The sequence below is a fragment of the Phyllobates terribilis genome, unplaced genomic scaffold (genome assembly GCF_046119375.1).
Source record: "Phyllobates terribilis strain yellow unplaced genomic scaffold, ASM4611937v1 Scaffold_11__3_contigs__length_659146591, whole genome shotgun sequence".
Classification (NCBI taxonomy): domain Eukaryota; kingdom Metazoa; phylum Chordata; class Amphibia; order Anura; family Dendrobatidae; genus Phyllobates; species Phyllobates terribilis.
Genome location: NW_027362771.1, coordinates 255,223,115 through 255,295,203, shown reverse-complemented (window position 1 = coordinate 255,295,203; position 72,089 = coordinate 255,223,115). Strand labels below are relative to the sequence as shown.

Genomic DNA, 72,089 nt, shown 5'->3' with positions numbered 1-72,089 from the left:
AATTGGTGACTTGCTTCTATTATACTTTTTCTCTGATTGTTCCTCATCTGGTTTTGGCTCCCACTCCTGAGAAAAAATACTGGGGGGGGGGCCTAACATTCTGATCAAACTTTAATCAGAGTCTGTTCAGCGTGTGAACATAGTGTGATCCGATTCTCTCGGATGAGGAGCAGATGGAGAAAAAAAATGTCTTCATCTTCTCCAGTCTGTCAGTCCGTGGAAATCAAACTGCACTCAGATGTCATCTGAGAGCAGTATGATGGTTTTCACGGACTCATTGACTTGCATGGTCAAGTGTGATCCGAATATCGTATCAAACTCGGGCATGCAGCGATTTTTTTTCTTGGACCATCAGGGTCCCAGGAAAAAATCTGACATGTGCATGGCCCCGCAGAATAATATTGGTCTGAATGCGATCTGATGTTTTGTCGGATCACACTGGGACTGAAAATATGCTTGTCTGCACCTCCCCTTAGCATCGGCCCCACTATCAGTATTTGGTCAGTATTTTTTTCTCAGGAGTGGGAGCCAAAACCAGGTGAGGAACAATCAGAGAAAAGGTATAATAGAAACAAGTGCACTAATTCTGCATTTATCACCCACTCCTGGCTTTGGCTCCCACTCCTGAGAAAACATACTGACCAAGTACTGATAGTGGGGCTGTGGCCTCAGGGAGTCTCACCTGAAAGATTGTATCATTGTTATGACACTGTCATGCTTCTGCCAGAAGCAAGACAGCACACGACCAGACTAATGGGAAGGAGAGCTCTGCCGCTAGGGAAAGGGAGGCACCCCTGACACTTGCTCTGTGAAACCCTAAGCTCCCTAGCGTCCCAAGATGGGTTTTTTCAACCCTGGCGGCGATCACATTCCTATACCTGTTTTAACCTGAGAACGACCCAGACTAGTGTGTATGGCAGCAGGAACACAAATCCTGCTCTAATATAAAGTCACAAAGGAAAACTGACAGGGATAAAAGAAACAGTAATCACTCAACGCCCTCCCAGACTACAGAAAGGAGAAGGATGAGGTGAGGCAAAACAAATAGGAGATAAGGTAAGGAAAAAGCACTCAAACTTCAAAACAGATATCTCCAGAGACAACTCATAGACGATCTATATTCACAAAGCTCACACCTCCATCTCCAAACCAGGTTATAGCAAGCTATCACTGGCAACTACTCAAGCTAAGAAGTGAGTATTTATACCAGAGGGGAGTGGAGAAATCAGGACAGCTGAGATAACTCTGGATGGAGAGCTCCAAGAGACAAGTAGAACGGTTTAACCTTTGCAACAACAGAGAAAGAGAAATCTATACCGCTTAACCTTTGTAACACCAGAACGAAGGAAATTTGGAATAACTAGGCAAAGCAGATCCATCCAATGCAGGTGCATGTGTAGCCAGAAGCTGCGATCTTCTGACCCATCTCTGTCGCAGTATCCCTGTGACAGACACTCTGTCTGGAGGTAGTAACAGAATTTTATTAACTGAATCACCCCTCATATTCTTACACTGTGTGTATTTTGTTCCATCTAGACTACATAAATTCTACCCTAATCTCTGATCGTTGTTTCAGAGGCTGTGACCAGCCAGGCGATATATGACATATTAGGTGAATATTCTTATTTCTTCACTCTATTTATTCCCATTACTCACATTTGATGCTGTTGGGAGTTAAACCTCCTAATGTTAATAATAGAACTCATTGCCACAAAGGTTTTGCTACCTCATCTGAGAGCAGGATAATGTAAGAAAAGAGAAGCTGATTCCAAGATGTACCACTTAGTTTACTGGGTCCAGCAGTTGTGATACAATCAGAGTTCTTGATGCAGCATATAGCAGAGCTCAGCAAGCTGCCCCTGCCCACACTGACTCTCTATGTACACTGTTTATTGACAGTGAGTTGCTTATCAGAGGAGTTGGTGTGGTCAGTATAGCAGTCACATGAGCTGTAGTCCAGTCAGTGATAATCTCCTAGTGATAAAATCTTCATCGTAAGTAAACAAGAGCACACAGTCCAGTAAGTGACACATTTCTGAATTCAGTGTCTTAGTTGCTGCCTCATGCTGTCTTCAGATTACATAACAAAAAACTACTGACAGATTCCCTTTAACACTACAGTTCTGCTACTCACCAGAACTGTCACTCATGGAGGAGTGCCCGCCCTGCCAGAAACCAGGAAATGAAAGAATTAGGAAAACTGTATGGAGCTGGACACACAAGTTGAGAATAACCTTTTAATCAATGTTTTCCAACTATAAATGGATTAGAATTAAAACATGGTTTACATATAATTATTCTTGTTTTTAGATTTTTTACTAATTCAAACCATTGATAATAACTTGTGTAAGGCGGCGCTGTTCACATCGTGCAGTAACTGAGGCAGTGACCCAAGCAAGTCCAACATAAACAGCTTTTATTCAGCAACTCACGGATAAACAGAAAGTCCTCCGGTTCGTAGCCGGGTTAACATGAGTCCATAAACAACGGTTGCCGGGGACAACAGCCGCACCGGGCCGCTCAGAGCCTGACAGGTGGAGAGCCTTCCCAAGCGGGGATCAGCCACACTCAATCCTGCTGAGCTTTCCTGCTGTGCTCCTAGCAGGTTCCAACATAGAACAACACTAATCCTTAGCGCAGGAGTTTTAAAGGACCTGTGGCGAGAGCCACTTGAAAACCCGGGTTGGATGGAGGAGGCCGCCCCACTGCCTCCTGTGACCTCCTCCAAGAAATGAAGGCCCTGCCGGGTTTTACTTAATCTGCCTTAGCCAGGTAGCCTGACCAGGTCATTGCTCACATTCATTCCTGCATTGCAGCCGCAGGTAAGTTTGTGACTGCAATGCACTCCAATGGATTTAATAGGTCTCTATACACATTCTGGGGGATATATAATGTCCCTTGTATACGATCCCGGTCACTGCCTCACACTTGAAAAAAGAAAGTACTCTGTTGGATCTTTATCCTACCCTTCCCCCCTATCCTTGTTTAGCACCCGGTTAACTGAAAATTGGCACACTCAAATTTTTTCCCCCCTGCATGGGGAAACTTTGATGTAAAACAGTACTTGATCATCTAATATATATAATCGTCTTATCCCGTCTGTCTGTCTGTCTGTCCAGGAAATCCCGCGTTGCTGATTGGTCCGGCTGCGGCGAATCAGCGACGCGGGATTTCAGAAAAAGATGGCAGCCGTTAGCGGCTCATCTGCGGGACAGAGGTCAGAGGCGATGGAGCCGGGAGATGAGCGGCGCTAGCCGCTCACCCCGACGGGCGGCGCCGCTGACCTCCATGCGGCTATTGTCGGGAGATCAGCGGCTTGGCCCGCTGATCTCCCGACGGCAAGTGTGAAGGGAGGGACGGCGCCGCTGCCCGGTCCTAAGTAATACGGTTCGCTGATTGGTCGCGGCCGGCGGCCGCGACCAATCAGCGAGATTGGCGCCAAGTTTAAACACCGCTCCGCACAGAAGTCAGCGGCGATGCAGCCGAGAGATGAGCGGCGCTAGCCGCTCATCTCCCAGCTGCTAGCAGCATAAGTACCCCGACCTGCGGCGCCGCTGACCCCCATGTGGCTACCGTCGGGAGATCATCTCCCGACGGCAAGTGTGAAGGGACGGATGGCGCCGCTGCCCGGTCCTCAGTAATACGGTTCGCTGATTGGTCGCGGCTGGCGGCTGTGACCAATCAGTGATTGTGGCGCCAAATTTAAACACCAATCAGCGAGATTGGCGCCAAGTTTAAACACCGCTCCGCAAAGAGGTCAGCGACGATGCAGCCGGGAGATGAGCGGCGCTAGCCGCTCATCTCCCGGCTGCTAGCAGCATAAGTACCCCGATCTGCGGTGCCGCTGACCCCCATGCGGCTACCGTCGGGAGATCAGCGAGATTGGCGCCAAATTTAAACAACGCTCTGCTGATTGGTCACGGCCGCTGGCTGGCCGCGACCTATTAGCGATTTTGGCACCAAATTTAAACACGCTCTCCGGTCCTCACTAACATGGTTCATCTCCCAGCATAAGTACCCCGACCTGCGGCGCCGCTGACCCCCATGTGGCTACCGTCGGGAGATCAGCGGCTTGGCCCGCTGATCTCCCAACGGCAAGTGTGAAGGGACGGACGGCGCCGCTGCCCGGTCCTCAGTAATACGGTTCGCTGATTGGTCGCGGCCGGCGGCTGTGACCAATCAGCGATTTTGGCGCCAAATTTAAACACCACTCTGCTGATTGATCAGCGAGATTGGCGCCAAGTTTAAACACCGCTCCACACAGAGGTCAGCGGCGATGCAGCCGGGAGATGAGCGGTGCTAGCCGCTCATCTCCCGGCTGCTAGCAGCATAAGTACCCCGACCTGCGGTGCCGCTGACCCCCATGCGGCTACCGTCGGGAGATCAGCGAGATTGGCGCCAAATTTAAACAACGCTCTGCTGATTGGTCACGGCCGCTAGCTGGCCGCGACCTATTAGCGATATTGGTGCCAAATTTAAACTCCGCTCTGCTGATTGCGCCTGGTCGGCCACATACATGTTCTAGAATACCTGATGCGTTAGAATCGGGCCACCATCTAGTCTACTATATAATTGTCTTATCCCGTCTGTCTGTCTGTCTGTCTGTCTGTCTATCTGTCTGTCTGTCTGTCTGTCCTGGAAATCCCGCGTCGCTCATTGGTCCGGCAGCGGCCAATCAGCGCCGCGGGATTTCTGAAAACAGATGGCGGCCGTTAGCGGCTCATCTGCGGGACGGAGCTCAGCGGCGATGCAATGCAACAGTATTGGCGCCAAATTTAAACACCGCTCTGCTGATTGGTCGCGGTGGCCAGCCGCAACCAATCAGCGATTTTGGCGCCAAATTGAAACATAGCTCTGCTGATTGGTCGCGGCCGGCGATTGCGACCAATCAGCATTATTGGCGCCAAATTTAAACCCCGCTCTGCTGATTGGTCGCGACCGCCGGCCGCCACCAATCAGCGATTTTGGTGCCAAATTTAAACCCCGCTCTGCTGATTGGTCGCGGTTGCCGGCCGCGACTAATCAGCATTGTTGGCGCCAAATTGTCGGCCGTGACTAATCAACATTATTGCCGCCAAATTTAAACACCGCTCTGCTGAATGGTCGTGGCCGTGACCAATCACCATTATTGGCGACAAATTTAAACACCGCTTTGCTGATTGGTCGCGACCGCCGGCCGCAACCAATCAGCATTATTGGCGCAAAATTTAAACCCCGCTCTGCTGATTGGTCACGTTCGCTGGCCGCGACCAATCAGCATTATTGGCGCAAAATTTAAACCCCGCTCTGCTGATTAGTCGCGAACGCCGGCCGTGACCAATCAGCGATATAGTCGCCAAATTTCAAGACCGCTTTGCTGATTGGTCGCGGATGCCGGCCGCGACCAATCAGCGAATTTGGCGCCAAATTTAAACACCGCTCTGCTGATTGCGCCCGGTCTGCCGCATATATATTCTAGAATACCTGATGCGTTAGAATCGGGCCACCATCTAGTCTGTTAAATAAAGCCTTTCTGAAACTAAAATATTGACAGACATCAATTAAGCGATGTCTAGGGCTTTCTCAACCAGACTATTCGTAGGAGGACCCTCGATATTTTACACACCACAGTTCACACAAACTCTATTGATTAAAAAAGTATATTGGCTGTTCATTTACAGCTGCTTCCCACTAATAATGTGCTCATACTATGACCGCGCCATACGTTATCAATGACTTGTCAGCATTGTACTTACAAGTGCTTCTCACTAAATTAGAATATCATCAAAAAGTTTATTTATTTCAGTTCTTCAATACAAAAAGTAAAACTCATATATTATATAGAGTCATTACAAACAGAGTGATCTATTTCAAGTGTTTATTTCTGTTAATGTTGATGATTATGGCTTACAGCCAATGAAAACACAAAAGTCATTATCTCAGTAAATTAGAATAATTTATAACAGCTTGAAAAATGTTTTTAAAATCTGAAATGTTGGCCTACTGAAATGTATGTTCAGTAAATGCACTCAATACTTGGTCGGGGCTCCTTCTGCATCAATTACTGCATCAATGTGGCGTGACATGGAAGCTTTGATAGCAGCTTGTCTGCATTGTTGGGTCTGGTGTCTCTCATCTTCCTCTTGACAATACTCCATAGATTCTCTATGGGGTTAAGGTCAGGCAAGTTTGCTGGCCAATGATGGAGGTGGGGAGAACAATGATTGATAATGATTGATGTGGGGGAGAACAATGATGGAGTGGGGTAGAACAATGATGAGCATGGCGGGGAGAACAATGATGGAGGTGGGGGAGAACAATAATGGATGTTGGGGAGTATAATGATGTGGGTGGTGGGGGAGAACAATGATGGAGGTGGGGGAGAGGACAATGATGTGGGAAAGAACAATGATGGATGTGGGGGAGAGGACAATAATAGGGGTGGGTGAGGGCAATGATTGGGTTGGGGAGAGGACAATGATGGATGTGGGGGAGATGACAATGAGGGATGTGGGGGAGAGGACAATGTGGGGGGTGTGGGATTGGGATGGGAGTAAGGGAGGGACTTATAATTGACTTATGAACAGGGGGAGGGAGAGGAAGACATTAGACATAGATGTAAATTGGGTGGTGAAGGAGGGTGCTAAGTCCCTGATAGTGTCCTCTCCCATCTCACAATTCATTATGACATTATCTTTATCAGGGACTTAAAATTCATTAGGGAGTGGGAGAGGAGGCGGTAAGGTGCATAGGACACTTTATAATGAATTGAAAGGTGGGAGAAGACGCTATCAGGTACCTGATAATGTTTTTTCCCACCCTCAAATTCATTATGATGCTATCAAGGACTTATAATGAATGGGGGGGACACAGGACAGGGAATAAGGCTATGTGTACATGTTCAGGATTTGTAGGAGAAAATTCTGCTGCATATCCTAATGTGTTGTCAGGAAGAACGATGCATGAAATACATTTTTGCCACGTTTTTACATGCTTTTTTTGCGTATTTTCTCCCAGTCATTAGTATGGGTGAAATACGCTGCAAGAATTTACATTATGCAGATTTTAGTCTGCTGCAAATCTGCAAGGAAAAAATAAGCAATGTGTGCATGAAATTTCAGGGATCTCATTCACTTCGCTTCTACTGTAAAACCTTGCATATTTTCCATAACAAAAACATAGCATGTGTACATAGCCTTATAGTTAATTGGGGAGAGTCTCAGAGACAGAATAATTAATATTATTGGGCAGAGGAAATTATAATTAATGGGGGGGACAGTGCTACTTATCACTTTATATTTTGATTGGTGCGTGGCTAATAGTATATTAATGGTGGGGTACATATCTGTTTTCAGGGGTGCAGTGTATGTATACAATATATGTGACTTTGTTATTTTCAGGGCTGCGTGATCATCGTGACAAGACGAGTCGTGGCTGGGAGATGTCGACATGAGGGTCTGACCAGATGGACAAGAAACAGCAGAAAACAACTGTAATCCGATGAGATGTCAGCGGTAAGTACCTGGATGTAAATATTATTCTATATCTGCACTGTGTGACTTGGAGTGATAATGTTATCTGTAAAATCCCTTAGGCCACATTCTCACATTTGTGTGAAATGTCCGTGTCCGGACAGATTTTTTTATCGGTCAGCACATGGACTCGTAGAGTTTTCTAGGTTTATTCACACATCCGTGAAAATCACGGCTCTGAGAATGGGATCTGTGAGGGTCAGAGAATGTCCTGTTCTGATCCAATTTTGAGGATCAGAAAAGGACATGCTCAATGCGCCTGCAAAAGCGGGCAGCACACCGACACTGCACACGGATACAAGAATGTAGCCTTGCTATGTATAGCACAGTCCCTTAGTATACAGTGCACTCACTTATCTATAGCACAGTCAATTAGTATATAGTGTACTCACTTATAATGTATAGCGCCGTCCTTAGTTACATAGTTTACTCTTTTATTATGTATAACACGCTCCCTTATTACGTACCATCCTCTCTTGTTATATATGGTGCCGTCTCTTATTATATAGCTTCCTCTGCTGTTATGTACAGTGCTGTCCCTTACATAGCGTATTCTTGTTATTTTTGTTATTCACAGCATCCTCTTTTATTACATATTCCTCTCTTGCTAGATATAAAATGACTGCTGATGGAGCAGCCGGTGACCAGAAGACCAGTCCTTCAGCTTCTCCATCAGAAAAGAAGTTTTCCCATGCTCCATCAGCCGTCATCTCAGTTTATAGCTAACAAGAGAGGATGGTATGTAATAAAGAACAGGGCGCTATAAATAATTCAATATGTAAAGTACGGTGCTGTACATAACAAGAGAGGGAACTGTGTAGTTAGTGTTAGAACTCTCCTGTTAGTTTTTTTTTTAGTTTGCTGGACCATTTTTGCCTATTTAATCCGGCTCCGCCCTCCTGGCCTTGCTGGACTTCATTGTATTTACTACTCTTGAGCTAGCTTGGTGCTCTGTTACCGTTCTCTGTTAGTTTTGCTAGGTCTTCTGACCTCTATGCTTTTTGTTGTGTGTTTGTCTTTGACTGCTACTATTTCTGCTAGGAGGTGTCCAACTTATCCCAGTCCCTAGTTCTTGTAGGGATCCCTCCCTCACATCTATAGGTCTTCGTACAGACTAGCCGAGGACTTTAGTGGGTCTGATCGCAGGATCAGGTTCGCCGTTACATCGTAGGGATCTAGTTTAGTTATATTGTAGGGACAGATCTCCTGTCTTTCCTTAGTTCCTGTAGCAGATCATAACAGTAAGTCCAGCCTAAAAAAAAAAATAATAATTTTTTCTAAGGAAAGACCTCCAGTTTTCCATCATGGTCTCGTTTCAAGATTTGGCTCAACGCTTGCAGGGACTCTCTCTGGAGGTGGACAAGCTCCAACAACACGTGAGTAGCTGTTCTGGAGCACATTTTGTGGAACCAAAGGTACGTCTGCCTGATCTATTTTTTGGTGAACAACAAGATTTTTTTTCTTTTAAAAATGCTTGTTTATTGTATTTTCGTTTGAGACCCGGATCCTCTGGTGATGAATCACAGCGCATAGGGTTCATAATGTCACTTTTGCGCAAAGATCCTCAGGGATGGGCCTTCTCTCTCCAACCTAGTGATCCGTGCTTTAGATCAGTGGATAGTTTTTTTTCTGCTTTGGGTTTGTTGTACGATGATCCTGATCGTGTCTCATCTGCTGAGTCTGAATTGAGACATCTGAGGCAGGGATCAGGTAATGTGGAAAAATATTGTTCTCACTTCCTTCGGTGGTCTTCCCAGGTGGGGTGGAACGATTCAGCTTTGAAAAGCTTGTTTCTTGCAGGGCTTGGTGAAAGGGTTAAGGATTTACTGATTGCTTATCCCACACCTGGAAACTTGCAGGAGGCAATGCAATTAGCTATACGGGTGGACAGGAGACTGCGTGCAAGGGTTAATGAGAGCAAATCCTCTGCTATGTCAGCTCCGAGTCCTGAGAGGGTCTGTGCTGACAAGGGAGAGCCGATGGAGATTGGGGCGATGGCACCCCGCTCTCAGGAAAAAGACCGCAGGCTTTCTGAAGGTTTGTGCTTCTATTGCGGAAATTCTGGTCATTTTATTAAGAACTGTGTGCTTCGTATGAAGAAAAAAAAAAAATGGTCAGTCATGCACGAATAGCCTGTTTAAATTCTAAGGGAGTATTCCTATCTGCTACTACTGCTGCTCAGGATGAATTAATTGAATTTCGGGTTTTTGTGGATTGCGGTTCTACTCTGAATGTGATTGATGGGGGATTCTTGGAAAAACTTAAATTAAAACCTAAAACTTTGTCATCCCCTATTACTGTGGTTTCTGTTGATGGCTCGCCCTTGAAGAGTGTTACTCATAAGGTCTGTGAATTTCCCCTCACTATTAATGGTATTCATCAAGAGAATTTGGATTTGGTAGTATTAAATAATTTGCCTTCTCCAGTAATATTGGGGTTGCCCTGGTTAAAATTGCACAATCCTGTACTGGATTGGTCTACCAATGAAATTAAGTCCTGGAGCCCTAAGTGTTATGACAAGTGTTGTAACGGGCGCATTGCTGCTGTGGATAAAGGGGAATTACCTGTACCTATTCAGGATTTTTGGAGAGTTTTTTCTGAGGAGGAGTCACAAATTTTGCCTCCCCATAGAGACTATGATTGTACCATTGAATTTGTCCCTGGAGCGACTCTTCCTAAAAGTCGTTTATTTAATCTTACTATTCCTGAGAGAAAGGCTTTGGAGGAATACATACAGACAAGCTTGGCCGCCGGTCACATTAGGCCTTCCAAGTCTCCTGTGGCTGTTGGATTTTTTTTTGTTAAAAAAAAAGATGGCGGGTTAAGTCCTTGTCTGGACTTTCGTGAGATTAATAAAATTACTGTACGCAATCCTTACCCACTGCCATTGATTCCTGATTTATTTAACCAGTTAGTGGGGGCCAAGTGGTTCTCTAAAATTGATCTCCGGGGGGCATACAATTTGTTGCGCATGAAGGAGGGTGATGAATGGAAGACTGCTTTTAACACTCCTGTGGGTCATTTTGAGAATCTGGTTATGCCTTTTGGTCTTACCAATGCTCCAGCATTTTTTCAGAATCTTATTAATGACATCCTTAGACCTTTAATCGGCAAAAATGTGGTTGTGTATTTGGATGACATTCTGATTTATTCGCCTGATCTGGAGTCTCATTGGCAGAGCGTACGTGAGGTTTTACAGTTATTAATGGACAATTCGCTTTTTGCTAAGCTAGAGAAATGTGAGTTCGCTGTACAGAGAATTCGTTTTTTGGGTTACATTATCTCCAGTGAAGGTTTTGAGAAGGATCCGGTTAAAGTTCAAGCTGTGCAGGAATGGCCTAGGCCTATTGGTTTGAAATCGATACAGAGGTTTTTGGGTTTCGCCAATTATTACAGAAAATTCTTAAAAAAATTTTCTATTATTGTCAAACTGCTGACCGATCTCACCAGGAAAGGTGCTAATGCGGTTCAGTGGACTTCTGAGGCCATTGAGGCTTTTGTGCTTCTTAAGGAGAGGTTCACCTCTGCTCCCATCCTTATTCAGCCTGATGTGACTAAGCCGTTTTTGGTTGAGGTTGATGCTTCCTCTGTGGGGGTCGGTGCGGTGTTGTCTCAGGAAAATAAGGATGGAATACATCCCTGTGCCTTTTTTTCAAAAAAATTTTCTGAGACTGAACTTAATTACGATATTGGTAATCGGGAATTGCTGGCTATTAAACTCGCATTTGAACACTGGCGTCACCTCTTGGAAGGTGCTGAATTTCCCATTCAAGTTTTCACTGATCATAAAAATCTGATCTATCTTGATGCTGCCAAGCGCTTGAATGCCCGTCAGGCTAGGTGGGCACTTTTTTTCTCGCGGTTTAATTTTTCCGTTACTTACATCCCGGGTACCAAGAATGTTAAAGCGGATGCTTTGTCTCGCAGCTTTTCTCCCATGGTCGGTGCTGAGGAGGAAGAGGAGAGCATTTTACAAGAAGGTGTTGTGATTAGTGTTGAGCCACCCCCGTAGTGTTCGAGTTCGGTTCGGTTCGTCGAACACCCGTGTGTTCGCCGAACTGTTCGTCGAACTGTTCGTCGAACACCTTCGAACACCATTAAAACCAATGGCAGGCAAACAAAAACACATAGAAACACATAGAAAACACCTTCAAAGGTGTCCAAAAGCTGACAAACTGCTCAGAAGACACAACTAACACATGGAAAAGTGACAAGTACATATAGTCATGCGAAAAGAAAAGAGGTGGAGGAGTAAAAGGAGGGGGAGACACAGATATAGGCATGTCATGCCCTTCTAAAATCCAAAAAGTGAGAAGCCGACACGTTCAGTCCGCTCCTGCCCGTGCCACCTCCGCGTCGCCGGGTTTGTGCCAGAGCCGCGGTGAACCCTGACGGCCAGCCCCTCTCTCCCAATACTGGTGCCTGTCCGCTGGTGGGTCGAGCGAGCCCCCCTGTGGTGGAGGCAGCTCTAAGCTTTTTAATTTAAATTGTCTCTCTAATTTGAATGAATACACTTTAAATCCATTTACAAGGATCTATTGGAGGGCAAGTCTCATGCCAGCAGCCGCGTAATTCCAGCTCCAGTAGCGTCCACTAAAGCTGCTGCAGTTAAAAAGCTTTTATAAGGATCGAGCTCGGCTGTCCACCGCAAGGCATCCTACTGCCAGTCCCAGCCCCTATGCCTTGGGGTGCCTCCTGATGCTCTTCACTGAGTATCCCGTGGTCCCGAAGCATTTCCTTTGAAAAAATTAAGTGTCCAAGCTACAGGTGGTGTAGCTTGGATAACAGCCGGGATAATCCGCTGACTAGCAGACACTGCTACTAGGCACAAAGTATTTCCTGGGCTAGATGCAGTTAATTAGATACTCTAGTTGGATGCTGAGAAAGCATTCCATAGAGTCTCCTGGCACGCCATATATGATTCTCTTAAAAAGCTTGGGGTAGGGGTCTAGGGGACCCTTTTATAGCCAAAATCACGGCCCTGTATCACAATACGTCACCTAGGCTGAAGATAAATGGAACTGTAGCACCCTGAGGGCTCGGTTGCTACAGAGGTATTGCACCTCACCCAGAGGTGTGATATCTCACTCTCAGGTAAGGATGGAGTGTGGATCAGGACCCGACACCTGCATGCATTACACCACATTGCCGTGGGGCAGGGTGACCAATATGCCTCTGAGATGGGCACGACAGTCCCTGTCCCTGGCTGGAGTGGGGGGAGGGAACACTGAGGAAGGGGAACCCTGTAGTGCAGGAGCAGGGAGGAAGCAGTTTCTGGGTGCATTGAGAAGGGAGTATAAAAGGTGGGCACCATCTTAGTTCAGTGCAGAGAAGTCTGAGCAGAAGTGGCAGGGAGCAGGGGCTCTGCATGAGCTCTGCTCCGGAGGCGGGCCTAGTAACAGAGGCCCAGGCCTCGAAGAGGGAGAAGGAAGGAAGAGGAGCGGAGAAGGCTCCAGGAACGAGGAATGAAGGGATCCCAGGGGTGCGTACAGGCGAGTCGCCACCGCACGCCCGAATCCACCTGCGTGGAGGGGTCAGGCCAAAGGGGGAGACCGGTCCCCGAAACTAGTGGAGGCAGGAAACGACCCTCAGCTAGAAACCGGAGGCTCTGACATTTTATGTGGCGCAGCCCCTCGCTACACCCGCTAGGAAGGCACCACATAGGGTCAGGGAAACTGGCGCCAAGTTTACCAAGAGGAGGCCCGAGGCAGCCGGACAGAAGGGTTGGTAAGAAAGGCCAGACAAAGGACACACAAAGGGGGTCCTGTGAAGCGCTCCAAAGTTATCTGGGAATTGTCTGAGCCCCTCACCTGGTGAGCACAGCACGACGTGGGCAGCCGTTACCTGCAAACGTGGTCTGGATAATAAGAACTGTGAGTAAAGGCCCTGGACTGCATCACTGACTCCGTGTCGTTACTGCTGCTGCCCTGCACCATCACTCCCATCCTCCGCATACACTGCACTGAGGCTATACTCCTCCCGTGGGGAGTTATGCTACGCTCTGCTGCACCCACAACACCAGCCTCAGCGGTCTGCCCTGCAGCGGCGGTTCACTCTGACCGCAATCCACGGGTGGCGTAGTCGGACATTTAAACATCAAAACCACATAAATAGTTCCGCCACTGGTTTGACCACCCTGAGCCACGGAACCGGGTCGCCGCCACGAAGACTACAACCACCAGCATCCACCAAAAAGGGTCCGGCTCCGGGTGTCCCAAGGCCCAGGGGGCGCGTCAGAACATTTTCATCACCTTTCACAATCACCAATGGGACAAGGCAGGGATGTTCTCTGTCCCCTCTCTTATACATCCTAGTGACGGAGCACCTGCTCTCATCAATTCGCCATAACCCCAATATTAGGTGGATTGAGGTGGGAGGCACCGAGTACAAGTGCTCTCTATTTGCTGATGATGTCCTAGTATATATCACTCAATCACATATATCCATCCATGCTGTTATGGCTGAAATAGATCACTTTGTTACATGGTCAAATTTTAAAATCAATGCAGCGAAGTCTGAGGCCCTCGATGTCTCCCTCCCCAAATCCATATAGGATTCCATCCAGTCCAACTTTCCCTTTGCCTGGCCCTCACAGGGTATCAAATACTTAGGAATTCCTATTCATAGAGACCTCTCCCATCTATGTTATCTTAATTTTGGGCCCTTTATTGAACAGCTCCATACAGACCACGGTTGGCAAGTTAGAACTGTAAGATTCACTACGTGAACCACTGGTGTTTTGTGGAAAAGCACATGTACACTGCGTTCCAAATTATTATGCAAAAAGTGTTTAGGAGTGATAAGGGAAGAATTTGTTTGTTTGTCAGTTAAATTCATTGATGGTGATGTGTGTCAGGGCTCTTTATATCACTGTAAGCAATTGCAGACACCTGTGCTAATTAGTTTGGCAGGTGTGTCCAATGAAAGGCAAGACTACTTAAGAAGGCTGTCTCACATTATTAAGCAGCCTACATTTTCTGCCAAAATGGGAAAGAAAAAGGATGTGTCGGCTGCTGAGAAGCAACAAAGTGTGGAGTGTTTAGGTCAAGGCATGACTACAATCAACATTGTGCGATGATCAGGATGAAGTGTCTTGGCAATCAAGAAGTATGTAGCTGATTCACAGTACACACGTGTGCGTGCTGATAAGGGCAAATTGAGGACTCTTTCCTACAGGCAATTACGTCAGATTGAAAGAGCAGCGGCAAAAAAGCCTTGTCATAGCAGCAGACAAGTTTTTGAAGCTGCTGGTGCCTCCAACGTCCCCCGAACAACAAGATGCAGGGCCTTCAGAGGTTTGCAGCTGTGCATACGCCATCCTGTCGACCTCCTCTATCCACTTCACACAAGCAGAAACGGCTCCAGTGGGCCAAACATTACATGAAGACTGATTTCAAAACTGTTTTGTTCACGGATGAGTGCCGTGCAGCGCTCGATGGTCCAGATGGATGGAGTGGAGGATGGCTGGTTGATGGACACCCCACGCAAACACGGCTACAGTGCCAACAAGGAGGAGGTGGAGTAATGTTTTGGGCTGGAATCATGGGGAGAGAGATTGTCGGCCCCTTTAGGATCCCTGAAGGCGCTAAAGATGAACTCCATAATGTATGTGGATTTTCTCAAACAGCACTTCCTGCCATGGTTCAAGAAGAAGAACCGTGTATTTCACAGCAAGATCATTTTTCTGCATGATAATGCACCATCTCATGCTGCACATAAAACATCTGCATCTCTGGCTGATATGGGCATAAAAGGGGACAAACTTATGGTGTGACCCCCATGCTCCCCTGACCTCTACCCCATTCAGAACCTTTGGAGCATCATTAAAAGGAGTGTCTATGATGGCGGGAGGCAGTTCACATCTAAGCAACAGCTCTGGGAGGGTATTCTGTCCTCATGCAAAACAATTGAAGCAGAAACCATCCAAAACCTGACAAATTCAATGGACGAGAGAGTTCAGAAGCTCCTTTCGAACAAGGGGTCCTATGTGAAAATGTAACATCACCTAGAATAAAGTTTTGAGTTGAAAACTGTTTGATTTCAGTTTCTAACAACCTGCTAATGCTTATAATTTCAAAAATTACCATTTTTTTGGTCTTTATTAAAATGAAAAGGTTGATCGAAAAGTTTGGGGGATCTAAGAGTGTGGCAACCCAGTAGTCATGATTACTTCGAATTCTGACAAAATGAGGGTCATGCTGCAGGTAGTGCAGCAAGAAGGCACTTATGTGTCTTGCGCATCTCGGAGCCCCAAAATTATTTTCCGGGCTAGATGCAGCTAAAAATTATCATTAATTTTAAATCTGGTGAAGCTTTAGTATAGATGGCCTAATAGGATCAGTGCTGCACACTGCTACAAAGCCCAAATTATTTTCCAGTCAAGATACAGATAAACATGATTAGTAATTTTAAATCTGGTGGAGCTTATTATAGATGGCCTAATAGAATCAGTGCTGCACACTGCTACAAAGCCCAAATTATTTTCCAGCCAAGATACAGATAAACATCATTAGTAATTTGAAAGCTTAAAACGGTTGGTAGGGTGATTTTAACCAATCATCAAGCTTTTACTCTCCCCAGGATGACACAGGGGAAGAAAAGTCGTTTCGGATCCATGATTTGTTCATCTTTATGAACGTGAGTCTGTCTACATTATCAGTGGAGAGCCGCGTGCGCTTATCTGTCAGCACACCACCAGCAGCGCTGAACACACGTTCAGACAGAACGCTGGCTGCGGGGCATGACAAGATCTCCAAGGCGTAAGTGGCTAGCTCCGGCCATTTATCCAGATTGGAAGCCCAAAAAGAGCAAGGGTCCAGTGACACAGTCGTGGCTTCAATGTTTACTTGGAGATACTCCTGTACCATCGTCTCTAGGCGTTGACTATGTGTCAGACTTCTTGTCTCCTGTGGCCTTGCAAAGGATGGGCTAAAAAAGTGGTGAAATGATTCCGCAAAATTGATGTTACCAGCAGATACTGTGGTTCTGTTACGGTTTGAGTGCTGAACACTTGACGGTCCCACGGTTGGCAAGTTGGAACTGTGAGATTCACTACGTGCACCACTGGTATTTTGTGGAAAAGCACATGTAAGATTCTGCAACAGTCTCTGCTGATACTCCTGCATGCGTGCATCCCTTTCTATGGCAGGAATAATTTCTGCAAATTTACTTTTGTACCGGGGATCTAACAGTGTGGCAAACCAATAGTCAGGATTATTTCTAATTGTCACAATTCGAGGGTCATGTTGCAGGTAGTGCAGCAAGAAGGCACTCATGTGTGTTGCGCATCCAGGAGCACCAAGTCCCTGTTGTGTTGGTGGCGAGGTAACAATCATGCTTCCTTCCTCTGTCCTCTCCCCCCAACCTCACACAACAGAAATGTGATCAAGGTCTCCCTCATCTGATGAGTCTTCCATCAGTTCGTCCTCCACTTCTTCCTGGGCTCCTGCACCTTCCTCACTAGTTTGGCTGCTACCATGCGCCCTGGTAAAACATCTCCCCCACCCTCACATGCCTGCCGCCTTGGTGCTGCCGACCGTCTGGACCTTGCAGATGTTAGCCCTTCCGCATACAACTCCTCCTCCTCTACTTCCTCCACCTCCTCTTGTGCCACCACCTGACTCCGAATTCTGTTTAACATGTGCTCCAGCATGTAAATCACCGGAATAGTCATGCTGATAATGGCATCGTCAGCACTAAACATCTTCGTCGCCATTTCAAAACTGTGCAGAAGGGTGCATAGGTCCCTGATCTGAGACCACTCCTCCAGCGTGATTTGCCCCACCTCTGAATCTCGTTGGCCCAGGCTATACGTCAGAACGTATTGCACCAGGGCTTGTCGGTGCTGCCACAGTCGCTGCAACATGTGCAGAGTTGAATTCCACCGGGTAGGCACATCGCATTTTAGCCGGTGAAGTGGCAGGCCCAACGACTTCTGTAGAGATGTAAGTCGCTGAGCTGCGGGATGCGAACGGCGGAAGTGAGCACACAGCGACCGTGCCCTCTGCAGAAGGCCATCTAGTCTGGGATAGTGGGCTAAAAATTGCTGGACAACCAGGTTCAACACGTGAGCCATACAAGGCACGTGTGTGACATTGCCCCGGCGAAGGGCCGCACCCAGGTTTGCAGCATTGTCGCACACGGCCTTCCCTGGTTTCAGGTCCAGTGGAGACAACCATTCATGAAATTGGTTCTCCAGAGCTGACCACAACTCCTCAGCTGTGTGACTCACATTTCCCAGACATTTCAATGTAAAAACCACCTGATGACGTTGAGCCCTACTGCCAGCATAGTAAGGAGGTGTGCAGGATCCCTTCTGCGCAGTTAGAAAGCTTGTGGCATGACCAGACAGGCTTTGGGTGCAGGTGGAAGACCGAGAGGAGGTTGAGGAGGCAGAAGCAGTGGAGGAACTTTGACATAAAGAGGATTGACGCACAACTCGTGGGGACGGCAAGACTTGGACAGCAGCCCCTTGTCCTGCTGTCACCATAGTTACCCAGTGCCCAGTCAGCGACATGTAACGCCCCTGTCCATGCCTACTCGTCCAAGTGTCTGTGGTGAAATGCACCCTGTCACACACAGAGTTTCTCAAAGAAGCGGTGATGTTGTGTGCGACATGCTGGTGGAGCGCAGGCACACCTTTCTTTGAGAAGTAGTGCCGACTGGGCATCTGGTACTGGGGCACTGCGACGGACATAAGGTCTCGAAAATCCTCTGTGTCCACCAGGCGGAAAGGCAGCATTTCTGTAGCCAAGAGCTTGCAGATGGTGAAATTCAACCTCTTAGCTTTCTCATGGCTAGGAGGAAATGGTCTTTTACTTGTCCACATCTGAGGGACCGAGGGCTGGCTATTGTGCTTAGACGGGGTTGATAAGGGTGTCCCCGGCAAACTGCCGGTCTGTGAGGAAGATGCAGGCGGACATGTTAGGTTGCCTTGATCCAACGGTGGTGCTATCGATGTCAGACAGCGCTCAACACCAGCTGGTGTTACCACCTCCAAAGAAAATGATGACCTGCCAATCACGCTGGCTGTTGCGGGTAAAGAGGTGGCAGGTCTGCGCCCCAAAACAGGTGTGACTGCTGTCCCCCCAGTCACAGAGGATGAAGAGGCCGCGGATGCACAAGATATGGCAGACGGTGGTTGGCCCGGCCGGCTAGGCCGCATTGTAGCACACTGAGCTTCCCACTGCAACTTATGCTTCATGTCCATGTGCCGGTTCATGCATGAAGTACTCAAACTATGTATTTTTTGGCCTCTACTTAGCTTTTGCTGACAAATGTTACAGATAACACGAGTTGGGTCATCTTTATCGATCTGAAAAAATGCCCAGGCTATGCAAGGCTTAGCACCCATGCGACCTGAAGAGCCACCACAACTTGTGGTGAGAGGCAGAGTTGTGTTTGAGGATGCAGTTGTTGACGTGCTTCCAGTACTACGTCTCTGTCCAGGAAGGCGCAACCTGACCTCGTCGTCACTAGCATCTTCCTCCACCTCCTCTGCTGACCTCATCTCTTGGCTGACTGTGGGTTGACAGTAAGTGGGATCTCCAACCTCATCATAATCACCCTGTGCGTTATCACACCCGTCGTCCTCAGAGCCATCCTGTTCCTGCCCTGACAAAAAACTAAAGTTGTCGCTCCAATCAGGTATTTGAGTCTTATCATCATCTTCCTCATTGTCTCCACCAACAGGAGTTACAGTTTGGGAATGAGGGTCTACATTATGGTCAGAACCTTCTGCGTCTGGTCCTGGATCCGACTCATAAAGATTCTGGGCATCAGTGCAGATCATTTCCTCGTCTGGAATCACAGAAGCGCTGGAGTCGACCTCTGATTCCCAGGCTATAGTATGAGTAAACAGCTCTGCAGACTCAACCATCTGTTCTACCTCATACTCAGACGGGCAGCTGGAGATTTGGGAGCTGTGAGGAAGCAAGTGCGATTGGGGTGACACCTTTGAGGACTGGAGTATTTGTGATGTTGAAGTTGATGTGGAGGAGAGCCCACTTAAAGGAGCACTTGATATCCGTTGAAGCACCTGCTGTTTTTGTGCCTCATCTGGAATTTGTAGCGATTGGCGTGGCCGTAAGAAAGGGATCTTATCACATTGTCCGCTAAAAGAAGTAGACATTTTAGTTTGGCTGGAAGATGGTCTTTCTTCTGCAGATGTTACTGTTGCTTTAACACCTACCCCACGGACACAACCTTTTTTCCCATTCCCAACACGCCTATTCCCCTTTCCACCAGCAGCAGGCCTTTTTCCACTCATTTTGGTGGTTAACTAATTCACAACTCTGGAGTTGTTTGCACAAAAAAACAATGGATGGGAACCGAGCAGAGCTGAGTGGCCAAACTGTGGTATTAGGCCAAAACTATTGGCTGGGTTAGATGCAGAAAAAATTATATTCAATTTGCAACCTGATGGAGGTCTGTATAGATGGATTAATAGAACAAGTCCCACACACAGCTAGAAGCCCAATATTTTTTCAGAGGTAGATGCAGAAAAAAATATATTCAGTTTGCAACCTGATGGAGGTCTGTATAGATGGATTAATAGAACAAGTCCCACACACAGCTAGAAGCCCAATATTTTTTCAGAGGTAGATGCAGAAAAAAATATATTCAGTTTGCAACCTGATGGAGGTCAGTATAGATGGACTAATACAACAAGTCCCACACACAGCTAGAAGCCCAATATTTTTTCAGAGGTAGATGCAGAAAAAAATATATTCAGTTTGCAACCTGATGGAGGTCAGTATAGATGGACTAATACAACAAGTCCCACACACAGCTAGAAGCCCAATATTTTTTCAGAGGTAGATGCAGAAAAAAATATATTCAGTTTGCAACCTGATGGAGGTCTGTATAGATGGATTAATAGAACAAGTCCCACACACAGCTAGAAGCCCAATATTTTTTCAGAGGTAGATGCAGAAAAAAATATATTCAGTTTGCAACCTGATGGAGGTCTGTATAGATGGATTAATAGAACAAGTCCCACACACAGCTAGAAGCCCAATATTTTTTCAGAGGTAGATGCAGAAAAAAATATATTCAGTTTGCAACCTGATGGAGGTCTGTATAGATGGATTAATAGAACAAGTCCCACACACAGCTAGAAGCCCAATATTTTTTCAGAGGTAGATGCAGAAAAAAATATATTCAGTTTGCAACCTGATGGAGGTCAGTATAGATGGACTAATACAACAAGTCCCACACACAGCTAGAAGCCCAATATTTTTTCAGAGGTAGATGCAGAAAAAAATATATTCAGTTTGCAACCTGATGGAGGTCTGTATAGATGGATTAATAGAACAAGTCCCACACACAGCTAGAAGCCCAATATTTTTTCAGAGGTAGATGTAGAAAAAAATATATTCAGTTTGCAACCTGATGGAGGTCTGTATAGATGGATTAATAGAACAAGTCCCACACATAGCTAGAAGCCCAATATTTTTTCAGAGGTAGATGCAGAAAAAAATATATTCAGTTTGCAACCTGATGGAGGTCTGTATAGATGGATTAATAGAACAAGTCCCACACACAGCTAGAAGCCCAATATTTTTTCAGAGGTAGATGCAGAAAAAAATATATTCAGTTTGCAACCTGATGGAGGTCAGTATAGATGGACTAATACAACAAGTCCCACACACAGCTAGAAGCCCAATATTTTTTCAGAGGTAGATGCAGAAAAAAATATATTCAGTTTGCAACCTGATGGAGGTCTGTATAGATGGATTAATAGAACAAGTCCCACACACAGCTAGAAGCCCAATATTTTTTCAGAGGTAGATGCAGAAAAAAATATATTCAGTTTGCAACCTGATGGAGGTCTGTATAGATGGATTAATAGAACAAGTCCCACACACAGCTAGAAGCCCAATATTTTTTCAGAGGTAGATGCAGAAAAAAATATATTCAGTTTGCAACCTGATGGAGGTCTGTATAGATGGATTAATAGAACAAGTCCCACACACAGCTAGAAGCCCAATATTTTTTCAGAGGTAGATGCAGAAAAAAATATATTCAGTTTGCAACCTGATGGAGGTCAGTATAGATGGACTAATACAACAAGTCCCACACACAGCTAGAAGCCCAATATTTTTTCAGAGGTAGATGCAGAAAAAAATATATTCAGTTTGCAACCTGATGGAGGTCTGTATAGATGGATTAATAGAACAAGTCCCACACACAGCTAGAAGCCCACTATTTTTTCAGAGGTAGATGCAGAAAAAAATATATTCAGTTTGCAACCTGATGGAGGTCTGTATAGATGGATTAATAGAACAAGTCCCACACACAGCTAGAAGCCCAATATTTTTTCAGAGGTAGATGCAGAAAAAAATATATTCAGTTTGCAACCTGATGGAGGTCTGTATAGATGGATTAATAGAACAAGTCCCACACACAGCTAGAAGCCCAATATTTTTTCAGAGGTAGATGCAGAAAAAAATATATTCAGTTTGCAACCTGATGGAGGTCAGTATAGATGGACTAATACAACAAGTCCCACACACAGCTAGAAGCCCAATATTTTTTCAGAGGTAGATGCAGAAAAAAATATATTCAGTTTGCAACCTGATGGAGGTCTGTATAGATGGATTAATAGAACAAGTCCCACACACAGCTAGAAGCCCAATATTTTTTCAGAGGTAGATGCAGAAAAAAATATATTCAGTTTGCAACCTGATGGAGGTCTGTATAGATGGATTAATAGAACAAGTCCCACACACAGCTAGAAGCCCAATATTTTTTCAGAGGTAGATGCAGAAAAAAATATATTCAGTTTGCAACCTGATGGAGGTCAGTATAGATGGACTAATACAACAAGTCCCACACACAGCTAGAAGCCCAATATTTTTTCAGAGGTAGATGCAGAAAAAAATATATTCAGTTTGCAACCTGATGGAGGTCTGTATAGATGGATTAATAGAACAAGTCCCACACACAGCTAGAAGCCCAATATTTTTTCAGAGGTAGATGCAGAAAAAAATATATTCAGTTTGCAACCTGATGGAGGTCTGTATAGATGGATTAATAGAACAAGTCCCACACACAGCTAGAAGCCCAATATTTTTTCAGAGGTAGATGCAGAAAAAAATATATTCAGTTTGCAACCTGATGGAGGTCTGTATAGATGGATTAATAGAACAAGTCCCACACACAGCTAGAAGCCCAATATTTTTTCAGAGCTAGATGCAGAAAAAAATTATATTCAATTTGCAACCTGATGGAGGTCAGTATAGATGGACTAATAGAATGATGCTATGCCCAAAAGATTTTACTTCACTAGGTGCAGTAAAAAAATTGGTATTCTATACACAGGTGGTATATCTTGCAACACAGATAGGCTACTCCACTGACTAACACACTCTGCAATAGGCCAAAAAGGATTAGCTTTGCTAGATTCAGCCAAATGCTGTGAAAAAAACTTGCACAGCACTGGCACAGACCTGCCTGGCAAAAACTGATAGGAACTGATGTAACCTAGTCCTGAAAAGGACTCCAATTACAATTAGTCTTTACTCCCACAATCTATCTATTTAAGAGCACAGACCTGCCTGATAAAAGTCGTAGGAAATGCTGTAACCTAGTCCTTAAAAGGACTGCAATCACAACTATTCCCTACTCCCAAGCTATCTGTAGATTTGTGCGAAAATTGGCTTGAAATTAACAAGGTATAGCGCACACAGCAACAGCGGTGCCGTCTAACACGCAGCTGCAGCAGTGAGAAAATGGTGGCGACGGGGAAAATGGCTGGGTCTTATAGGGCAAGGACATGTGACATACACTGCCAATGACACATGCCCTTGCTTGTGTGAAAAAAAGCATTTCGCTCCGTGTGTGCGCTGCTGATAGGCTGACAGATTGCACCTCCCCACTGCAAATGCGGGAAAGAGAAAAAAAAAATTGAGATCTTCATTGTTCCTGCAGAGATCCATCCCCTGCCCCTCCCCCCACCCCGCTGTACACTCAAACTGCGTATTAACATTAATTTTCATCATTACTGAGAAAAAATCCAGTTATGATTTTGGTGCACGAACAGTTATCGAACATAACCTCGAACAGCCGAATTTTTCTCAAATTGTTCGTGTTCGCCGAACGGCTCGAACACCGTCCAAAACAGCTCGAATTTGAGATTGGCGAACAGTTCGAGTAGAACAACGCTCATCTCTAGTTGTGATTGCTGCTTTGGACTCCGTTTTGGAGGATGAGATTCTTAAAGCTCAGGAGAATGCCCCATCTAACACTCCCCATGGGAGGTTGTTTGTGCCTAGGACCTTTAGGAGAGATTTGTTTGTTGAGTGTCATGAGTCTCGGTTGGCAGGTCATCCAGGAATTTCTGAGACCAAGAGACTTGTGGGTCGCAGTTTTTGGTGGCCTGGATGGCAGAAGGAAGTCATTAAGTGGGTGTGTCAATGTACTGTGTGTGCTAGATCCAAGTCTTCGCATGCTCCTGCTGTGGGGTTGCTTTGCCCTCTGGAGGTTCCTAGTGCACCTTGGACACATCTGGCTATGGACTTTATTACTGACCTTCCCCCCTCTGAAGGTTTCACGGTCATCTGGGTGGTCGTGGACCGTTTTAGCAAGATGTGTCACTTGGTTCCCTTCATCAAACTGCCTTGCGCTAAGACACTCGCTAAGGCCTTTGTCAAGGAAATTGTCAGACTACATGGTGTTCCTACTGACATTGTTTCTGATAGGGGACCTCAGTTCGTGGCTCGTTTTTGGCGTGCCTTTTGTGACAGGTTGGGAGTTCATTTGTCGTTTTCATCCGGATATCATCCTGAGTCTAATGGCCAGACAGAAAGGAAGAACCAGGATGTTGAGCAGTTCTTGCGTTGTTTTGTGGCAGACAATCAAGAGGGGTGGTCTGAGTTTCTGCCACTTGCTGAATTTGCTCTTAACAACCATACATCCTCTTCTGCTGGGTGTTCGCCTTTTTTTTGTTGTTCTGGGAGACATCCGTCTTTTGGGTCATTCTCCAAATTGGTATCGGCTGTGCCTGAGGAGGAGAGTTTTTCCGGTGATTTGGAGAGAGTTTGGACAGATGTAAGTGGTAATCTTCAGGAGGCTAACAAAAAATCTAAGAGGTACTTTGATAGGAAACGGCAAGAGGTTTTGTTTGCTGTTGGTGACATGGTTTGGTTGTCCTCTAAGAATCTGCGATTGAGGATTCCTTCTAAAAAATTGGGTCCCAAGTTCGTAGGGCCCTTTAAGGTGCTTCAGATAGTTAACCAATCTGCTGTTAGGTTGGAGGTTCCTACCTCCTGGAAGATTAACCCGGTGTTTCATGTTTCTCTGTTGAAAAGAGCTGACGTGTCGGATGATGACGCCTCTGCCACTGTTCCTCCGGTGGTGGAGGACGGGGAATATGAAATTTCCCGCATCCTAAATTCTAGACGGTATAGAGGGAGTTTGCAGTATCTCGTCGCTTGGAAGGGTTTCGGACCTGAGGATAACTCATGGGTGAGGGCGGATGATATTTCTGCTTCCAGACTTGTCAGAGCGTTTCACAGGAGGTTTCCTGATAAGCCTGGGCCTAGGGGATCCGGAGGATCCTCTTAGAAGAGGGGGTACTGTTAGAACTCTCCTGTTAGTTTTTTTTTTAGTTTGCTGGTCACATGACCATTTTTGCCTATTTAATCCGGCTCCGCCCTCCTTGCCTTGCTGGACTTCATTGTATTTACTACTCTTGAGCTAGCTTGGTGCTCTGTTACCGTTCTCTGTTAGTTTTGCTAGGTCTTCTGACCTCTATGCTTTTTGTTGTGTGTTTGTCTTTGACTGCTACTATTTCTGCTAGAAGGTGTCCAACTTATCCCAGTCCCCAGTTCTTGTAGGGATCCCTCCCTCACATCTATAGGTCTTCGTACAGACTAGCCGAGGACTTTAGCGGGTCTGAAAGCAGGATCAGGTTCCCCGTTACATCGTAGGGATCTAGCTTAGTTATATTGTAGGGACAGATCTCCTGTCTTTCCTTAGTTCCTGTAGCAGATCATAACAGTTAGGGATGGTAATATACATAATATAGGAGACTATGTAAGAGATATACACTACTCAAAGAAATGAGGGGAACACTTAAACAACAGAATATAACTCCAAGTAAATCAAACTTCTGTGAAATCAAACTGTCCACTTAGGAAGCAACACTGATTGACAATCAATTTTACATGCTGTTGTGCAAATGGAATAGACAATAGATGGAAATTATTGCCAATTATCAAGACACACTCAATAAAGGAGTGGTTCTGCAGGTGGGGACCACAGACCACATCTCAGTACCAATGCTTTCTGGCTGATGTTTTGGTCACTTTTGAATGTTGGTTGTGCTTTCAGACTCATGGTAGCATGAGATGGACTCTACAACCCACAGAAGTTGCTCAGGTAGTGCAGCTCATCCAGGATGGCACATCAATGCGAGCTGTGGCAAGGTTTGCTGTGTCTGTCAGCGTAGTGTCCAGAGGCAGGAGGCGCTACCAGGAGACAAGCCAGTACACCAGGAGATGTGGAGGGGGCCGTAGGAGGGCAACAACCCAGCAGCAAGACCCCTACCTCCGCCTTTGTGCAAGGAGGAACAGGAGGAGCACTGCCAGAGCCCTGCAAAATGATATTCAGCAGGCCACAAATGTGCATGTGTCTGCACAAATGGTTAGAAACTGACTCCATGAAGGTGGTATGAGGGCCCGACGTCCACAGATGGGGGTTGTTGTCACAGCCCATCACCGTGCAGGACGCTTGACGTTTGCCACAGAACACCAGGATTGGCAAAGCTGCCACTGGCGCCCTGTGCTCTCACAAATGAAAGCAGGTTCACACTGAGCACATGTGACAGACGTGACAGAGTCTGGAGATGCCGTGGAGAGCGATCTGCTGCCTGCAACATCCTTCAGCATGACCGGTTTGGCAGTGGGTCAGTAATGGTGTGGGATTGCATTTCTTTGGAGGGCAGCACAGCCCTCCATGTGCTCACCAGAGGTAGCCTGACTACCATTAGGTACCGAGATGAGAACCTCAGACCCCTTGTGAGACCATATGCTGGTGCAGTTGGCCCTGGGTTCCTCCTAATGCAGGACAATGCTAGACCTCATGTGGCTGGAGTGTGTCAGCAGTTCCTGCAAGATGAAGGCATTGAAGCTATGGACTGGCCCACCCGTTCCCCAGACCTGAATCCGATTGAGCACATCTGGGACATCATGTCTCGCTCCATCCACCAACATCACGTTGCACCACAGACTGTCCAGGTGTTGGCAGATGCTTTAGTCCAGGTCTGGGAGGAGATCCCACAGGAGACCATCCACAACCTCATCAGGAGCATGCCCAGGCGTTGTAGGGAGGTCATACAGGCACGTGGAGGCCACACACAATACTGAGCCTCATTTTGACTTGTTTTAAGGACATTACATCAAAGTTGGATCAGCCTGTAGTGTGTTTTTCCACTTGAATTTTGGGGGTGACTCCAAATCCAGGCCTCCATTGGTCACTAAATTTGATTTCCATTGATGATTTTTGTGTGATTTTGTTGTCAGCACATTCAACTTTGTACAGAACAAAGTATTCAGTGAGAATATTTCATTTTTTGCGCGCCGAGCTGAAGATTTTATTGATACCATTTTTGGGTAGATCTGATGTTATGATCACCTGTTATTGCATTTTATTGCAATGTTGCGGCGACCAAAAAACCTAATTCTGGCATTTAGAATTTTTTTCTCGTTACAACGTTTACCGATCGGATTAATTCTTTTTTATATTGATAGATCAGGCGATTCTGAACGCGGCGATACCAAATATGTGTATGTGTTTTTTTTTTTTAATTATTTTATTTTGAATGGGGCAAAAGGTGATTTATACTTTTATATTTTTAATTTTTTTAAATATTTTTAAAAACATTTTTTTTTTCATTTTTTGCTTGCTTCTATAGTCTCCATAGGAGACTAGAAGCAGCAGTTGTCTGATCGCCTCTGCTACATAGAGGTGATGAGCAGATCACCTCTATGTAGCAGAAATGCTCCTGTGCAATGAGCGCTGACCACTAGGTGGCGCTCATAGCGATCAGCACATGACAACCACTGGGGACCACTGCAGACCCAGGATTGTCATGCCCACCCATCAGTGATTCACAATCACGTGACAGGGTCACCGATGGGCGGGGTAAGTGACGCGCTTCCGGCGCGGCGATGTTAAATGCCGTTGTCAGAGATTGACAGCGGCATTTAACATGTTAACAGCCGCGGGTGGATCGCAATTACACCCGCGGCTGTTGCAGGCACATATTGCACCACAGACTGTCCAGGAGTTGGCGGATGCTTTAGTCTAGGTCTGGGAGGAGATCCCACAGGAGACCATCCGCAACCTAATCAGGAGCATGCCCAGGCGTTGTAGGGAGGTCCTACAGGCACGTGGAAGCCACACACAATACTGAGCCTCATTTTGACTTGTTTTAAGGACATTAAATCAAAGTTGGATCAGCCTGTAGTGTGTTTTTCCACTTTAATTTTCGGGGTGACTCCAAATCCAGGCCTCCATTGGTTGATAAATTTGATTTCCATTGATGATTTTTGTGTGATTTTGTTGTCAGCACATTCAACTTTGTACAGAACAAAGTATTCAATGAGAATATTTCATTCATTCAGATCTAGGATGTGTTATTTAAGTGTTCCCTTTATTTTTTGAGCAGTGTATATATACAGGAAACAATCACAACAGATGGTAATTGCAAAAAAGCTTATTTCCACTGTTTGAATCGCTATGGGCATTCTGTATAGTAGTGGACAACCTCTTTAAGCTAAATTTGAATTATAAAGCACCATCCTGGTGTTTGAAAATCCCTATGACAACACTTCCTGTCTTGTGTTGTTATGGGGTCACTAGTGGAAATATTAAACTTAATGCCTTGTAAGTTCCGCCTGATAACTGTCTACACATTTAGGAATTAAGGAGGTACCCTGATGTCACACGCACGCTGCTAGGTTCAGATAGGGCGAGATGGGTTTCATGAATTTGTTGGAATCCTGGGGGAACCGTTACTCAGGGCGAAAATAGGCTGCAGCTTCTCTCAGGCACACAATAGATTCAGTTGCTGACCAGACACATCTGACAAGAGTCTTTTTCAACAGTTTAACAGTGGAATTTAATCTGAAGCACGGCCAGTGAAACTCAGGGATATTACAGCAACAATCTTCATTACAGTACAGTCTAATGAAGGAGACACAGTAAAGTCAGTCTCTTCAGTAGCATAATTCAGCACAGATTAGATCTCTTAGCAGCACACTTCTACGCATACACAACCACAGGCTTTTCCTTCACAAGGACTCAATAGTACACAGCATTCTTTATCCTGCATGGAGATGGAGGGGGGAGGGTTTGATGAGGGAGAAGATTCATATGACACGATTCTTTCCAGTCCTTATCTTTCTGCCCAATAATACTCCACACTGTTAGCTCAGGGAGTCTATCTGACCTGTGTTTAGCTTCGCTCCTGACCTGAATTATGTTCCCTTGTCTTCTGTGAGATGCAGTTCACACACCACCTTTCTCTTCGGCTCCAGCCAGACAGTAAACAGCTTCCCCACAATCCCCCTGAGGCTCTGCTAAAACACTCCCTATCTCCTGTGACTGTGTTAACCCCTCTAGTTGCTGGATGCTTCTGGAGCACAACACTTCCTGTCTCCTGTGCTTGTGTTACTTCTAATAGTTGCTGGATGCTTTTGAAGCAACAGCACTACTTCTGCATGTCACACTATTCCCACCTTTTTGAATGTCGTCCTCGACATTCGTCTTAATTGGTCAATCTGACCAATTCTGAGACAGTGGTGAAAGTTGAATAACTTTATATACAAATTGGCATTGTCAAATTGGTATAACGTTCATAAACATAGGTTGTTATCAATTCTTACGATCTTTTTCTTGTAGGATGCCTGTAAGAAATAAAAAATTAACACAATTAACACAATTAACACAATCAGCATCTCTTCAGCTGGAGCTTTTCGTACGTCTTCAACCAGCTCTCTCTCTTACTAGACTTTAACAGTTCTTTGTTTCTACAAAGTCTTTTAAGGAAAATCAAAGCATGAAAACAAGTCTTTCCACCAGGCAATATCTTCCATACTGCCTCTCGGTGGTGAATACCACTCCAGTGGGCTTACCTGGTTCGTAGGCAGAGATACCTGTTTCAAGTCGACAGTCCTTGGCACTTGACTTGGTTCACCAAGTGTCTCATACATCAACATCACGGGCTTCCTCACTTCTCGAGTCAACATCCTCCTGGTTGGTGGTTCCTCAGATACCGACCTGACCTGTGTTTAACTTTTGTCCTGACCTGAATTTTGTTCCCTTGCCTTCTGTGAGATACAGATCACACACCACTTTTCTCTTGGGCTCCAGTGTGACAGTAAACAACTTCCCCACAATCCCCCTGGGGCTCTGCTAAAACACTCCCTGTCTCCTGTGACTGTGTGAACCCATCTAGTTGCTGGATGCTTCTGGAGTACAACACTTCCTGTCTCCTGTGCTTGTGATACTTCTAATAGTTGCTGGATGCTTTTGAAGCAACAGCACTACTTCTGCATGTCACACTGACCCTAATTGCATTTTAGAGATATGATTATTTTTTTAGTTTGCTAGTAAACAAATCAAGAACATCCGAAGAATGAAGCCTGCAGGGTGCGCTCGTGCTACTTTATATTTGGAGGTGCGGTCCATGCTCCCATTTTTTGCATTGCATATTCTTTTTTCTTTCTTGGACCAGCACTCCTCCCATTTGGCACAGGTGATTTTAATCAGCAGGAGACTGCAAAGAGGGTCTAGCCTATTTTTGCTCTCACATGAGAGCTTAAGGAAGGTGAGTCAAAATGCTCCTTTCTTGTGGTGTTGGTGCAGTGTGTCGGCAATTGTTGCTGTGGTTTTGTGCTTGTGGGGCAGCGTGGCCTGGAGTCATGGGGACTCGGTCTTGCAGCATGGGTGCTGTGAGGCACCAGGCCGCCCGCCCTGCTGGTGCATTGTCGCTGTGGCGGTGGTTGGCGCACGGCTCCGCTCCCGTTCAGGTAGGAAATGTTAGGACCCACTACAAGGTTTGCCGTGACATGGCAGTGGGCTTCATACAGTCTGATCAGAATGTTAAACTAAGAACCTCATGTTCAGTTATATATATTTTTGCCGAAGAGGCATTAGATCAAATGTATGATTTTTGGAGGTGCGGTCCATGCTCCCTTTTTTTGCATTGCATATTCTTTTTTCTTTCTTGGACCGGCACTCCTCCCATTTGGCACAGGTGATTTTAATCAGCAGGAGACTGCAAAGAGGGTCTAGCCTATTTTTGCTCTCACAAGAGAGCTTAAGGAAGGTGAGTCACAATGCTCCTTTCTTGTGGTGTTGGTGCAGTGTGTCGACCATTGTTGCTGTGGTTTTGTGCTTGTGGGGCGGCGTGGCCTGGAGTCATGAGGACTCGGTCTTGCAGCATGGGTGCTGTGAGGCACCAGGCCGCCCGCCCTGCTGGTGCATTGTCGCTGTGGCGGTGGTTGGCGCACGGCTCCACTCCCGTTCAGGTAGGAAATGTTAGGACCCACTACGAGGTATTCCGTGACGTGGCAGTGGGCTTCATACAGTCTGATCAGAATGTTAAACTCAGAACTTCATGTTCAGTTATATATATTTTTGCCGAAGAGGCATTAGATCAAATGTATGATTTTTGGAGGTGCGGTCCATGCTCCCTTTTTTTGTGCTACTTTATATTTGGCTATTACAAGGATTTTAACCCTTTCACCACAGGGCGATTTTCCGTCTTTTTTTCTTCTTCCAAGAGCCGTAACTTTATTTTTTTGTCAATACAGTCATATTAGGGCTGTTTTTTTGCATCACGAGTTGTACTTTTGAATGACACCAGTCACTCTACCACCTAGTGTACTGGAAAACTGGAAAAAAATTCCAAGTGTGTTGACATTGCAAAAAGAAAATGCTATTCCACAATACTTTTTGAGTTTTTTATTTATTATGTTCATTATATGGTAAAACTGACCTGCTAATATGATTCCCCAGGTCAGTAGGAGTACGCAGATACCAAACATGTATAGGTCTTTTTTTATTTAAGAGGTGACAAAAAATTCTGAAAATTGTAAAAAAAAAATGTTTTGTCACAATATTCTGAGACCCGTAGCGTTTTCATTTTTTGAGATCTGGGGTTGTGTCAAGGCTTATTTTTTCCGCCCAGAGCTAATGTTTTTATTGAAACCATTTTGGGGTAGATACAATGTTTTGATTGCCTCTTATTGCATTTTATTGCAATGTTGCAGTGGCCTTAAAACGTAATTCTGGCGTTTTGATTTTTTTCTAATTACGCCATTTACCGATCGGATTAATTTACTTTATATTTTGATAGCTCGGATTTTTACAAACACAGCACTACCATGTGTGTATTTTTTAAAATGCTATTATCAGTGTAGCTCCTCCTGTGGAGGCTGGGGGCTCCTTCTGTGGAGGCTGGGGGCTCCATGGTTGTGGGGCCCTGAGCAATTGCCCAGTTTGTTCCCCTTAATGCCGGCCCTGAGTGTATTAATATACTCCCCTCCCATTGCCTTCTTCTGAGTCTAGCGTCGTTTAGCTCCTCTTCTCAGTAACGTCACTGTACTTCACACTCTCCGGCTCACTCTATGCTCTATGGATGAGCCAGAAGTCTCTTTTAGGCTATGTGCCCACGATGCAGAAATGCTCAGGATTTTTTCCTGAGCGTTTCTGCATCTCCCTGGCAGAAAAAAACGCATGCGGATTGTACATGCGTTTTCCTGCCAGGGACAGCGTTCTTCACTTGCATTTCCGCATGCGGGTTGACAAGCGCTTTCCAAGCGATTTTAGCATCACTTGGAAAGTGCTTGTCAACTTGGTCACACTATATAAATCCATGCAAACAGCATGGATTTATATAGTGTGACGGAGAGAATGTCAAAAAATAAATCTATACTTACCCTCCGATGGCCCGCGCTGTCTTGCTTCACTGTCCCGACTGCCGGCAGCGGTGGATTGAAGGACCTGCCGACATCAGCGTCGCGTGACCCGTCACATGACTCTAACGTCAGCGCAGGTCCTTCATTCCATTGCGAAGTGCCGGGAAGCAAGGAGGAACGCACCGCGGGCCGCCAGAAGGTAAGTACATTTATTTTTTATTTTATCCTTTTTTTACAGCTTTTTTAATGGTACCTGGGTGTGGATGAGACTCTCCTCTCCTCTACACTTGGGTATCATCCGCAGATTAGAACGCGCCAATTATGCAAGTACAGATGCAGTCTTGCGGAATTGGCGCGTTCTAATGCAAGTCAATGGTGGCGAAAACGCAGCACTTCCGCAAAATAATTGGTAGTGCTGCGTTTTTTTCCGCAATGATAATCCGCAGCGGAAATTTCCGCAGCATGTGCACAGCACATGCGGATTATCATTGGGGATCATGGCAGGCCTTCTACCATGCGTTTTTTAAGCATTTCTGCAGCGTTTTTGCCGCTGCAGAAATGCTTAAAAAACGCATCGTGGGCACACAGCCTTAGGCTGTGTGCCCACTATGCGTTTTCCAAACGTTTATACTGCGGAATTTCCGCAGCATAAACGCTTGGTAATCCGCCCCCCATGGTCCCCAATGACAAGCCGCAATGTCAATGCAATGCCCATGCTGCAAATTTTTCCGCAGCGTTTATGCTGTGCTCAAAAATCCGCAGCATGTCCATTAATTTTGCGGACACGCAGCGTAATTGCCGCCATTGACTTGCATTGAAACGCATATTATCCGTCTCAGTACATTTGTACACACGGATAATATGCGTTTCTATGTGCTGATGGTACCCAAGTCTGGAGGAGAGGAGACTCTCATCCAGACCTGGGTACTACAGAAACTGTAAAAAAAAAAGAATTTAAAATAAAAAATAAAGTTTATACTCACCTTCCGATGTCCTCCCGGTGTTTTGTCCGCTCCGTCCGGTGTCTTGCATTGCTCGCGCTGTTGTGAAGGACCTGCCATGACGTCATTGAGTCATGTTACCCATCACATGACTCAATGACGTCACCGCAGGTCCTTCACACCACCGCGAGCAGTGCAAGACACCGGACGGAGCGGACAAAACACCAGGAGGACATCGGAAGGTGAGTATAATCTTTTTTTTATTTTTTACCATTCTTATTCTTTTTTTTAACTAACTTGGTCACACTACTATAAATCCATGCCGGTTGTATGGATTTATATAGTGTGACCAAGTTGTCAAGCACTTTTCCAAGTGATGCTAAAATCACTTGGAAAGCGCTTGATAACCCGCATGCAGAAATGCATGTGAAGAACGCTTCACATCCGCTTGTCCCTGGCAGGAAAAACGCATGTACAATCCGCATGCGTTTTTCCTGCCAGGGAGAAGCGTAAAAAATATGCATTTCTGCATTGTGGGCACATAGCCTTACAATATAAGTCTATAAAGCCTCATTCTGCCACTCCATAGACTTGCATGGTAAAAGTTACTTCCGGGTCACGTAGAGCGCAGTGGGAGAGTCTGCAGAACTCCAGGGAGCTCACACTTTACTGCCCTTGCAGTTAGGCATTTCCCCTGTTGCCATGACAGCTTAGAACAAAACTGAGCTTCTGGTCTATACACAGTAATTTCACTCACATCCTCCCAGCGCTGTGTAGTGTACAGTACAGTTACCAATTATCACGTGACGTAAGTGAAATATAAGACTACATTTCCCAGGCTGCACTGCGGCTGACACACCCCTTTGCGCCTGCGCACCTCGTGGAGTCCTTGATCGCAGGAAGCTCAGACAGGGAGCGGAGTGGGTCACACTTACGAAAGCAAAATGCACAGTTGGAGCCGCGTTTATTGCACCTTCAGCAAGGTAACGCTAGAATGGCGAGAGCCTCTGCCGGGCCACCTAGTTCAGACCGCAGGGCGGTGCCAGCGCTTCCTCCAGCTCCGGCCGCTGTGTGTGACAGCTGGGCCTAAAGTACTAGCACCGCCTGTCCCGGAGCCTGTTCTCCGCTGACCTTCAGTGCAGAGTTCCCCTATACTGCCTGCATGGTTCACGGCGCCATTCACTGTCAGTGAGGTTATTGGTGTGGGACCCCCAGCTTGTGTAGTGGGGTACCCAAGGATAAGGAGCTGGACGTGTACCCCCTATAGCTCTCCAATTGTTAACGGGGAACCCTGTAATACTTCATTATTAGGGCCCTAAAGGGAATTATTAGCCATCTGCTCCGTTAGCGAATTACTGGGGTGTGGGGTGCAGACTGACAACAGGTGCCTAGCCTGGCATAGCCCCACCCTCATGAAATGTGGGGGGTCTTCATATTCTCCTCAGCCCCTTACCTCTGGGTGGTGGCATGTATAGTACAGTGTTGTATAGCTGGATACCTGGTGCAGGTTACACCTGTATTACAGTGAGTCCTCAGGGAATACGTGACTAGTAGGGGGAGGATGGCGCTGAGATCTCTGCCCCCATGTGCCCATTAAAGCTTGTGAGTGATACGGCATCGTCTGTCTACAGAAGTCTGATAAATGTGCCCCAAAGTCCACAGATTTTTCCTTCCTTCCATCGCACAATCTTATGGGTGTGCTGATAGTCACATAGTTTGTTGCAGGCTGGGACACCTAGTTGTCTGAGTAATACATGTCGTATATCCCGATACATTGATACATCCCCATCACTTGTGTATTTCGTGTGATACAAAGGAAACCTTAATATATCATCAAACAAACATATTTTTTTCCTTATTGGCTCCGTTCGCTCTTCAGACATCTGTTTTAAAAATAAATGTAATTGCCTTTTAAAGAGAACCTGTCTTCACAGTTTTTTGTAATGTAAAGACACGGCAGTAATGGCATTGTAATACTATTCACATTGATTCCTTTAGTGAATAAATCCGCTTTGTTGTTCTTCTTTAATTACCATTTGAAGTTTTCTGGTAATTAGATTTTAGTGCACAGGGGCCGGACTGTGCATGGGGTCGGGGAATCACAGACTGAGGAGAAGACCCCATGCACAGTCCGGCCCCTGTGCACTGAAATCTAGTTACCAGAAAACTTCAAATGGTGATTAAAGAAGAACTAGAAAGTGGATTTCTTCACCAAAGGAATCAAAGTAATCAGTATTACAGCGCCATTATAACAAAGTTCTTACTTTAAATGACAAAATAATGCTGACAGGTTCTCTTGTGTGTTAGCTGAAAATGACCCACCGTTTAAATTAGATTTGTTACATGTATTAAAGACAGGATCTTTTCGTCAAATTTTTCATGTTGAACTGGATACACGATGTAATATGTATGTGTTAGATGGCACATTGATGTTCTTGTATTTTTGTATTTAGAAGACCCACCTAAGTCACATCACCCCTGGGCTGAAAAGAATATGTGCTGTTCCGCTCCGAACCTACGCAGACCAACCATGTGAGTTCTGTGCAGATGTGTGGCTGTTCTGTCATCCTGATCAGTAATCTAGTAAATATCTAATGTTCCTATTAAACCTGTTTGTGGGGAATAATTGGGCAGTGGTATCAATAATGTCTGTCACGGTACTAATTCTTCTTATTACCAGCCAGGCAGATATTAAAGTTAGAAAAATGTAAAGTAGTTTTGTAAGGATCAACGGTCTGGGTAACCCTGCTTCCATTTCTGATTGGCAGCATTCTGCCTACACAGTACACAATCAGTGGTGGAGCTGGGGTTATACAGGGCTCAGTATTCAGAGAACTGCTAGATCTGCTGCGGATTAAACATTGATTGTTATCAAAACAGCAACACACAGCCCAGTAATGGATAAATCGATGGAATCTGGGTCTTTGCCCCTACATCACCAAAAGTTTGGACACACCTTCTCATTTAAAGATTTTTCTGTATTTTCATGACTAAGAAAATTGTACATTCACAATGAAGGCATCACAACTATGAATTAGCACATGTGGAATTATATACTTAACAAAAAAGTGTGAAACAACTGAAAATATGTCTTATATTCTAGGTTCTTCAAAGTAGCCACCTTTTGCTTTGATGACTGCTTTGCACACTCTTGGCATTCTCTTGATGAGCTTCAAGAGGTAGTCACCGGAACTGGTTTTCACTTCACAGGTGTGCCTTGTCAGGTTTAATAAGTGGGATTTCTTGCCTTTATAAATGGGGTTGGGACCATCAGTTGTGTTGTGCAGAAGTCAGGTGGATACACAGCTGATAGTCCTACTGAATAGACTGTTAGAATTTGTATTAAGGCAAGAAAAAAGCAGCTAAGTAAAGAAAAACGAGTGGCCATCATTACTTTAAGAAATGAAGGTCAGTCTGAAAAATTGGGCAAACTTTGAAAGTGTCCCCAAGTGCAGTTGCGAAAACCATCAAGCGCTACAAAGAAACTGGCTCACATGAGGACCGCCCCAGGAAAGGAAGACCAAGAGTCACCTCTGCTTCTGAGGATAAGTTTATCCGAGTCACCAGCCTCAGAAATCGCAGGTTAACAGCAGCTCAGATTAGAGACCAGGTCAATGCCACACAGAGTTCTAGCAGCAGACACATCTCTTCAACAACTGTTAAGAGGAGACTTTGTGCAGCAGGCCTTCATGGTAAAATAGCTGCTGGGAAACCACTGCTAAGGACAGGCAACAAGCAGAAGAGACTTGTTTGGGCTAAAGAACACAAGGAATGGACATTCGACCAGTGGAAATCTGTGCTTTGGTCTGATGAGTCCAAATTTGAGATCTTTGGTTCCAACCACCGTGTCTTTGTGCGACGCAGAAAAGTTGAATGGATGGACTCTACATGCCTGGTTCCCACCATGAAGCATGGAGGAGGAGGTGTGATGGTGTGGGGGTGCTTTGCTGGTGACACTGTTGGGGATTTATTCAAAATTGAAGGCATACTGAACCAGCATGGCTACCACAGCATCTTGCAGCGGCATGCTATTCCAGTGTAAATGTACAATTTTCATAGTCATGAAAATACAGAAAAATCTTTAAATGAGAAGGTGTGTCCAAACTTTTGGTCTGTACTGTACATACATACGGTATTTTTCGGACTATAAGACGCACTTTTTTCCTCCAAAATTTTGGAGGAAAGTGGGGGGTGCGTCTTATAGTCCGAATACTATATACATGGCTGTGTGGGGGAGTGGCGGTGGGGAATCAGCGGGGCACAGGAGTCAGCAGCTGCCTGCTGCAGCCTACCCTGTGCCCGCTACTTAAGAAAATGAATATTCCCTGCTCCCCACGCCCATGGGCGTAGAGAGCAAGGAATATAAATTTTTCTTAATAGCCGGCACATTGGAGCCGCAGCACGGCTTCGTTTCCGCTCTGCGGTCTGTGTCCCGCTATTAAAGCTCATGAATATTCCCTACAATCCACTTCCATCGGTTGTAGTGAATATTCATGGTCTTTAATAGCAGGCACACTGAGTTCAGAGCGGCAGCAGGAGCCGCGCTGTGGTACAGTGCGCCGGCTATTGAACAGACTGAATGGTCACTGCTCCCCAAGCACAGAGTCCCGGCGTGGGGAGCAGTGACTATTCCAGCACAGCGTCTCACACTGTGTAAGGGCGCATGGCAGGGACGCCTTGCTTGGCTCACACAGTGAGTGTCGGCAGCAGAGCGGGACAGCGCTGGAGGTGAGTTTGAGTGTTTTTTTTTTTTTTTTTTTTGTAGGCAGCGTGATGGTGGATCAAGGGGTGCCATGCGTACCAGGATGGGGGATCAAGGGGCACCATGAATACTAGAATGGTGATCAGGGGTCGCCATGCATACCAGGAAGGGTGATCAAGGGGTGCCATGCATACCAGCATCGGGGATCAAGGGGCGCCATGAATACTAGAATGGGGATCAGGGGGCGCTATGCATACCAGGATGGGGGATCAAGGGGTGCCATGCATACCACGATTAACAGAATTGGGGGACATTACCCCAATACCAGTGTCAGCAGCAGACCCCCTCCCCCATAACAGGGCATCATGATCACATTGCTTAAATTTTTTTTCCTATTTTCCTCCTCTAAAACCTAGGTGCGTCTTATAGTCGGAAAAATACGGTACATACCCTTAGAATAGCTTTCAGAAGCTCTGAAGAGGGACAGAAGTGCACACAAAATGGGGCAATGCCGTCTGGTAGAGAATGATTATAAGCCATGGTGGTGTTCACCTGAATGTGTTGTGTGCTGGCATCACCTATAAAGGCATGGAAAGCTACTTCTGGTGCTTCGTGGCTGGAAGAAAGGTTCTTCCCGATGTGTAATGGCTAAAAATGATGTGGGCACATATAGGTGGGCTGCACAGAATGAAGCGCCTTGGGTTCCAAATTGGGTTTTACGCTTTGGCATCCCAAGGCTCTTCTTTCCTGCAGCGCAGCCCCCCTAAACGTGACCGCTCAATAACTTTAAAATATTTCTTTCTTGGAACTGTCCACATTGTCATTTATTAGAAAATTTTGAATAAACTGACAGTTGTGTGTGTCGCTATAGTGTCCAATCATTGTTGACTATGTAGGGACACACCCCTATATCAAGGAGAATGGAAACGCCCAGCTATATATCAAGGAGAATGGAAACGCCCAGCTGTCAGTCTTATTCATTTTCTGGAAGAATGTCAGACCATTTGGATTGACTTATTGTTTTCTTAAAATTATACCAAAGGATTTTTAATTTATTGTCTTGAAGTGGATGCTGATGTCACAGTCATCGGCTCTGGTCCCGGAGGTTATGTTGCCGCAATCAAAGCTGCCCAGCTGGGCTTCCAGGTGAGTGTTTTGTCCACCAACACTTATTTTCCATGGTGACACAACTTTAGTATTCTGGGATGTGCTTTCTGTCGAACCATACTAATTTTGCTCTTAAAGGTTTTTTAGCAAGTTATCACTTAGTCAATGAATAGGTACAAGCTTGCTGATTGCCACTGTTTCCAATGATGTGGCCTTTTCCAATTACAACAGGACTTTGTCTATGGGATGGAAACACGGCTAAGTTTTTATCGGTCTCTAGCAGTTCCATAGGGGTGGGGGGGGGGGGAGGCAGTTCAGCGATTTGTATACTTTTTTTTTTATTTTTTTTAGACCTGTAAGTTTTTTGGACTATTAACCCATGTAAAATCTTGTCTTTGGCAGGGTGAGCAGATGGTTTTTATTGATGCCATTTCAGGATAGATATATTTGGATTTTTTTTTTTCCTACTGCATTTTTTTTTATAACTGTAATTTTTATTAAAATTTTTCACATATTTTAGCAAACATAGAACACAGAAAAGTCATTCACATTTTCATATCAGAGAAAACCCTTAGGCCTCCAACAGGCCGGCCCATTAGAGATCACTTTAAAGCTTTCAAATTCAAATATCTGATATGACATCCATTTTAAGTAACAGTCCATGAAACGCAAAGGAAAAAAACAAAACACAGACAGCACAGAGAGAAGGAAGGGAAAGGAAGAACGATATAGACAAAAGATCAAGAAGCAGTTGATCATTCACTACGCTGCGCCCAATAGCAGTCCCATGGGGCCCATACTGTCTCGAACAGGTCCATCTTTGCATTAAGACTTGCAGTCAAGGACTCCATCTGCCTCACATCACAGACCCTAGCGTAGTACTCTTGTCTAGAGGGTGGTGAGTCCCTTTTCCAGCAAAGAGCAATCATGCATCTCGCTGCTGTCAACAAGTGGAGGAGCAATTTGGAAGAATGTCTACCCATTCCCCCAGGGGTCACATTGAGAAGGAAAACAGGGCTCCAGAGAAATCTCTGTAAATAGCACCTCCTGAACCAGTTTTCTTATTGTTTCCCAAAAGGGAACTATTTTGCTGCAGGACCAGAAAACATGTGTCAGAGTGCCGACAGATGATCCACATCTCCAGCATATACTCGGGACCTGCGGGTTCATTTTATTCAGGACATCTGGCGTGTGGTACCAATGCATTAAAATTTTATATTGGTTCTCCTTGTATAGGGTACAGATTGATGTCTTAGCTGCTTTAGACCATATTGTCTGCCATGTCTGAGGGGAAAGCCTCCTTCCCAAGAATCCCTCCCACTTAGACATATAGGGGTGCTGGAAGATGGGTCCACCCACCGGTGAATTGATTATTTTATATATATCCGAGATCAACCCCTTGGTAGAGGGACCTCTCCTGCACAGCCTCTCAAACTCTGTGGGGATGGACACTTTATATGCGCCAAACAGGGATCTTGCAAAATACTGAATCTGTATGTGCTGATAGAATTCCCGGTTAGTGACATTAAAACTTTCTTTTAAATAATCAAACTGATGTATTACTAAGGTGTTTCTGTCCACTATATCCGCAAATCTAAACAATCCCGCGTTGATCCAGGGATGAGCCATCGATGATTCTTGGCTCTGAGGGAGCAAAGGCTGAAAGACAAACGATATCATCGGGGAGTGTTTAGAAGAAAGAGGAAATCTCCTCCTACAGGTGTCCCATATGTCTCTAGTGAATTGCTTAGGGCCCAGTAAAGTGGTTTGGAGTTTAACAGATTTCTCAGACCACAGTAGTGAATTCGGATGAACTGGGGCTATCCATAATTTTTCAATTTCTGTCCACTTATATGCCCAAAGGGATGACCACGAGCGAATCCTTCTCAAGTGAGCCGCCCAATAGTATTTAACCACATCCGGGACCGATAAACCCCCCCCCCCCCCCCCTGCTCCCTCCCTGAGATCAGTACCTGCTTGGAGATTCTATGCCTCCCATTATTCCATATAAACTTCATTATACAGGATTGGAGAGCCCTCAACTCCCCCATGGGAACCCCAACTGGCAGAGGTTCAAAATAGTAGTTGAGTTTAGGAATAAGGGACATTTTCACCGCCGATATACGCCCCAAAATTGAGATATGAAGATTGGCCCACTTGACCATAGAACCCTTCAATTCTTTAAAAAGGGGCGGAAAATTATGAGCAAACAGGGTCCCATAGTCTGACGTTATGTTAATCCCCAGATATCTGACTTTCACCGGAATTTGTAATTCAGCTTAAGATGATCTAATTCTTCATGGGGAAGGTTTAGTGGAAGTGCCTCTGTTTTTTTAGAATTAATCTTATATCCTGAGATCATGCCATATTCCCGAAGTGTCACTTTAAGATTAGGGAGGGTGATATGCAGATTTGTGAGGGTCAGTAGCACATCGTCTGCAAATAGGGAAATTTTAAATACTTATAGACTTATTCCTATTGACCACATCCACCAGGTCCACAGCCCTCCTTGTGTTGTCTCCTCCCTGCCTGAAGGGCATAAACCCCACCTGATCCTTATGAATCATGTGCGGAAGCCAGACATTCAGTCTATTTGCAAGGAGACGGGTAAATATTTTTAAATCTTAGTTCAAGAGGGCTATGGGCCTATAGTTGGCGCGGTCAAGGGGATCTCTACCAGCCTTGTGAATTAACACCAAATATGAATGAGACAGCAAACTAGGAATCGGGGTTCCCGTCAGGAAGGAGTTAAAAAGGTCAACCATATAGGGGAGTAGTATATCCGCAAAAGTTTTAGAATATAGATAGGTCAAACCGTCCGGGCCTGGTGACTTACCCAGGGGCAAATCTTTCAAAATGTCAGTTAATTCCTCAAGAGTGATCTATTTGTTAAGGGACTCTTGTGCCTCCGTTGAAAGAACTGGCAGACTAATCCTCCGAAAAAAGCTGTCTGTCTCTGATCGCCTATATTCTGGATTGCCTGCCAGTGGGTCCTGAAGATTATATAATTTCTTGTCAAATATCTTTTATAAATTTTATAATTCCCCTGGGTCATAGTGGGTAGTTCCCTCATCGTCTCTAAGAGCCTGAGGAGCCACGGCCACAGAGCGATCCTGCAATTGCCTAGCCAACAGGGTATGGGCCTTGTTCCCTTTTTCATAATATCTCTGTTTTGAAAATACAAGCATCTTCTCCACTTTACGGATGGAGAGATCCTTCAATTTGTCCCTAGTGGCCAACAGCTTCCTCAGAGTCCCAGCCGACAGAGAAGAGGCAAATCTACGTTCCAGAAGGCGAATCTGAGAATTAAGATTCGAGAAAAGTTGCCTTGAATTTTTTTTAAGCCTCGCACCCTCTGCAATACAACATCCTCTTATTACCGCCTTATGCGCTTCCCACAAAATAGGAAGGGAGGGCACAGATCCCAAATTTAGTTCAAAATACTAGGTTAAATGATTTGCTAAAGATTTTTGAATACAGGGATCCTTTACCAGAAATTCATTGTTGCCAGTGACAGGCTCTGGAGGAACTGAGACCCAACTTTAAATTTTAATATTACCGGCGCATGATCCGACCATGTTATGGACCCCACCTCCACATTCTCTAGCATTCTAAGTGTGACAATATTAGCAAAAAAGTAATCGATTCTGGTATGAGTCTGATGCGGATTTGAATAAAAAGTGTAAGCTTTTTCTTTGGGATGATCTATTCTCCACATATCAAAAAGGGAATTTGCCCGGATCAATTTTCTAAATTCCAATGATAATCAGGACGAACCAGCAGATGGCGGGTTTCCCCTCAAAGCAAGCCTATCATTTATTTCTGAGAATGGGATATTAAAGTCCCCCACCAACAATGCCCCAGGCTGCAGCCGTCGAAGGCTAGTTAGAACCTTGCGAATAAAGGGTATTTGGCCCGAATTTGGGGCGTAAATGTTGCACAATATTATTGCTTTGCCCTGAAAAAAGCCCTCCAGTATCAAGAATCTACCTGCCGGGTCCTCATGAGATTTAGAGATTTGAATTGGACATAAAGATGATATAAGTATGGCCACTCCACCCTTTTTATTATTATAGGCAGAGTAGGCAGAAGGGTAATGATGGGCCGCAAATCTAAACGTCCCACTCCGGTCATAATGGGTCTCCTGTAAAAAGGCAATGTCCGCTCTCTGAGCAACTCCTGCAGTGTGAGCCTTCTTTTTCTAGGGGAATTAAGCCCCTTTACATTCAAAGTGATCAACTTAACCATTGCTAGTGAGAAAAGGTGAACTAATGCTTATAATCATACTCGCTGACAATCGTTGCAGCCTCCCGCCCCATAATGACCTGCCATGGAGCTTCATGAATGACCCCTGCTCTCTTGATAAGGAAAAGAAAAGGTAAAAAGGAGGGAGGGGAAAGACAGTGGGATGTAGGGGAGACACAGACTGAAGCAAACCAACATTAAGAGAAAACATGTACAAATATCAAAACAGATCAGAACAATTTTCCCAAGACTAACTGTTGGAGAAGGGTTGTTACCGTGGCACAAGGTGAGCCCACTAAGTTTCAAAAACGTACTATGCAGTTAAGGGAAATCACAATGTCCTTGCTGTCCAACAACCCTTTGGGAAAATATATTGGAGGGATTCCAGAAAAAGGGGGAAAAAAAACTTCCTGTGAGAAGAAACAATAACCAAAATCCTTGTCCAGAAACCCAAGGAACCCCACTGAGCATTTATAAACAGGTTGTCAAAGTGACACTTTAAAATATTCATTCATTTAAGGCATAGAAAAATATCAAACATAAGTATTTCTGAACTTGACGTCGAGTACCGGCTTGTAAGTGAAAAAGAGCGATAAAGACAAAAAGTAAACCCTCAAGCGAAGCCGCTTATGCTCCGGGTTTTACAGTCAACCATAGTTATTCTTATTTACTCCAGAGGGCGGGCCCTGCTCTCCAGGCCTGTGAGGTGTCGTTCCCTCTTTGCCCTGCCTCCCCACCTTTTACCATACGGGAGGTGGAGCCTCCGGGGGGAGAAGATAGTCCCATTCTGGAATGTTCGGTGCTGTTAGTTGGAGGTCCCCACAAAACTTGGCCAAATCCCCCATAGAGCAGAGCATTGCCGACACCCCATCCCTGCGAGCCATTAAAGCAAAGGGGAAGCCCCACCTATTGGGAATCTTCTTATCCAGGAGCATGCTGAGCAGAGGTTTAAGATGCTTTCCCTTCTGCAGGGTAATTCTAGACAGGTCCGGGAAGAGCTGGATGTCCGCCCCCCTATACTTTATGGCTTTCTGGGCCCGTGCCTTGGCCATTATCTTTTCTTTCAGCTCAGTCATGCAAGCAGCATATTACATCCCTCGGAAATGCTGTAGTACCTTTTGGCTCCAAGGCTCTGTGAGCTCTATCAAATTTGATCGAGGCAGGCTGACTATCACCCAGGATAGTTAAAGATCTCCTGAAGTATAGCTCTGAGATCCTCCACCCCCTCCGACTCGGGGAGACCCCTCACCCGTATATTGCTCCTTCTTCCCCTATTATCAAGATCTTCAAAGTGGGCATGCATATCCTGCATCACTGATTTTTGCTGGGTGGTCACTTGTTGTAGTTTGGTTACATGAGTTCTAGTAGTATTATGATCATCCTCCAGTATTTCTATACGATTTGCCAAGTGCCTCAGGTCTTGTCTCACACAAGCAATCTCTGACCTGCAGGTATCCTTGACTTCCTTTATAAGGTTTTTGAAGTCTATCTTGGAGGGTAAATGCTATAGGTAACTCTGCCATGCAGGGGCACAGGGATGCAGGCTCCCAACCCCCCATTCATCCTCAGTACAGCCAGGGGAAGAGGACAAGTCTCCACCCCCTTTACCATGGACAGTGGAAATATTCCCCTCTCCCTCAGTCTCCCCAGCTGCCTCTCCGTCTTCTGATGGGGGCTGGGGATGATCAGCAGCACATGCTGTTATCTGTGCAATTGTCTGTGGGGAGGGGGGCTCTGATGTGCACCTCCTGTGAGCTGTAACAGTCTTATTTGCAGAGGAGACGACTCTCACAGCTCTGCCTCGGCTTTTTGCTATTAGGTGCCCCTGCAAATCCACATCAGCAGGGGCCACAAGCTGGGATTGGTTCCCACTCCCCTCACCTCTGTGCTCTGTCTGAGGCCGCTGCAGTCCGGTCTGTTCCAGCCAAGATGGCTCTGGGACACCATGAGGTGCTGAGTCCTTCTGAAGAAAGGTGTCCAGTGCGGTCTCCATCACTGGCCGTGGAGTGGATCCCGGTGTCCTAGCACGTCGTGGCCCCATGTGTGCTGTAATTGAGGTGAAAATGCCGGCACTCTGCCTCTTCTATGCCTCTATTGTGTTCAGCTCAGCAGGAGATCCTCACACACCCTTCTTCTCACATTGAGGTCCTGGCCTCGCCCCCCTTCCTACTGCATTTTAATGCGGTGACTGAAAAAGGCTTTGAATAATTTTTGTTGTATTTTTTTTTGTTTGTTTGTTTACCCGTCCGGTTAATTTTATATTTTGATCTGACTTATATTTTGTCTCCTTCTCACCCAGCGTCTTAGTTATGGTTTTGTAGCCCATTCCAGCTTTGTGCAGGTCTATGATCTTGTCCCTGACATCCTTAGAAAGCTCTTTGGTCTTGCCCATGTTGTAGAGGTTAGAATCTGACTGACTGAGTCTGTGGACAGGAGTCTTTTATACAGGTGACTATGCAAGACAGCGGTCTTTAATGCAGGTTGAGTTGATTAGGAGCATCTAACTGGTCTGTAGGAGCCAGAACTCATAATGGTTTGGAGGGGATCAAATACTTATTTCTCACTGCAAAATGCAAATAAATTTATTTAATTTATACAATGTGATTTTCTAGACTTTTTTTTTGGATATTCTATCTCTCAATATTAAAATTAACCTACCCTTAAAATTATAGACTGTTCATGTCTTTGTCAGTGGGCAAACTTACAAAAACATCAAGGGATCAAATAATTTCCTTTACTGTATACCACGTATGTAATTTTTTTTATTTTAATATCTTTATTTTTTGTGGGACAAAAAGGGGGGTAGGTTGGTTCATATTTTAAAAGTTATATTTTAGTCCCCTTTGGGGACTTGAACCTGCATAATATATAGCAATGCTACAGTATTGATGTATGTAGTACAAATCAATCTCCCTTTAAGTCCAGCCGCAGGCTGAGTTTCAATAGTTCTCTATTATGGCAGCCTTGGGGTGGGGGTGTCTTCAACAGGTCCCCGGCTGCCACAGCAACACATCTGCGGTCACATCGCGGGCCTGCTAGTGGGCGCATAGAATGACGCGCCCCCATGCCAGCTCGCTGTTAATTATGCTGTCAGTGATTGACAGCGGTTTTAAACAGGTTAACTGTTGCAGGCTGAGCTCTGCTCCACCTACGGCTATTACAGCCGGACTTTGCCTTTAGGAGTAGGGTCACACGCACATATGAAAAAAATTGGTCCAATTCTCATCCATTATAGTGAGACGTGTTTGTTTGTTTTTTTTCGTCTCACCTGTTATCCGTATGCAATCAGTTTTTTTTTTTTTTACTCTGCAGCTATTATTCTTTTACAGGACCATTGATCGTTTTCCATATTAGAGAATTGCAATACAGTGCCTTGTGAAAGTATTTCGCCCCCTTGAAACCAAAATCGAGCTTTTTGACCACTATGCAAAACGATCTGTGTTGCTTTTACGCCAAACATCTCATCACCCTCAAAACACCATCCCCATTGTCAAATATGGTGGTGGCAGCATCATGGTTTGGGCCTGCTTTTCTTCAGCAGGGACTGGGAAGATGGATGGAGCCAAATACGGGACCATTCTGGAAAAAAAACCTGTAGGAGTCTGCAAAAGACCTGAGACTGGGACGGAGATTTATCTTCCAACAAGACAATGATCCCAATCATAAAGCAAAATCTACAATGGAATGGTTGAAAAATAAACGTATCCAGGTGTTAAAATGGCCAAGTCAAAGTCCAGACCTGAATCCAATCGAGAATCTGTGGAAAGAGCTGAAAACTGCTGTTCACAAACTCCCTCCATCCAACCTCAATGAGCTCGAGCTGTTTTGCAAGGAAGAATGGGCAAGAATTTCAGCCTCAATGTGCAAAACTGAGAGAGACATACCCCAAGCGACTTACAGCTGTAATTGCAGCAAAAGGTGGCGCTGCAAAGTATTACCTCAAGGGGGCCGAAAAATATTGCACGCCTCACTTTTCAGTTTTTAATTTTTTAAAAAAGTTTAAAATATCCAATAAATTTCGTTCCACTTGTTAATTTTTTTTGGGAAGAATCAGAATTTTATATCTTTGTTTGAAGCCAGAAATGTGGCAAAAGGTAGAAAAGTTCAAGAGGGGCAAATACTTTCACAAGGCACTGTATATCCATAAAAATCAGATGCCATACTAGCGAACCTTTAAGAAAGCCGTTAGTAACTGGGTATGGGACAGGCTTGGCCTGCTCTCAACTTGCAATGTACAGTGGATATAGTTAGTAGAGATAATAATTTTTTTTTCTAGAGCGCCAACATATTCCGCAGCACTTTACATTTTAGAGGTGATTTGTACAGACAATAAGACATTGCAGAATAACAATAATCACATAAATCAACACATACCAGGAGGAGAGAGGACCCCGCAGATCACTGGTAACTTTGCCAGCTGATCAGTCTGCCATGTCTTAATTAACATCTAATGCATCTATTCTACTTACTTTAGACTGTCTGTGTGGAGAAGAATGAAACTCTTGGTGGAACCTGCCTGAACGTTGGGTGCATTCCCTCTAAGGTATGTCTGAATGGCTTTGCTGGTTGCTTGTTCTAACTAATAAAACATGCAGATTTTTCTGTAGACTCTGCAGTATAGAATTACCTGTATCTGGTTGAAGCTTTAAAAGTATTATTCAGTGAGGTCCAAAGCTGCTCAATTCCACCTCGCAGATGAGTAGTGCTGGTGCTGCTACAATCTCACATCTGTGACTGTTTTCACGATCAGCCGGTATCCTGTTCATCAGAGTAGCATGATGCCTGCCAATTGTGCACACGCTTCAGTAGGTGTCCGAGGTTCTAGTCAGTCATTACTCACAATGCGAAGTGAGCTTCTCTGGACAACGACAGATTCTCCTTTTTTAAGGTGCATGATATACCATACATTAATTACTTGTTTATGTACATTAATTACTTGTTTCTAGTCTTGTACATTTGTTTTAATATTTTTGCATTTAACCGGTTCCCGACCGCCCACTGTAGATAAACGTCGGCGCTGCCTGGGTTCTGTGCAGCGCCGACGTTTAAAAACGGTGGGTGGTCCCGCAGCGCTCAGGACCCCCAGGGTCCTGCAAGCGCTGCGATTCCGGTGCAGAGCAATAGCTCTGACAGGGGACATCATCGGGATCTGATTGGATCAGGTCCTAATGATGTTAATCCTTTGCTATCTTCTATATGCCGCGATCTATAGTGATCGCGGCATATAGAAGATAGTGAGAGGAGAGGGGGTCATCAACTTACCTCTCCGACGGCCCCCTGATAGCTTCCAGGACCTTCCGTTGTTATGGCAGCTGGAGGTCACATGACCGCCTCCAGATCTGCCATATATGGTGTCCTGCTAGGCTCAGCCTGCAGCTGAAGCCTGGCAGGACACACTGACTGTGAAACAGTCAGCAAAGATCTCATCCAATGCAATACATGTCTATTACATTGGATGAGATCAGTGATTAGAAAAATAAAAATTAATGTCCCTTACAGGGACTAAGTAAAAATGTAAAAAAAAAAATGGTTTTTAAACTGTTAAAAAAAATCACTAAATAAATAAATAAAATATTAAACCAATAAATCCGTATATTTATGCAAAAACAAAAAAAGTACACATATTTGGTATCGCCGCGTCCAAAACAACCCGATCTATAAAACTGTCACACTAACTCCTTCTGTGCACACCGTAATAAAAATAAATAAAAAACGGAGCAAAGAACTATGCTTTTTCATCATATCGCCAAACAAAAAGGGGAAAAAAATGCGATCAAAAAGCAAAATGGAAATAAAAATGGTACTGCTGAAAAACGTCATCTTCCTCAAAAAAAAAAAAAGCCGCCATACAGCACCATCAGCCGAAAAATAAAAAAGTTATAGCGCTCAGAATAAAGTGATGCAAAAAAAATATTTTCCCCTTCTCCCATGACAGCACCACCGGAGAGAGGGTATCCGCCCACCAAGGACAGGAACCTACTGAATAAAAAGGCGGTACCTCTCCTCCGCATCAGTTTTTGGTTCCTGTCCCTGATGGGAGCCTTACCAGGTGGTACCTTACGTACCTGGATTATGGACGGTGCGGCCTGGAGGCCGTGGAAGCAGCAGATGGTCCCTGTTCCCAGCCCGTCTGGCTGCTGCCCGGGTCTGCGTGTGGGGAGGAGGTGCTGCTGCTTTTTTGGATTCCTCCCCGCGTGCGCCGGGGCCTGCGTCCGGGTTTGCGCCTCGCAAAGACTAACTGAGCGCGCCGGCCGGCAGGTCTTCCGGGCTGCTCACGTGGGGGTCGCGTCGCACCCTGTGACGGAGCGCGCCGGAAGCTGTCATCCCGCTGCAAGCGCGCCGGGTGCAGCTGGGCTGCGCCCGCGCAGAAGCGAGTGGATCTGCGGGTAGCGCGCCAGCTGGCTAAAATTCAAAAAAAAAGAGAGATTGAAATGAGCACGCTGCCGGAAGGGGAGGAGCCTAAAGGAGGTGGAGCCCTACTGATTTTTAAGGATGGGGAGCAATCAGGATGGCGGTGTCTGCATCCCCGCCATGATGGATGAGGAGCCGCAGTCACCTGGGCAGCAGCTGTCACCGACACAGGAAGTACAGCAGCATCCACAGCCATCAAAGCAGCGCAAGCAGCTTAAACAAATGGAACGAGAATCTTCCCATCGACAAAGTCACAGCAGTGGAGGGCGTACAAGTTCCGGCAAGACTGGTCAGAAAAGACTTCGTCAGTCCACCTCCGCCAGATGGGAGCCCTCATGTGAACGGCAACCACCACCTCCGGTACCCTAGTCTGAACGGCAGTGTGGTGAGTGATCTTCGTGAAAGTCTCACCCTGAATAATGTGCTCTTCTCTCTCTCTTTTCCTCCTTCTTCTCCTTTCATTTCTTGGGGCAGGAGGCGAAGAAGTGTAGTGCTAAAAGTAAAAACAGGGAGTGTGCTTTATGCAAAATCGATCTTCCCACCTCCTATGCCAAAAACCTTTGCTCGGACTGTATTCAGAAAACCATTGCAGAGGAGTCCCCCAGGTTTTCTTTAGAATTAAAGGATCTAATCCAGACAGAGGTCAGAGAGTCTTTAAGAGGCTTAACCTCACTCAAAAAGAAGAAGCGAGAACTAGTTTCTTCAGAATCTGAGGAATCGGTGGAGTCCCGTTTTACGAGAGAACTGCCTTCCTCCTCTAATCACTCCTCATCGTCATCGGAGTCTTATGATGATGGGGGGGGGGGCAGACCTTGTTTTTCGGTTGATAATACTGAGAAACTAGTTAAAGCCGTCAGAGGAACTATGGGTATTACCGATACCAAGGTGCCCAGAACAGTCCAGGATGTTATGTTCGGGGGCTTAGACCAAAGGAGGAGACGCTCATTCCCGGTCATTGACAGGATTAAATCTCTGATAGAAAGGGAATGGAAGAAACCGGAGAGGAAGGGTCAGCTGCCGTCATCCTCCAAGCGGAGGTACCCCTTTTGAGGACGAGGATGCGGCTAAATGGGACAAAACCCCTAAGATTGACGTGGCCATTTCAAAATCTTCAAAAAAATCCACTCTGCCCTTTGAGGATTTAGGAGCCTTAAAAGACCCGCTGGATAAAAAAAGCGGAGTCCTTCCTTAAACAAGCCTGGGAGTCATCAGCAGGGGCCCTTAAACCGGCAGTAGCAGCGACCTGCACAGCTAGATCTATGATGATCTGGCTTTAACAATTGGAAGACCAGATCAGGGGGAATGTGTCCAGGGAGAAAATTCTATCAGACCTTCCTCTTGTGCAGGGAGCGGCTGCATTCCTGGCAGATGCATCGGCAGATTCAGTTAGGCTGGCTGCCCGGTCTGCAAACCTCTCTAATGCAGCCCGGGCGCTATGGCTCAAGAGCTGGCCAGGGGATGTGCAGTCAAAGTCTAAACTGTGCTCAATCCCTTGTGAGGGGGACTTCTTGTTCGGCAAAGGTCTAGATGACATCCTAGACAAAGCCGCAGACAAAAAACATGGATTTCCCACGGTGTCTGGTTCCCGATTTAACAGTTCCTTTCGGAAGAGAAAATACAGCCGCAGTAAAGCTCCCAGAGACCAAGGTAACTGGAAAGACCGAAAACCGTATAACAGAGACTTCATGTTCGGGGGTCCCTCCTCCGAGAATAAGAAAGCCCCTAAGTGACAGTTCCCCCCAGGTGGGAGGAAGATTGTCCCACTTCCTGCCTGCCTGGAAGGAAATTTCATCCAATTCTTGGATCTTAGGGATAATCAGGAGGGGGCTCACATTAGAGTTCAAAAGCAGGCCCAAGAACACTGTCAAAATATCAGCCCCCAGAGGTTTAGCGGAACAGATAGCCTTACAGCAGGAAGTTCTCTCTCTGCTCATGAAAGGAGTTCTGGTGGAAACACCTGCACCCGAGCAAGGAAGAGGATTCTATTTGACTCTCTTCCTAATAAAGAAGCCGGACGGCTCCTTCAGGACCATTGCGAACTTAAAGAGGCTGAACGACCATTTAATCTACAGGCCGTTCAAGATGGAAACTATAAAATCGGCCATAAAGATGTTATTTCCGGACTGTTTTTTGTGCGTCCTCGATCTGAAGGACGCCTACTACCACGTCCCGATTTTGCCAGATCGACAGTTTCTAAGAGTACCTGTACAATTCGGCAGGCACGTAAGGCATTTTCAGTTCGCAGCTCTTCCTTTGGCATTTCCATGGCGCCGAGAGTCTTCACAAAAATTATTCTGGAGGTCACGGCGCACTTGAGGGAAAGAGATATTCTGGTCATCCCTTATCTGGACGACTTCTTAGTAGTGGGCAGATCAAGTCAACTCTGTGCTCTAGCCCTGGCGGACGTCATGGCCAGTCTAAGACGCCTAGGTTGGCTGTCAAGGCTGGAACCACAGAGGGTTCAGTCTTTCCTGGGTCTCATTCTGGACTCAGAAAACCAAACCTGTCTTCTGCCAGAGGAAAAGAAGCTGAAGATCAGATCCCTAATATCTCAGGTTGTCAGCAATCCGACCATGACCCTGAGGAGTGCAATGTCTCTGTTGGGTACAATGACATCTTGCATCCCGGCGGTTCAGTGGGCCCAGCACCATTCCAGATGTCTTCAACAGGAGATTCTGGCAGCGGACAGGCGGCTCAAAGGTCGCCTGAATGGGAAAATATCTCTTCCAGATGTCGTGATCAACTCCCTGGACTGGTGGACATCTCCGGTCAACCTATCTTTGGGGGTTCCTTGGACCTCCCAGGTGTCGGATACAATTACAACAGACGCAAGTGCGGAAGGTTGGGGAGCTCACCTAAGGGATCGTTCTGTACAAGGCCTCTGGTCGGACAGCGAGACAAGTCTCTCTCTTCCAACATGAAAGAGCTTTTGGCAGCCAGAAAAGCTCTAAAAGAATTCAGTTCTGTTCTTCAGGGCCCTCACGTCAGGATAATGTCAGACAACAGATCAACAGTCGCCTACATCAATCATCAGGGGGGTACCAGGTCTCTCCCTCTGATGTTAATAGCGGATTAGATCTTCAGGTTTGCCGAGAGTCGGCTGGTTACGCTCTCGGCACTGCATATAAAAGGGGAAGAGAACATAAAGGCCGATTTTCTTGAGTCGTCACATCCTGAAACAAGGAGAGTGGGAGTTGAATCCAGCCGTTTTTCAGCAGATTGTGGATCGGTGGGGACAGCCCCAGATAGATCCATTTGCAAACAGACACAATCGGAAGACCGAAACCTTTTGCTCCCTGAATCCAAAAGAGGGGGCGTTTGCGGTGGACGCGCTGCAGATTCCGTGGGATTTCACTCTAGCTTATGCCTCTCCCCCTTTAGTACTGATCCCTACTATCCTGAGGAAGATCCGAGAGGAACGGGCGAGGGTTATATTGATCGCCCCGTTCTGGCCCAAGAGACCATGGTTCACTTGGATGAAGAGAATGTCCCAAGCTGATCCATGGGTTCTTCCGGACATCCCGGATCTCCTCAGGCAGGGCCCAGTCTGTCATCCCCAAAGAGCGGGCCTGCATTTGACAGCTTGGATTTTGAGAGGTCGCTATTGACGCAAAGGGGGTTTTCTCCGGATCTTGTTACTACCCTTCTAGCAAGTAGAAAACCGATAACCACTAGAATCTATGGTAGAACCTGGGCTAAGTTCTTGTCTACCTCGGGTCAGTCCGCCAAAGGGAGGATTCCTATTGAGGCCATACTAGAATTCCTCCAGAAGGGGTTAAACATGGGACTAGCCACCAGTACTCTTAAGGTACAGGTATCAGCTCTGGGGGCACTGTATAATTATGACTTGGCAGCAAATAGATGGATCATTAGATTTATTAAAGCCTGTCATAGATCCAGACCTATTCCTGTTCCAAGAATTCCTCCTTGGGACCTTAATTTAGTTCTGGAAGCATTAACCAAACCTCCCTTCGAGCCCTTAGAGAAGGTTTCAGAAAAAATCTTAACTTTAAAGACTGCTCTACTGGTGGCCCTGACATCAGCTCGTAGAGTCAGTGACTTACACGCACTATCCGTTAACCATCCATTCACTCAAGTATGTATGGATAGAGTAATCTTAAGACCAGACCCGGCCTATCTTCCAAAGGTAGCCTCCAAGTTCCATAGGACGCAAGTAATCACTCTCCCTTCCTTCTATCCTAATCCTAGGGATTCTGAGGAACATAAGCTTCACACCTTAGATGTTAGGAGGGTGTTAGTCCAGTATTTGGAAGTGACAAAAGCCTGGAGAAAGAGTGACGCTTTATTTATATCCTTTCAGGGGGCTAGGAAAGGACTTAAGGTTACAAGGGGGACCATAGCTAGATGGGTCAGGGATACTATTACCTTAGCCTACTCTTCTAGCAATCTGCCGGTTCCTGAGAACCTGAAGGCCCATTCCACCAGAGCGGTAGCTGCTTCCTGGGCTGAGAAGGCGGATGTGCCCATCGACATCATATGTAAGGCGGCAACTTGGTCATCCCCCGCTACATTTTACAAACATTACTGTCTTGACCTTTCCTCTTCTACTGATCTGTCCTTTGGTAGAAGGGTGTTGCAAGCGGTGATCCCTCCCTCTGGTATTTGATCTCTATAAATCTCTCAGGTGGTGCTGTCATGGGAGAAGGGGAAAAGATCCTAGTTACTTACCGGTAACGGGATTTTACAGAGCCCATGACAGCACCCTATTAATTCCCTCCCCTTTATCACTGTGGTGTGCACTTTTTAAGGTGTTTAGTACAAATGTTGAGGTGGTGGTTATGTATTAACCTGTCTTCGGAGGCCCTCTCATGCTCTGAAATAAAACTGATGCGGAGGAGAGGTACCGCCTTTTTATTCAGTAGGTTCCTGTCCTTGGTGGGCGGATACCCTCTCTCCGGTGGTGCTGTCATGGGCTCTGTAAAATCCCGTTACCGGTAAGTAACTAGGATCTTTTTTCTATAGAATAGTTTTATTGTGTAAACGCGCCAAAACATAAAAAAAATATACAGTAAGTGTTGTATCGCTGTAAACGTACTGACCAGAAGAATAACGCTGCCTGATCACTTTTACCACACGCAGAACGGCATAAAAGAAACCTCAAAAAACAATTCCTGAATTGTTGGTTTTTGTTAATTTTACCTCCCAAAAAACGGATTAGAAAGCGATCAAAAAATGTCACGTACCAATAAAAATGTCAACTCGTCCCGCAAAAAACAAGCCGTCACATGACTGTCGGCCGAAATATGGAAAAATTATAGCTCTCAAAATATGGCGATGCAAAAACTAGATTTTGCAAAAAAAAAAAGCGTCTTAGTGTGTGACAGCTGTCAGTCATAAAAACCCGATATAAATCTGGTATCTCTGTAATCACACCGACCCGAAGAATAAAGTAATCTAATCAGTTATAGCACACGAGGAACGGCGTAAAAAATAAATAAAACCAATTCTTCACCTGCTACTGATTTGTTTATCATGTCTCCCAAAGATCGCAGTAAGGCTCTGCCCACATTTATCCTGCGCTGAGCACTTACATCAGAGTTTCCGTGTAAATCTCTGAAATATGTGATTCAGACGGAACCCATGACGGAAGATTCCCTGTAATGAGGCAGATATAAGCCACTGTGGATGCCGTCTGGCCTGTGATCCCACGGTGTCATTTGTTTTAGGCATAAAAGTGCGGTTGGCCACAGTTTTGTGCACTTCTGAAAAAAAGGACACCGCTAAACAGAGGCCAGACGGAGTCCAGAGTAACTCTGCTGCCTCATTACAGTGAATGGATCCCGCAGGGGTTTCATCTGAATTACATCACTTGGAAATTTAGATGGAAACCCCGATGTAAGTGCTCAGCCTAGAGCGCCGGATAAATGTTATGTAAAATGTTCCCAATAAAAGCTTCAACTCGGTCCTCAAAAAAAAGCTAGTCCCCACTCAGGTCCGTCATCTGTTAAAAATATAAGGGACTTCCAAGTTACTGGTAGCAGAAAGGCTCTGGAAAAGCGAAATGGCCCTTGACCCCCCAAAAGAAATTCAGAAAATTTTGTGCTTCCAAATGCCTATTCTACAATAATTTGTTCTCCAATTGTCAAATAGCGTTCCATCCCCCCCAGATCTCGCCGTATGGCTAAGCGGTACGATACAGCCACATATGGGGTATTGCCACTTTTAGAAGAAATTGTGTGACACATTTCGGCACCATTTTTACCCATTGCCCTGTGTGAAAATGTAAAATCTGAGGGTAAAACATTTTTTTGTGGTAAAAATATATAATTATGCTTTTTCAGTGCCCAATGGTATAAATTTAAAAATTAAAAAATACTCACTACTTCCCTAGATGAATTCCTTGAGAGGTGTAGTTTACAAAATGGGGTCACTTGTGGGGGTTTCTGCTGTTTCGGCGTGTCAGCGACTCTTCAAATGTGACATGGTGTCTGCTGCCTATCCCAGCCAACATAGCGCTCCTTTCTCTTCCGAACCCTGCCGTACACCAAAGCAGTGGTTTTCCCCCACATATGGGGTATCTGCTTACTCAGGAGAAATTTCACAACAAAGTGCATGGTGCAATTTCTCCTGTTATCCTTATGATAATGCAAAATTAGGGGATGAAAAACAATTTTTTGTGGGAAAAATGTGAAAATTTTATTTTTACGGCTCAATATTATAAACTTCTGTGAAGCACCTGGAGGTGCAAGGTGCTCACCACACATCTAGATAAGTTCCCTAAGGGGTCTAGTTTCCAAAATGGTGGCACTTGTGGGGGGTTTCCACTGTTTAGGCACATTAGGGGCTCCCCAAATGAGACATGGCGTCCGCTAATTATTCAAACAAATTTTACATTCAAAAAGTCCAAATGGCGCTCCTTCCCTTCCGAACCCTGCCGTGCGCCCAAACAGTGGTTTGCCTCCACATATGGGGTATCGGCGTGTTCAGGAGAAATTGCACAACAAATTGTATATTCCATTTTTTCCTGTTACCCTTGTGAAAATAAAAAAATTGGGTCTAAAGTAACATTTTTGTGAAAAAAAGTTAAATGTTCATTGTTTTCTTCCACGTTCCAAAAATTCCCGTGAAACACCTGAAGGGTTAATAAACTTCTTGAATGTGGTTTTGAGCACCTTGAGGGGTGCAGTTTTTAGAATGGTGTCACTTTTGGCTATTTTCTGTCATAAAGACCTCTCAAAGTCACTTCAAATAAGATGTGGTCCCTAAAAAAATGTTTTTGTAAATTTTTTGTTGGATAAATGAGAAATCGCTGGTCAACTTTTAACCTTATAGCTTCCTAACAAAAAAAAAATTTGGTTCCAAAATTGTGCTGATGTGAAGTAGACATGTGGGAAATGTTGTTTATTAACTATTTTGTGTGACATATCTCTCTGATTTAAGGGCATGAAAATTCAAAGTTTGAAAATTGCTAAATTTTCGCCAAATTTCTGATTTTTTTTCACTAATAAACGCAAGTGATATTGAAGAAATTTTACCACTATCATGAAGTACAATATGTCACGAAAAAACTGTCTCAGAATCAGGGGAATACGTTGAAGTGTTCCAGAGTAATTACTTCATAAAGTGACAGTGGTCAGAATTGAAAAAATTGGCCCGGTCACGAAGGCAAAAACAGGCTCTGGTGCGAAGTGGTTAAAATACTTTATTCTCCAGTAAATTATAACACTGTAGATTTGTCTCTATTAACCCCTTAATAACATCTGACGTACTAATACGCGTCTGTGCCCTGGGACTTAAGAGCCAGACCCGTATTAGTACGTCATCGCGCGCGCACACAGGCTGTGCGGGCGCGATCGCCGCCGGGTGTCAGCTGATTGTCACAGCTGACACCCGGTACTATGTGCAGGGAGCGGTCACGCACCGCTCCCAGCACATTAACCCCCGCGATGCTGCGATCGAAGTCGATCGCGGCATTGCGGGGGCAAGGGGAGGTGATCGGCGATACTCACCTCCTCTTCCGGCTTCCAGCACAGTCTGCAAAGGCTTCCCGGGTGTTGCCATGACGACCCGATGTCGTCATGACAACATCCGGGTCACCAGAGAGCAGGAAGATTGCTTGGACATGCGCAGTGCATCTCCAAGCAATCTTCACACTGTGCACTTCTGACAGCCTTCATGGCATAGGGATGGTGCTCCATTCCTGTGCCATGCAGGCAATCAGAAAAAAAAAAGTGAAAGTCCCAGAGTGGGACAAAGTAATAAAGTGTATAAACTGTGTGAAAGTGGAAAAAAAAAAAAAAAAATGTGCAAAAATATTATAAAAAAATAAAAAAAATAATACACCAAAAATAAAAATATAATGTACCCATCAATAAATATTATTATAAAAAAAATAAAAAAAAAACAATAAAAGTACACATATTTGGTATCGCCGCGTCCGGAACAACCTGACCTATAAAACTGTCCCACTAGTTAACCCCTTCAGTGAACACTGTAAAAAAAAAAAAAAAAAAAAAAACCAAGCAAAAAACAATGCTTTATCACCATACCGCCAAACAAAAAGTGGAATAACACGCGATCAAAAAGACGCATATAAATAAAAATGATACCGCTGAAAACGTCATCTCGTCCCGCAAAAAACAAGTCACCATATAGCTCCATCAGCCGAAAAATAAAAAAGTTATAGCTCTCAGAATAAAGCGATACTAAAAAATATTTTTTTCTATAAAATAGCTTTTATTGTGTATAAGCGCCAAAACATAGAAAAATGATACAAATGTGGTACCGCTGTAAACGTACTGACCCGAAGAGTAAAGCTGCCTCATCAATTTTACCACACGCGGAACAGAATAAAAAAATAAAAAAAAATAATTCCTGAATTGTTGGTTTTTGTTTATTCTGCCTCCCAAAAATCGGAATAGAAAGCGATCAAAAAATGTCACGTGCCTGAAAATGGCACCAATAACAACGTCAAGTCATCCCGCAAAAAACGAGCCATCACATGACTGTCTGCCAAAATCTGGAAAAATTATAGCTCTCAAAATATGGCGATGCAAAAACTAGATTTTACAAAAAATGCATCTTTTAGTGTGTGACAGCTGTCAGTCATAAAAACCCCATATGATTCTGGCATTGCTGTAATCACACCGACCCGAAGAATAAAGTCGTCTAATCACTTATACCGCACAAGGAACGGCGTCAAAAATAAACTCTTGAGTTAGGATTGGGCTAGGGTTAGGGCTGGGTTTGGGGCTAGGGTTGTGCTGGGGCTAGGGCTGGGGTTGGGATTTTTTTCAAAAGTAAGAAAAAAAGATGACGATATGGCGACTAGTGTTGAGAGCAAGTGCTCGCTACTTGAGTTTGCATCGGGTGCTCTGGTATGCATTTAGTATCGTGGGTATTTGAGTGACATGCTCGAGTCTCTGCCCCATATGCTTCGCGGCCAAAAAACTTTACGGGGATTGCCTGCCATGCACGAGCGATCCCCGCATGTTTTTTTTTGGGTGTCTAATAACCGTGAAACATGCGGAGCAGGGACTCGAGCATGTCACTCGAGCACATGCTGTACATGGTGCATACCTGAGTACCCGATGCAAACTCAAGTAGCGAGCACTTGCGCTCAAGAATAATGAAAACTTATTCAATATGATGACCTAATGTAAACAAATAATGTGCCGTACCTCTGGGTTCAAAATGTTCACTATACACCTTAATAAAATCTTTGAGGGGTATAGTTTCCAAAATGGGGACACTTGTGGGGGAGCTCCACTGTTTAGGCACATCACGGGCTCTCCAAACGCGACATGGTGTCCGCTAACAAATTGAATGGAAAATCGGCTCAAATTGTTAGCGGACGCCATGTTGCGTTTGGAGAGCCCCTGTGTGCCCAAACATTGGAGCTCCCCCACAAGTGACCCCATTTTGGAAACTAGACCCCCCAAGGCACCTATCTAGATGCATAGTGAGCACTTAGAACCCCCAGGTGCTTCACAAATTGATTCGTAAAAATGAAAAAGTGAAAATAAAACACTTTTTTTCATTTTTATGAATCAATTTGTGAAGCACCTGGGGTTCCAAGTGCTCACTATGAATCTAGATAGGTGCCTTGGGGGGTCTAGTTTCCAAAATGGGGTCACTTGTGGGGGAGCTCCAATGTTTGGGCACACAGGGACTCTCTAAATGCAACATGGTATCCGCTAACAAATTGAATGGAAAATCGGCTCAAATTGTTAGCGGACACCACATTGCGTTTGGAGAGCCCCTCTGTGCCCAAACTTTGGAGCTCCCCCACAAGTGACCCCATTTTGGAAACTAGACCCCCCAAGGCACCTTTCTAGATGCATAGTGAGCACTTGGAACCCCCAGGTGCTTCACAAATTGATTCATAAAAATGAAAGTGTTTTTTTTTTTTCACTTTTTCATTATTACGAATCAATTTGTGAAGCACCTGGGGGTTCCAAGTGCTCACTATGCATCTAGAAAGGTGCCTTGGGGGGTCTAGTTTCCAAAATGGGGTCACTTGTGGGGGAGCTCCAAAGTTTGGGCACAGAGAAGCTCTCCAAACGCAATGTGGTGTCGCTAACAATTTGAGCCAATTTTGCGTTAAATTTGTTAGCGGACACCATGTTGCATTTAGAGAGCCGCTGTGTGCCCAAATATTGGAGCTCCCCCACAAGTGACCCCATTTTGGAAACTAGACCCCCCAAGGCACCTATCTAGATGCATAGTGAGCAGTTGGAACCCCCAGGTGCTTCACAAATTGATTCATAAAAATGAAAAAGTGTTTTTTTTTTCACTTTTTCATTGTTACGAATCAATTTGTGAAGCACCTGGGGGTTCCAAGTGCTCACTATGCATCTAGAAAGGTGCCTTGGGGGGTCTAGTTTCCAAAATGGGGTCACTTGTGGGGGAGCTCCAAAGTTTGGGCACACATGGGCTCTCCAAACACAACATGGCGTCCGCTAATTATTCAAGCAAATTTTACAATCAAAAAGTCAAATAGCGCTCCTTCCCTTCCGAGCCCTGCCGTGCGCCCAAACAGTATTTTTTCCCCAAATATTGGGTATCTGCGTGCCCAGGGGAAATTGCACAACAAATTTTGGGGTCCATTTTTTCTTGTTACCCCTGTGAAAATAAAAAAAATTGGGTCTAAATTAACATTTTTGTGAAAAAAGTTAAATGTTCATTTTTTTCTTCCACATTCAAAAAATTCCTGTGAAGCACCTGAAGGGTTAATAAAGTTCTTGAATGTGGTTTTGAGCACCTTGAGGGGTGCAGTTTTTAGAATGGTGTCACTTTTGGGTATTTTCTGTCATAAAGACCTCTCAAAGTGACTTCAAATGTGATGTGGTCCCTAAAAAAATGGTTTTGTAAATTTTGTTGGAAAAATGAGAAATCGCTGGTCAACTTTTAACCCTTATAGCTCCCTAACAAAAAAAAATTTTGGTTCCAAAATTGTGCTGATGTAAAGTAGACATGTGGGAAATGTTATTTATTAACTCTTTTGTGTGACATATCGCTCTGATTTCAGGGCTTAAAAATTCAAATTTTGAAAATTGCAAAATTTTCAAAATTTTCGCCAAATTTCCGTTTTTTTCACAAATAAACGCAAGTGATATCGAAGAAATTTTTCCACAATCATGAAGTACAATATGTCACGAAAAAACAATCTCAGAATCAGGGGGATCCGTTGAAGCGTTCGAGAGTAATTACCTCATAAAGTGACAGTGGTCAGAATTGTAAAAATTGGCCCGGTCATTAACGTGCAAACCACCCGCGGGGCTTAAGGGGTTAATGCACCACAAATTGCATACACTTGTACACTAGAAAATGGGAATATCTTAAAATTTGCCAACACATGTAAAATATTAAGACAAACGATTGGGGAGTAGGGAAGAGAAAAGTGCCCGACATGTCAGTAAAGATGCACCAGACTTCTCGTACAGAGTACACCAATGGGATGTATTTTGTGCGCTTTGTGCCTAAATTTAAGCCAATAATAGATCTTCTCCAATGTCTTTTTCCAGGCTTTGCTGAATAACTCCTACCTTTATCACTTAGCTCATGGAAAAGACTTTGCGAGCAGAGGAATTGAAGGTAGGTTAAATAGTATTTCAGTCTCTTTCTCCATTTTTTTCTCCAGTCATGTGTTTTATTGTGATCATGACTTGTCTACTGTCTTTTTCACTGTAAGACACTAATTCTATTTTTTTTGTATTTCTTTAGTTACTGGCATCAGTTTAAATCTAGAGAAGATGATGGAACAGAAAAGTGGAGCAGTGAAGTCGCTTACAGGTGGCATTGCTCATCTGTTCAAACAGAATAAGGTCTGATTGCTGCACTTGTATAACACCTGAACATATGCATATAGCCTTTGAGTATATATTTAATTGTCAACACACATTAAAGAGGTTGTCCTGGCAAGGGTTATTTGACCTATTGTTAGGATGGATCATTTAGTATCAGATCATTCGTGGTCTGACACCTGCTACCCCACAGATCATCTATTTACTCTGACAGATGTAATCTCATTGACTGGAGTTTACTATGTAGCCCCATTGACTGACTGTGTAGCACACGCTGCCTGGTACTGCAGAATCACTCCTATTCAAGAGCATAGTAACAGCTGATCAGTGGGGTGGCCAGGTGCTGGACCCCCAATGATCTGATATTGGTGACCCATCCTCAAGAGATTATCATGACTCCTTTTAAAGGGGTTGTCCACTACTCGGGCAACCCCTACTTATTTGTTATATTCCTCAATATAAAATCTGGCTATATTGTCCTCGAGTGCCAGTGCCATTTCTGTGACTTCGACACCTGGTCTCCTGAGGATCATGTGACGCTGTTTGCCTCACACTGCATATTAGCAGCCACTTTACTTACTACTTTGGACGTAGGGGGCGGAAGCAGATTTCACTACTTTTGGGTCATTTTCACCTAAAGGAAGTGAAGGTGAGCATGCCCATTAGCATCCACTAATTGTTTGCAGGGTTCATGTGGGAAGGGTCTCAAGGGAGGGGAGTATAGCCTGTTATTTTTATACAGGGGAGTAACAATTGAGAAGGGGTTGTCTGAGTAGTGGACAACCCCCTTTTAACTGTGGCTAGTGAGCTAGCAGCCAAAAAAATAATGTATACTTTGCTTGGAAAAAATGGGTATGTTCCCATGTCACCATTTCGCTACAGACCTACATGTCTTTGTGACAATGAGCTTGTTCAACTGTTTTCTTTATAGATCTCCTACAGTGTGAATACTACAAAGTACCCCACAGCTGTAAATACAATGTGAAAATAGTGCTGGCGAGAAATGCATTTTAAACTGTTATCTGCAGCAGAAATTGATGATCTGCTGGTCTGGTCAACTTCACACTGTAGACTTTTTTTGCAGCATTTGCATAAGATTTCTTAAAATTTGACAACCAGCACTGCTACTGTCAAGCACAGCAGATTTTCAAAGAATAAAGGTGGAAAATTTGCTGCGTTTTTCACGGAGAACAAGCCCACATACAGTTTTTGTTGCAGTATCTACATTCTCCAGGTTATTGGAGCAGTCCACACAATTCCTGCTGTTAGGCAGTGACTGCTATGATGGTCCAAGAAAGCCACTGATTTAGTTGTGTGTGTGTTTTAGATTTATCTATTGATAGAATGGTTTTATACTACAAGAAAATGTCTTGCTTGACAATTATGTGTATACATGCACATTTCCGTACTCACTTTCAGTGTATCTTGTGCAGGTTGCACATGTTCCAGGCTTTGGAAAAATCACCGGGAAAAACCAAGTGACTGCAACAAAAGCAGATGGCAGCACGCAGGTTATCAACACTAAGAACATCCTTATTGCGACGGGATCTGAGGTTACTCCCTTTCCAGGAATTGAGGTCTTGTATCGTTATAATGCAGATCTGATAAACAAGTATTTAAAAAGTTTTTTTTTTACATTAGTAATCTAGTTCTGTCATGTTACAGATTGATGAAGAAACCGTAGTATCATCCACTGGTGCATTATCCCTGAAGAAAGTGCCTGAGAAGATGGTGGTCATTGGTGGTGGAGTAATTGGTGTTGAATTGGTAAGTTAACATGCAAGTATTGACTTTTACAATTGGCAACAGGTATCATTAAAGGGGTTGTCCACTACTAGGACAACCTCCTCACTCTGAATGTTTGCCCCTGTTAAAGTAAAAACACTTATACTCCCCTCCCATGCTGTCACCCTTGCAGCGGTGTCGGCATTAGCGTTCATGGGGCTCACGTAAGGTTTTGTCATATGAGCCCTGTGCCCAATCAGCTCTGGCGTCACTGTCTCCTTCTTCGGACATATAAGTAATCATGAAGAAGTACAGCTCTCATTTCCTTTTGAATATGAATATTTATACACGTCCGAAGGTGGGGACAGTGGCGCCAGAGCTGATTGGGTGCAGGGCTCACGTGACAAAAAAAAAAAACCAACCTCGCGCAAATGTTGACACTGCTGCGACATCACAGGAAGTGAATATAGGTGTTCTTATTTGAACTGGGGCAAACACAACCTCTTTAAAGTCTAGCACAGCCTAAAACTATTACAAAGAAGCTTTGCAAAATCCAAACTACTGTTATGGCAGGTCACTTCCATCTATCATGCAGTGCTACAGAATAATGTAACTAATCCAATGTAGAATTACTTGCACCTGATATTTTTGGCTACTCATCTTTTTCAGGGATCTGTGTGGCAACGATTGGGAGCAGATGTTACAGCAGTTGAATTTTTGGGACATGTTGGTGGAATAGGAATTGACATGGAAATCTCCAAAAACTTCCAAAGGATTCTTCAAAAGCAGGGTCTGAAATTTAAGCTGAACACAAAGGTCACTGGTGCGACTAGAAGAGCAGATGGGAAAATTGATGTTTCGTAAGTGTGGTATGCTTCCTATAACATGACATCCCTGGCACTATAAAATGTGATCTAAAACAGGAAAGTTTATAATATAGATATTGTGGGATCTGCGGTAGAGTGCACAGCGTGAAGGAGGGTCTTTGCATATGCAATGAAATGCAGGGGGAAGGCTGACCCTTTTATCCCTGATCTATAACAAAACCGTGTTCTCATTTCTGTTAACAGCATTGAAGCAGCAGCTGGTGGGAAGGAAGAAGTAATAACCTGCGATGTTTTGCTTGTGTGCATTGGTCGTCGTCCCTTCACACAAAACCTTGGACTACAAGAGCTTGGAATTGATCTGGATAACAGGGGGAGGATCCCAATCAACACTAGATTCCAGACAAAAATCCCAAAGTAAGGAAAACCTTGTTTCCAGTTCAGATATTTAATTACTTTCACGCATTGGACACCTTGCATAAAAATATTGCTCGGACCCTGATGCAGGACCATAGACTTGTGCTACATCCATTTGTACTGTGGGGCTTTATACAAATCACTTCTTTGATGGTTTGCTTCTGAAACTTAGATCCCGGTAAATAACTGGACTGAAAATTAACAGAGAATGGGGCCAGGTTCCTGTACATTGCTTGAACAAGAGCAGCTCTATGCAGGATTAAAACCAAAAGACTAGAAAGTTTGTAACACATTTTTTAGTCTGTTGGTTTCTGAGTTTCAACTGTATCTTAAGAGTACCGGTCACTGGGTCAAAAGTGTCCAGTTTTTGCTCTTATTTTACTGCCCTGCTGCGAACAACACCCCTTTTAATAAAGACTACAGAAATTGGCACTGAATTTAAAAAAATTTCTGGAACCGTGGATTTAAAAAAAAAAAAAAAAAAAAAAAAATACCAGGGGGAGCAGCGAGAATAATGGGGCTAAAACTTGCCACTTAAGACATAGTCATATACCCTTTCAACACCCTTCTTAAAAAAAAAAAAAAAAAAAAGTAAAAAGTAGCAGTCATGAGCTTAGTGTCTACTGATTGGAACCCTAGATTGTATTGAGCGATCTTACATTTCAGTGCCTCTCAGTTCTTTCTCTTTTTACTTTGCACAGTATATATGCAATTGGTGATGTAGTAGCTGGACCAATGTTGGCCCATAAAGCTGAAGATGAAGGTATAATCTGTGTTGAAGGCATGGCTGGTGGGGCAGTCCACATTGATTACAACTGTGTGCCATCGGTGATCTATACTCACCCTGAGGTGGCTTGGGTTGGAAAATCAGAAGAGCAGTTAAAAGAAGAGGTATTGCTGTACATACTGTACATAAAATTTGTGTTTAAGACTTCACTGTTTTAAATTTGTTGCCTGGTTTAAAAAGACTGTTTTCCAATATCCAAGTAGAAATTCTGACTGGTCACATTAGAGGCTACAAAAGCATATAAAGGCTAAAGGGAACCAGAAAAGCGATCTCCCTTCAGACTTAGAGTTAATTGGCAGGTAAATGGCGGTAAAATCATGTTCGGCTGCTTTACTAGAGCAGTGTGTGCTAGCTTCCAGTCATCAGGATTGCTGTAATCCCTCCCCGGTACACGGACAGCCTGTTCTGCATACATAAGCGCAGAGCAGGCTGTCAATCACTACACACTGAGTGCACGATCACCGCTCCCTGCATAACATAACAGGATTTTATTGCTCTTTACCTACTTTTGGATATGATAGGTTCTCTTTAATTTCCCCTTCATCATAGCTGAAGGGAAGGTAAACTCACAAGGTTTCCTCCACAGATCACATATTCTATATCAGAATCTAAAACATCTGTGATCAGCTTTTCACTTGGGACCCTTCTAACATAAAGGAATTGTTTAAGTAGGTGACCCTTTGTCAAGTTTGAATGAAAAGACAGATACACTTTAAAATGTGTAGAAGCTTCTTTGGTTATGTTAAGTCTTTTTGCTGAGCTTTCAGGGCAGACATGGAGGATTTATAGAGTTTCCACTCCCAAAACTGTGAACATGTTCTTTAAAGTGGTAAAAAAAAAAAAAAATAGACCAGGCTCAAATGCAACTATGAATCAGGCCCTCTTTTGTCACAGGATGTTTTTTTTCTTTTATCTTTCAGTACCCCTTGCATATTTGTCTTAAATGGCAAAATGTTTCATTGTTGGCTAATAAGTGTTTCTCCATAGGGTGTGGAATACAAAGTTGGGAAATTTCCATTTGCTGCCAACAGCCGGGCGAAAACAAATGCAGACACAGACGGCTTGGTGAAAATCCTAAGTAACAAGACAACTGACAGAATGCTGGGAGCACATATTCTTGGATCAGTAAGTTTCTTTCAATCATATATCATGGACCGAAAATATGGTTTATTATTATTATGCCATTAATTCCATGGCACTTTACATGTGAAAAAGGGGTATACGTAGCAGACAACAAGTACAATAGTTTGAACAAAAACAAGTCACCGACTGGTACAGGAGGAAAGAGGACCCTGCCCGCAATGGCTCACAATCTAGAATGGGGCAAGAGGGGGGGGTTTGTGAGGATACAGTAGCTGAGGGCACAGCTGGTCGTGCAGTGAGGGTTACTGCAGGTTGTAGGATTGTCAGAGGTAGGTCTTCAGGTTCCTTCTTAAAGGTTTCCACGGTAGGCAAGAGTCTGATATGTTGGGATAGAGAGTTCCAGAGTAGGTGGGGGTGGGGGGTGCACAGGAGAAATCTTGTATGCAATTGTGGGAAGAGGAGATAAGTGGGGAATAGAGAATGAGATCCTGTAAGGATCGGAGGTTGTGTGCAGGTAAGTACTGGATACAAGGTCACAGATGTATGGAGGAGACAGGTTGTGGATGGCTTTGTATGCCAAGGTTAGGGTCTTGAACTTGAGTCTCTGGGCATTGGGGAGCCAGTGCAGTGATTGGCAGAGGGTGGAGGCAGGGGAATAGCGGGGGGACAGGTGGATTAGTTTAGCAGCAGTCTAGGATAGGTTGCAAGGGTGCGAGAGTGGTAGAAGGGAGGCCACAGAGCAGGAGGTTGCAGTAGTTGAGGCGAGAGATAATGAGGGTATGCACTGTTTTTTCAGATTCATGGTTGAGGAATGTACGGATCCGGGAAATATTTTTGAGTTGGAGTCTGCATGAAGTGGAAAGGGCTTGGATATGAGGTTTGAAGGAGAGATCAGAGTCCAGGGTTACCCTGAGGCAACGAGCTTGTGGGACTGGGGAGAGTGGACAGCCATTGACGATAGGTCAGGTGGTGGGGTTGAGTGAGATGGTGGAAAGATGATGAATTTGGTTTTATCCATACTAAGTTTTAGGAATCTAGCAGAGAAGAAAGATGAAATAGTGGACAGACCTTGTGGTATTCTGGTTAGTAAGGAGGTGATATCAGGTCCAGAGAGGTAGATCTGTGTGTCATCAGCATAGAGGTGAGACTCAATGAGCTGTCCCAAGCTGAAGGTGTAGATGGAGAAGAGCAGTGGTCCTAGAACTGAACCTTGGGGGAGATCAACAGATGGGGGAGGTGAGGAGGTGGTGTGAGAGTGGGAGACGCTGAATGTCCGGTCTGTTAAGTATGAGGAGATCCAAGATAGGGCCAAGTCTGTGATGCCGAGATGAGTCTCTAATAAGAGGGAATGGTCCACTGTGTCAAAGGCGGAGAACAGGGTAGCGTCGCTTGGATTTGGCAGTCAGTAGGTCGTTGATGACTTTAGTCAGGGCAGTTTCAGTGGAGTGAGGCGGTCGGAAGCCAGATTGACCGCTTACAAAGAGGGAGCAGAAAGAGGTGGGAGGACAGTTCAAAATGGACATGTTGTTCCAGTAATTTTGAGGCAAAGGGAAGAAGTGATATGGGGCGGTAGCTTGTCAGAGAGGATGAGTCAAGGGAGGACTTTGAGGATGGGTGTGATCGAGGCATGTTTGACGCATTGGAGGAAGATTCCAGTTGTTAGTGACAGGTTGAAGATGTGGGTTAGGTTTGGGATGAGGTGGGACGGGATTAGGGCAAGTTCACAGGTGGTGAGATGTGACTTGGAGAGTAAAGAGGAAAGTTGATCTTCTGTGATGGTGGAGAAGCTGGTTTTGAAGGAGGAGAGTTGAGTAGTTATGAGAAGGGGCTGTGGGGACTTGTAGCCATAGCTTTGCTTTATGCTGTCAATCTTCTGCTTGAAGAATGAGGCAAAGTCTTCAGCTGAGAAGAGTGGGGAGGGAGAGGGAGTTGGGGGACGGAGGAGAGAATTAAAAGTACTGAATAGCCGTTCAGGGGTGAGACAGGGAGGATATGAGCGATGAGGAGTAGGTTTGTTTTGCTGCAGTTAGTGTGGACTTGAAAGTAGTAAGGGACTGTTTGAATCCGATGAAGTGCTTGAACGGAGATGGAAAAGGTCCCACTCCAACTAGAACCCTAGAAGCCAGTCTCAGTTCTTTAGTCAGGCTGGTGTGCCAGGGTTGCCTGTTGATTGTGAGGGGAGCGACCAAATTGATAGCTGCAGCTGTTGTGATGTTACATAAAGCCGCATCTGCATTGTGTAGGGATTTGTCTGTAGGAGGGAGAAGGGATTCAGAGAGTGAGTGTAGGTCAAGGTGTTTGAGGTTCTTGGATGGGTGACTGTGGACCTGGAGAGGAGAGAGAAGAGAATGTGAGTAAGTTGTGGTCAGGGAGAGGTGAGTTAGAGAGGTTAGATGAGGTCCAGTGTGTGTCCATCTTTGTGGGTGGCTGCGGAAGACCATTGAGCGAGGCTGAAGGAGGAAGTGAGGGATAGAAGCTTAGAGACATATGAATAGGAAGTGTCAATGAGTATGTTGAAGTCGCCCATGATGTTAGTGGGAATGTCCGTGGAAAGGAAATGGAGTAGCCAGGTGGTGACGTAGTCTAAGAAGGTGGAAGCTGGACCTGAGGGGTGGTAAATGACAGCCGGTTGGAAAGGAGTAGATGCGCACACCGTGCACCTCAAAAGAGAGGAGGGTAATGAAGGGTGGCAATGAGATATGTGAGAAGGAGCAGCTTTCTGACAGGAGAAAGCAAACTCCTCCGCCATGCTTGCTGCTGGGGCAGGGGTGTGGGGGAGAGGTGGCATCCGCCGTATGAAAGTGCAGCTGGAGAGGCTGTGTCAGAATGGGTGAGTCTGGTTTCAGTGATGACGAGGAAGGAAAGTTTGTTAGTGATGAAAAGATCATGGATGTAGAAAACTTTGTTGCAGACGGAGCTGGCGTTCCATAGAGCTCCTGTTAGAGGGACTGGAGAAACGGGGGCTGGGCGGATGGGTATAAGATTAGAAAGGTTGCAGAAATGTGTGATAGGTATAGGATGAGAGGTAGACGTGACTGTGGGGATGTGGTGGGGGGCGAGATTTGGAGAGATATCGCCAGCAGTGAGAAGGAGCAGAGAAAGTGTTAGCAGGTATGAGTTGGAGAGTGCATGAGGTGGCTGTCTGCTTGGAGACAAAGGATTGTATGTTGAGGAACAGTTCTGAGGTGGAAGTGAGATGGATGGGGAGAATGGAGGGAGAGATGACCAGTTCTTTACTAGGAGTAGGGATTAGAGGGGTTAGTAGAAAGTGAAGGACTATAGAGGAGAGAGTGAAAACAAACAGGAACATTGTTTACTGTGACTAAGTATCCAGTTACCTTCAGTTCCCTTCTGGTTAAATTCTGGTATAATTCTTAGCTGAATATATCTTCGTTACACTTCTATGTTACTCTGGCAGACTGCTTGGCCCTTGTGGTGTCCTTGAGAAAAACTGACATGACGTGGACAGCACTGCGACCAATGTTGTTCGTTTGGACTGTTCAGATGACGTGGTGTTAATTTTTTTTTTTTTATTAAATAATTAGGAACATTTTCTTTTTTATTACTAGTTGTGTTGTGAATGTGGCCAGACTACTTATTAATTCTCGCTGATTACAGGGTGCCGGTGAGATGATTAATGAAGCCACACTTGCCATGGAATATGGTGCCTCCTGTGAAGATGTAGCCAGAGTATGCCATGCCCATCCAGTAAGTGTTCAGCTTTGTTTTTGTTTTGTTTTTTTAAAGTTTCATTCTCTTCCTAAATAATAAGTTGTCTCTTCTTTGCAGACGGTATCAGAAGCCTTCAGAGAAGCAAACCTAGCTGCATCGTTTGGAAAAGCCATTAATTTTTAAGCAGCTGGAGAAAGCGGTTGTGTGTACATAGGATTCTTATAGGGGTCGAAGGCAGGCGATTAGATACCGGTCAATGTTTCATACTCAGTCCAATGGGCTCTTGTCAGATCCAAGTATTTAACAATGTTTGGAATTAGAAATGTACATGACTAAGGCCCGTGTACAAAGCACTTCATATAAATGTTGGTTTATACTGAGAACCTGATACACTATTCTGGAAGCCATGTCTAAGGTGATTGTTTGATGCGAAAGATCTGTGAACTAGTTGTCTCATCTGTCTAATGGAGATATATTCATACTTCAAACAGCATCTGTGTCTATTTATTCTTTATTTTCAAAAAACACGATTCTACTCCAATTATTTATGTCCAAGCGCTTTTTTTAGGTGCTTATAGTAGCTATAATCTAGTGTCTGTGCAGAGAAGAGCTGCCAAGGTTAATAAGGGAATGGGTGAACTGAAATGCCAAGACAGATTATCAAACTTGGGGGTTATTCAGTTTGTAATGAGCGCCCCCACAACTTATTTTTCCATTTCTTCTCCAATGTAATCTTTTTACAACTAACCCAGCAATAACAACAAGGGGTCATCCTCTACAACACTTTTTTTTTTTTTTTTTTTTTTTTTTTTTTTTAATTTATATATTTTTTTTTGGTGTGTAATCTGAACCGAGATTTGAATTCAATTTCTGCCTCTTGCGCTCTAATTATTTGGCTTCAGATTAAACTGTTGAGAAATTTTGTGGCTTGGCTCTAACACTGTAAGGCAAGTAAATAACTACTCTCTTGTATGTGTATGCAGACGGGAGTCTTAATTCTTAAATAAAATGAGCAGGTTCTACAAAAAAGACTAAAGCTACACGACTGCTTACAGCAAAACTGCAATTCTAAAATAAACAGCCGAGTCCTTACTACCTGGACTACAATGGCAAGCTTGTGTGCAGCTTGCAACCAAAATTTGACTTGTCCTGTATTTCTGCAACTGTCACGTCATGGTTGCGTTAGGTCATTGGTTATCGCACAACTCATCAGTAGTGTTGAGCATTCCGATACTGAAATATCAGGTATCGACCGATATTCGCTGTATCGGAGTTCCGATACTTTTAGAATATCGAATACCAGAATCGGAAGTTTACATAATGTCTGTGTTCTGCAGTGTCTCTGAAGGATGACAAGCTGGATGGCAGCGCTCGGCTGCGATCCAGCCTGTCATCAGAATACCATCCCAGCGTGAGAGCATTCTCCTGCTCAAGCGCTGACATTACATTATCTCCCTTACATTACA

The 72,089-nt window shown here is 44.8% G+C and overlaps 1 protein-coding gene across 1 annotated transcript; it reads left to right on the top strand.

The window, feature by feature from the left end:
* The first annotated feature begins 34,212 nt into the window (after positions 1–34,212).
* On the top strand, positions 34,213–71,167 carry DLD (dihydrolipoamide dehydrogenase). Its single transcript, XM_073652180.1, has 14 exons — positions 34,213–34,367; positions 35,838–35,916; positions 39,153–39,232; positions 47,913–47,981; positions 61,837–61,906; positions 62,036–62,136; positions 63,549–63,692; positions 63,781–63,882; positions 64,510–64,700; positions 64,911–65,081; positions 65,783–65,972; positions 66,856–66,993; positions 70,570–70,659; positions 70,741–71,167. The coding sequence occupies exons 1-14, from the start codon at positions 34,329–34,331 to the stop codon at positions 70,804–70,806; spliced, it is 1,530 nt and encodes a 509-aa protein (XP_073508281.1). The 5' UTR covers positions 34,213–34,328; the 3' UTR covers positions 70,807–71,167.
* Positions 71,168–72,089: the final 922 nt, after the last annotated feature.

What these genes read in the sequence shown, in the direction of transcription:
- DLD (XM_073652180.1), top strand. Translation starts at nt 34,329, where the DNA reads ATGCACAGTTGGAGCCGCGTTTATTGCACCTTCAGCAAG. An exon ending in GAGTAATTGGTGTTGAATTG is followed by an intron (nt 63,883 to 64,509) that starts GTAAGTTAACAT and finishes CATCTTTTTCAG; the next exon opens with GGATCTGTGTGGCAACGATT. An exon ending in GAGTATGCCATGCCCATCCA is followed by an intron (nt 70,660 to 70,740) that starts GTAAGTGTTCAG and finishes TCTTCTTTGCAG; the next exon opens with ACGGTATCAGAAGCCTTCAG.